The sequence below is a fragment of the Triticum urartu genome, chromosome 2, assembly GCF_003073215.2.
Source record: "Triticum urartu cultivar G1812 chromosome 2, Tu2.1, whole genome shotgun sequence".
In the NCBI taxonomy this organism is placed as follows: domain Eukaryota; kingdom Viridiplantae; phylum Streptophyta; class Magnoliopsida; order Poales; family Poaceae; genus Triticum; species Triticum urartu.
In genome coordinates this window covers 33,799,910-33,871,998 of record NC_053023.1, presented here as the reverse complement: position 1 = coordinate 33,871,998, position 72,089 = coordinate 33,799,910, and the positions used below count along the sequence as shown (strand labels likewise).

The window sequence follows — 72,089 nt, the reverse complement described above, 5'->3', positions numbered from 1 at the left end:
TGGTCAGTTAGTGAGAAGTATATCCTAGCTTGTGATTCGATGACGCTGGTGATTAACCTGAAATACTACGATTTCTTTTCAAGGGCGCTGATGCCCACTCAGCACTATTGGCCTGTTCGAGATGAAAGTAAGTGTAGCTCCATAAAGTATGCTGTGGACTGGGGAAATTCTCACAAGGAAAAGGTATGTTATGCAGCTAGGAATGACCTTAACTGTTTTTTTTTTTGTATGAGCTGAAACACATTGGCCTTTAGCTAGTAATCCCTCCAATCCATATTAATTATCGCCGATTTAGTACAAAGTTATTAAGTTAATATGGATTGGTGGGAGTAGAAAATATCATAGCATACTTCCCGTGGATTCGATAGTATCTGAAGAACATGTTTCTAACACCTCCTCTTCAAAAACTGTTCATAGGCACAGAAAATAGGGAAGGAAGGAAGCAAGTTCATTCAACAAGAACTTAGTATGGAATATGTATACGATTACATGTTTCACCTCTTAACAGAGTACGCTAAGCTCCTACTGTTCAAGCCAACAAAGCCACCTGAAGCTGTTGAGGTCTGTCCCGAATCTTTGGCCTGCCAAGCCATAGGCAGGGAGAAGAAGTTTATGGAGGATTCCATGGTAAAGTCTGCAAACGTTGCTGGCCCATGCAATCTGCCTCCTCCCTTTAGCCCCGAGGAATTCAGAGAACTGTATCAGAGGAAAGAAAAGTCGATGAAGCAGGTCGAAACGTTGGAGCGAAATGCTTCAAAGCCCGAGGAGCGAAATGCTTCAAAGCCTGAGGGTAGCAATCGTTGACAACCCCCTAGTTTTTTAACTTACCCGAGGACATGCATATAAAGTTTGCTAAGCTATTTAGGATTCCTGGTTGTACAAATTTCGTAGTGGTGATACCAACAGCTTCTAATTTTATTGTTCAAATGTGTAACATCTAGAAAAGTTAAAGGAACTTTTAGATATCTCATGATCTTCTTCCGTTCATACGTTGTTAGTGTTTCCAATTTGTTATTTTAGTTGGAGAAGTATTAGGAATGCTACTATTTGCTAGGAGCTAGGATCCTACCTGGTCTAGGGCGTAGGTTGTACGGGAAGGCGGAGGGTTGACGTAGATGCGATCACGACTGCCGACGGCGGGGCGCCGTGGCGCGATGAAGAAGAGGCGGCGGCGGCGCAAGAGGCGGCTAGGGTTAGGTCTCCCGGCACCCTTCGGGAAGCCAAGCAAATAATGATTGCTTCTTGCTTTTGATTAGATTGATACATCTCCTCTCCTTATATAGAGAGGTTTACTTGACTCCTAAGAAAATGATCCTAATAACGATAAGATAATTGGGCTAAGTGTTGGGTAACGTAGCAGAGTTTTAAAATTTTCTACGCATCACCAAGATCAATCTATGGAGTCATCTCGCAACGAGGGAGAGAGGAGTGCATCTACATACCCTTGTAGATCATGCGCGGAAGCGTTCAAGAGAACGGGGTTGATGGAGTCGACTCGTCGTGATCCAAATCACCGATGACCTAGCGCCAAACGGACGGCACCTCCGCGTTCATCACACGTACGGTCGGGAAGACGTCTCCTCCAACTTGATCCAGCAAGGGGGAAGGAGAGGTTGATGAAGATCCAGCAGCACGATGGCATGGTGGTGGAAGCAACGGTGATCTCGGCAGCGCTTCGCCAAGCTCAGGGAGAGGGAGGAGTGTCACGGGAGGGAGAGGGAGGCGCCAGGGGCTAGGGTGCAGCTACCCTCCCTCCCCCCACTATATATAGGACCCCTAGGGGGCGCCGGCCCTAGGAGATTGAATCTCCAAGGGGAGGGGCGGCGGCCAAGGGGGGTGGAGTGCCCCCCAAGCCAAGTGGGGCGCCCCCACCCCTAGGGTTTCCAACCCTAGGCGCAGGGGGAGGCCCATGGGGGGCGCACCAGCCCACTAGGGGCTGGTTCCCCTCCCACTTTAGCCCATGGGGCCCTCCGGGATAGGTGGCCCCACCCGGTGGACCCCCAGGACCCTTCCGGTGGTCTCGGTACAATACCGATTACCCCCGAAACCTTCCCGATGGCCGAAACTTGACTTCCTATATATAAATCTTCACCTCCGGACCATTCCGGAACTCCTCGTGACGTCCGGGATCTCATCCGGGACTCCGAACAACTTTCGGGTTACCGTATACTAATATCTCAACAACCCTAGCGTCACCAAACCTTAAGTGTGTAGAACCTACGGGTTCGGGAGACACGCAGACATGACCGAGATGACTCTCCGGTCAATAACCAACAGAGGGATCTGGATACCATGTTGGCTCCCACATGCTCCTCGATGATCTCATCGGATGAACCACGATGTCGAGGATTCAATCAATCCCGTATACAATTCCCTTTGTCAATCGGTATGTTACTTGCCCGAGACTCGATCGTCGGTATCCCAATACCTCGTTCAATCTCGTTACCGGCAAGTCACTTTACTCGTACCGTAATGCATTATCCCGTGATCAACCACTTGGTCACATTGAGCTCATTATGATGATGCATTACCGAGTGGGCCCAGAGATACCTCTCCGTCATACGGAGTGAAAAATCCCAGTCTCGATTCGTGCCAACAGACACTTTCGGAGATACCTGTAGTGTACCTTTATAGTCACCCAGTTACGTTGTGACGTTTGGCACACCCAAAGCACTCCTAAGGTATCCGGGAATTGCACAATCTCATGGTCTAAGGAAATGATACTTGACATTCGGAAAAGCTATAGAAAACGAACTACACGATCTTTGAGCTATGCTTAGGATTGGGTCTTGTCCATCACATCATTCTCCTAATGATGTGACCCCGTTATCAATGACATCCAATGTCCATAGTCAGGAAACCATGACTATCTTTTGATCAACGAGCTAGTCAACTAGAGGCTCACTAGGGACGTGTTGTGGTCTATGTATTCACACATGTATTACGATTTCCGGATAACACAATTATAGCATGAACAAAAGACAATTATCATGAACAAAGAAATATAATAATTACCATTTTATTATTGCCTCTAGGGCATATTTCCAACAGTCTCCCACTTGCACTAGAGTCAATAGTCTAGTTACATTGTGATGAATCGAACACCCATGCAGTTCTGGTGTTGATCATGTTTTGCTCTAGGGAGAGGTTTAGTCAACGGATCTGCCACATTCAGGTCCGTATGTACTTTACAAATATCTATGTCTCCATTTTGAACACTTTCACGAATGGAGTTGAAGCGACGCTTGATATGCCTGGTCTTCTTGTGAAACCTGGGCTCCTTGGCAAGGGCAATAGCTCCAGTGTTGTCACAGAAGAGAGTCATCGGGCCCGACGCATTGGGTATGACTCCTAGGTCGGTAATGAACTCCTTCACCCAGATTGCCTCTTGTGCTGCCTCCGAGGCTGCCATGTACTCCGCTTCACATGTAGATCCCGCCACAACGCTTTGCTTGCAACTGCACCAGCTTACTTCCCCACCATTCAAAATATACACGTGTCCGGTTTGTGACTTAGAGTCATCCAGATCTGTGTCGAAGCTAGCATCGACGTAACCCTTTACGACGAGCTCTTCGTCACCTCCATAAACGAGAAACATGTCCTTAGTCCTCTTCAGGTATTTTAGGATATTCTTGACCGCTGTCTAGTGTTCCATGTCGGGATTACTTTGGTACCTTCCTACCAAACTTACGGCAAGGTTTACATCAGGTCTGGTACACAGAATAGCATACATGATAGACACTATGGCCGAGGCATAGGGGACGACACTCATCTTTTCTCTATCTTCTGCCATGGTCGGGCATTGAGTCGTGCTCAATCTCGTACCTTGCAATACAGGCAAGAACCCCTTCTTTGACTGGTCCATTTTGAACTTCTTCAATATCTTGTCAAGGTACGTACTCTGTGAAAGACCAATGAGGCGTCTTGATCTATCTCTATAGATTTTGATGCCTAATATATAAGCAGCTTCTCCAAGATCCTTCATTGAAAAACACTTGTTCAAGTAGGCCTTTATGCTTTCCAAGAATTCTATAGAATTTCCCATCAACAGTATGTCATCCACATACAATATGAGAAATGCTACAGAGCTCCCACTCACTTTCTTGTAAATGCGGGCTTCTCCATAAGTCTGCGTAAACCCAAACGCTTTGATCATCTCATCAAAACGAATGTTCCAACTCCGAGATGCTTGCACCAGCCCATAAATCGAGCGTTGGAGCTTGCACACCTTGTCAGCATTCTTAGGATCGGCAAAACCTTCCGGCTGCATCATATACAATTCTTCCTTAAGGAAACCATTAAGGAATGCCATTTTGACGTCCATTTGCCATATCTCATAATCATAGAATGCGGCAATTGCTAACATGATTCGGACGGACTTCAGCTTCGCTACGGGTGAGAAAGTCTCATCGTAGTCAACCCCTTGAACTTGTCGATAACCCTTAGCGACAAGCCGAGCTTTATAGATGGTTACATTACCATCCGCGTCTGTCTTCTTCTTAAAGATCCATTTATTTTCTATGGCTCGTCGATCATCGGGCAAGTAGTCAAAGTCCATACTTCATTTTCATACATGGATCCTATCTTAGATTTCATGGCTTCCAGCCATTTGTCGGAATTTGGGCCCGCCATCGCTTCTTCATAGTTCGAAGGTTCACCGTTGTCTAACAACATGATTTCCAGGACAGGGTTGCCGTACCACTCTGGTGCAGAACGTGTCCTTGTGGACCTACGAAGTTCAGTAGAAACTTGATCTAAAGTTTCATGATCATCATCATTAACTTCCTCTCTAGTCGGTGCAGGCACCTCAGGAATAATTTCTTGAGTTGCGCCACTTACCGGTTCAAGAGGTAATACTTCATCGAGTTCTACTTTCCTCCCACTTATTTCTTTCGAGAGAAACTCTTTCTCTAGAAAGGATCCATTCTTGGCAACAAAGATCTTACCTTCGGATCTGAGGTAGAAGGTATACCCAATAGTTTCTTTAGGGTATCCTATGAAGACGCATTTTTCTGACTTGGGTTCGAGCTTTTCAGGTTGAAGTTTCTTGACATAAGCATCGCATCCCCAAACTTTTAGAAACGACAGCTTAGGTTTCTTCCCAAACCATAATTCATACGGTGTCGTCTCAACGGATTTCGACGGAGCCCTATTTAAAGTGAATGCGGCAGTCTCTAAAACATAGCCCCAAAATGATAGCAGTAAATCGGTAAGAGACATCATAGATCACACCATATCTAATAGAGTGCGATTACGACGTTCGGACACACCATTACGCTGAGGTGTTCCAGGCGGCGTGAGTTGTGAAACTATTCCACATTTCCTTAAGTGTTTGCCAAATTCGTGACTCAAGTATTCTCCCCCACGATCTGATTGCAAGAACTTGATTTTCCTGTCACGTTTATTCTCAACCTCACTCTGAAATTCCTTGAACTTTCCAAAGGTCTCAGACTTGTGTTTCATTAAGTAGACATACCCATATCTACTTAAGTCATCAGTGAGGGTGAGAACATAACGATAGCCATCGCGAGCCTCAACACTCATTGGACCGCACACATCAGTATGTATGATTTCCAATAAGTTGGTTGCTCGCTCCATTGTTCCTGAGAACGGAGTCTTGGTCATTTTACCCATGAGGCATGGTTCGCACGTGTCAAATGATTCGTAATCAAGAGACTCCAAAAGTCCATCTGCATGGAGCTTCTTCATGCATTTGACACCTATGTGACCAAGGCGGCAGTGCCACAAGTATGTGGGACTATCATTATCAACCTTACATCTTTTGGTATTCACACTATATATGAATATGTGTAACATTACGCTCGAGATTCATTAAGAATAAACCATTCACCAGCGGAGCATGACCATAAAACATATCTCTCATATAAATAGAACAACCATTATTCTCAGATTTAAATGAGTAGCCATCTCGAATTAAACGAGATCCTGATACAATGTTCATGCTCAAAGCTGGCACTAAATAACAATTATTGAGGTTTAAAACTAATCCCGTAGGTAAATGTAGAGGCAGCGTGCCGACGGCGATCACATAGACCTTGGAACCATTCCCGACGCGCATCGTCACCTCGTCCTTCGCCAGTCTCCGCTTATTCCGCAGCTCCTGCTTTGAGTTACAAATGTGAGCAACCGCACCGGTATCAAATACCTAGGAGCTACTACGAGTACTGGTAAGGTACACAACAATTACATGTATATCACATATACCTTTAGTGTTGCCGGCCTTCTTGTCCGCTAAGTATTTGGGGCAGTTCCGCTTCCAGTGACCACTTCCCTTGCAATAAAAACACTCAGTCTCAGGTTTGTGTCCATTCTTTGACTTCTTCCCGGCAGCTTGCTTACCGGGCGCGGCAACTCCCTTGCCGTCCTTCTTGAAGTTCTTCTTACCCTTGCCTTTCTTAAACTTAGTGGTTTTATTCACCATCAACACTTGATGTTCCTTTTTGATTTCCACCTCTGCTGATTTCAGCATTGAATATACCTCAGGAATGGTCTTTTCCATCCCCTGCATATTGAAGTTCATCACAAAGCTCTTGTAGCTCGGTGGAAGCGACTGAAGGATTCTGTCAATGACCGCGTCATACAGGAGATTAACTCCCAGCTGAGTCAAGCGGTTGTGCAACCCAGACATTTTGAGTATGTGCTCACTGACAGAACTATTTTCCTCCATCTTACAACTGAAGAACTTGTCGGAGACTTCATATCTCTCGACCCGGGCATGAGCTTGGAAAACCATTTTTAGCTCTTCGAACATCACATATGCTCCGTGTCACTCAAAACGCTTTTGGAGCCCCGGTTCTAAGCTATAAAGCATGCTGCACTGAACGAGGGAGTAATCATCAACACGTGACTGCCAAGCGTTCATAACGTCTTGGTTCTCCGGGATGGGTGCGTCACCTAGCGGTGCTTCTAAGACATAATCTTTCTTGGCAGCTATGAGGATGATCCTCAGGTTTTGGACCCAGTCCGTATAGTTGCTGCCATCATCTTTCAGCTTGGTTTTCTCTAGGAACGCGTTGAAGTTGAGGGCAACATTAGCGTGGGCCATTTGATCTACAAGACATAGTGTAAAGATTTTAGACTAAGTTCATGATAATCAAGTTCATCTAATCAAATTATTCAATGAACTCCCACTCAGATAGACATCCCTCTAGTCATCTAAGTGAAACATGATCTGAGTTAACTAGGCCGTGTCCGATCATCACGTGAGACGGACTAGTCAACATTGGTGAACATCTTCATGTTGATCGTATCTTCTCTACGACTCATGCTCGACCTTTCGGTCTTCCGTGTTCCGAGACCATGTATGTACATGCTAGGCTCGTCAAGTCAACTTAAGTGTCTTGCGTGTGTAAATCTGGCTTACACCCGTTGTATTCGAACGTTAGAATCTATCACACCCGATCATCACGTGGTGCTTCGAAACAACGAACCTTCGCAACGGTGCACAGTTAGGGGGAACACTTTCTTGAAATTATTACGAGGGATCATCTTATTTAAGCTACCGTCGTTCTAAGCAAATAAGATGTAAAACATGATAAACATCACATGCAATCAAATAGTGACATGATATGGCCAATATCATTTGCTCCTTTTGATCTCCATCTTCGGGGCTTTATGATCATCGTTGTCACCGGCATGACACCATGATCTCCATCATCATGATGTCCATCATCGTGTCTTCTTGAAGTTGTCTCGTCATCTATTACTTCTACTACTATGGCTAACGCTTTAGCAATAAAGTAAAGTAATTACATGATGTTTATGTTGACACGCAGGTCATAAATAAATAAAGACAACTCCTGTGGCTCCTGCCGGTTGTCATACTCATCGACATGCAAGTCGTGATTCCTATTACAAGAACATGATCAATCTCATACATCACATATATCATTCATCACATCCTTTTGGCCATATCACATCACACGGCGCATGCTGCAAAAACAAGTTAGACGTCCTCTAATTGTTGTTGCAAGTTTTTACGTGGCTGCTATAGGTTTCTAGCAAGAACGTTTCTTACCTACGCCAAAACCACAACGTGATATGCCAATTTCTATTTACCCTTCATAAGGACCCTTTTCATCGAATCCGATCCGACTAAAGTGGGAGAGACAGACACCCGCCAGCCACCTTATGCAACTAGTGCATGTCAATCGGTGGAACCAGTCTCACGTAAGCGTACGTGTAAGGTCGGTCCGGGCCGCTTCATCCCACGATGCCGCCGAATCAAGATAAGACTAGTAACGGCAAGCAAATTGACAATATCGACGCCCACAACTGCTTTGTGTTCTACTCGTGCATAGAAACTACGCATAGACCTAGCTCATGATGCCACTGTTGGGTAACGTAGTAGAATTTTAAAATTTTCTACGCATCACCAAGATAAATCTATGGAGTCATCTAGCAACGAGGGAGAGAGGAGTGCATCTACATACCCTTGTAGATCGCGCGCGGAAGCGTTCAAGAGAACGAGGTTGATGGAGTCGTACTCGTCGTGATCCAAATCACCGATTACCTAGCGCCGAACGGACAGCACCTCCGCGTTCAACACACGTACGATTGGGAAGACGTCTCCTCCAACTTGATCCAGCAAGGGGAAAGGAGAAGTTGATGAAGATCCAGCAGCACGACGGCGTGGTGGTGGAAGCAACAGTGATCTCGGCAGGGCTTCGCCAAGCTCAGGGAGAGGGAGGAGTGTCACGGGAGGGGGAGGGAGGCGCCAGGGGCTAGGGTGCGGCTGCCCTCCCTCCCCCCACTATATATAGGACCCCTAGGGGGGCTCCGGCCCTAGGAGATTGAATCTCCAAGGGGGGAGCTGCGGCCAAGGGGGGTGGAGTGCCCCCCAAGCCAAGTGGGGCACCCCCACCCCTATGGTTTCCAACCCTAGGCGCAGGGGGAGACCCATGGGGGGCGCACCAGCCCACTAGGGGCTGGTTCCCCTCCCACTTTAGCCCATGGGCCCCTCCGGGATAGGTGGCCCCACCGGGTGGACCCCCGGGACCCTTCCGGTGGTCCCGGTACAATACCGATTACCCCCGAAACCTTCCCGATGGCCGAAACTTGACTTCCTATATATAAATCTTCACCTCCGGACCATTCCGGAACTCCTCGTGACGTCCGGGATCTCATCCGGGACTCTGAACAACTTTCGGGTTACCGTATACTAATATCTCAACAACCCTAGCGTCACCGAACCTTAAGTGTGTAGACCCTACGGGTTCGGAAGACACGCAGACATGACCGAGACGACTCTCCGGTCAATAACCAACAGCGGGATCTGGATACCCATGTTGGATCCCACATGCTCCTCGATGATCTCATCAGATGAACCACGATGTCGAGGATTCAATCAATCCCGTATACAATTCCCTTTGTCAATCGGTACGTTACTTGCCCGAGACTCGATCGTCGGTATCCCAATACCTCGTTCAATCTCGTTACCGGCAAGTCACTTTACTCGTACCGTAATGCATGATCCCGTGATCAACCAGTTGGTCACATTGAGCTCATTATGATGATGCATTACCGAGTGGGCCCAGAGATACCTCTCCGTCATACGGAGTGACAAATCCCAGTCTCGATTCGTGCCAACCCAACAGACACTTTCGGAGATACCTGTAGTGTACCTTTATAGTCACCCAGTTACGTTGTGACGTTTGGCACACCCAAAGCACTCCTACAGTATCCGGGAGTTGCACAATCTCATGGTCTAAGGAAATGATACTTGACATTCGGAAAAGCTATAGCAAACGAACTACACGATCTTTGAGCTATGCTTTGGATTGGGTCTTGTCCATCACATGATTCTCCTAATGATGTGATCCCGTTATCAATGACATCCAATGTCCATAGTCAGGAAACCATGACTATCTTTTGATCAATGAGCTAGTCAACTAGAGGCTCACTAGGGACGTGTTGTGGTCTATGTATTCACACATGTATTATGATTTCCGGATAACACAATTATAGCATGAACAATAGACAATTATCGTGAACAAGGAAATATAATAATAACCATTTTATTATTGCCTCTAGGGCATATTTCCAACACTAAGCCCCTAATAATGATAAGATAACTTGGGCCACAACTCATTGGGCTAAGCCCCTAATATGCCGGTCATAACACTTCTCCCCCCCTGCACAAACAGCTCGTCCTCGAGCTGTAAGGTGGGGAAGTGCTTGCTGAACTCCTCGAGGTGATCAACCAGCATCAAACACCTTCGTGATAGCTGGGGTGGCCACGTCGGCGGCGACGGCGTCCTCCGGAATATAGTTTAAAGCCTCCAGGTAGAAGGGTCGCGGGCAGACGTGGCCAGGCATGTAGGGCTCGTCGCAGTTGAAGCACAACCCTTGGCGGCGTCGCTCGAGTAGCTCGGCCGAGGTGAGCCGGCAGAACGGGCGCGCCGCAGTCACGGCAAGGGGTGACGCGGAAGCCTGAGCAGGCTGAGCCTGCGCAGGAACATCCGGCCAGGGTAGCGACCTAGCCGCCCGGGACGGTGATTCCTGCTGGATGGCCACCGCGCGGCACTCGAACACGCGGGCGTAGTACATGGCCGTCTAGAGATCCTGGGGTCCATGATGCTCCACGTCCACGCGGATGTGATCCGGAAGTCCACCGACGAAGAGGTCGGCCCGCTGTTGCGCCGTCACTCCCGACGCGTGGCATGCCAGGGCCTGGAAACGGTCGGCGAAGTCCTGAACCGTGGAGGTGAAGGGAAGGCGGCCTAGCTCTGCCAGGCGGCTCCTGCGGATCGGTGGACCAAAACGAAGGAGGCAGAGCTCGCGGAAGCGCTCCCAAGGGGGCATGCTTCCCTCGTCCTGCTCGAGGGCATAGTACCAGGTCTGTGCCGCGCTGCGGAGGTGGTAAGAGGCGAGCCAGGTACGCTCCGAGGCGAGGGTGCGCTGCCCGTGAAAGAATTGCTCGCACTGGTTGAGCCAGTTGAGGGGATCCTTCGTGCCGTCATAAGTAGCGAAGTCCAGTTTGGCAAACCGCGGCGGTGTCTGAGTTGGAGCGCCGTGGACGACTGGCTCGGAGGTGCGAAGTAGCGAGGATTGGGGCGCCCGGTCAGCATGGTCGCGGTCCGTGGAGTGCCCCGCCAAGCCGGAGGGATCGCCGAACTGCAGAGTGCGTGCTGGCGGGTCTTCAGCCGATGTGTAGACGGGTGGCGGCGATGATCCGGTTAGCCAGGCCGGTATGGGGGAAGGTGACGGCGGGAAGCGCACTTGCTGCATCGGTACGCCTCCCTGCGTGGGTGACCTGGGCTCCGTGTTGGGCGGGGGCGGGGCCGGCAGGTGCGGCGGTACAAACCCGGGTGGCGTGGGGGGGCGCAGCGAGGGCCGGGGCCGGCTGATACGTCTCCAACGTATCTATAATTTTTGATTGCTCCATGCTATATTATCTACTGTTTTGGACTATATTGGGCTTTATTTTCCACTTCTATATTATTTTTGGGACTAACCTATTAACCGGAGGCCCGGCCCAGAATTGCTATTTTTTTTGCCTATTTCAGTGTTTTGGATAAACAGAATATCAAACGGAGTCCAAACGGAATAAAATCTTCGGAAACGTGATTTTCTCACCGAACGTGATCCAGGAGACTTGGACCCTACTGCAAGGGATCAAAGAGGAGGTCACGAGGGTGGGGGGCGCCCCCCCCTAGGGCGTGCCCCCTGCCTCATGGGCCCCTCGGTGCTCCACCGACGTACTCCTTCCTCCTATATATACACACGTACCCCCAAATGATCAGAACAGGAGCCAAAAACCTAATTCCACCGCCGCAACTTTCTGTATCCACGAGATCCCATCTTGGGGCCTGTTCCGGAGCTCCGCCGGAAGAGGGCCGTCATCACGGAGGGCTTCTACATCATCCTAGCCCCTCCGATGAAGTGTGAGTAGTTTACCTCAGACCTTCGGGTCCATAGTTAGTAGCTAGATGGCTTCTTCTCTCTCTTTGAATCTCAATACAAAGTTCTCCCCCTCTCTTGTGGAGATCTATTCGATGTAATCTTCTTTTTGCGGTGTGTTTGTTGAGACCGATGAATTGTGGGTTTATGATCAAGTCTAATCTATGAATAATATTTGAATCTTTTTTGAATTCTTTTATGTATGATTGGTTATCTTTGCAAGTCTCTTCGAATTATCCGTTTGGTTTGGCCAACTAGATTGGTAGTTCTTGCCATGGGAGAAGTGCTTAGCTTTGGGTTCGATCTTGCGGTGTCCTTACCCAGTGACAGAAGGGGCAGCAAGGCACGTATTGTATCGTTGCCATTGAGGATAACAAGATGGGGTTTATTTCATATTGCATGAATTTATCTCTCTACATCATGTCATCTTGCTTAAGGTGTTACTCTGTTTTTAACTTAATACTCTGGATGCATGCTGGATAGCGGTCGATGATTGGAGTAATACACTACTAGGAAAACGGTTTTTAACGATGGTATATGCGGTCGTTAAAAATCGGATTGTGGTCGTTAAAGTTCATTAACGACCACAGTCTACTGGTCGTAGTAGGCTCCCTCGTTAAAAGTATAATGACCACATAACTTTTCTGGTCGTTATTCTCGTAACAACGGGATGATGTGTTGTCGTAAATCCCAAGTCAACAACGACCACAATTATAGTATTAACGGCCATTTTTTCGTCGCTAATAATGTTTGAATGGTGATCGCTAATTTTTCATGGTGATCAAAGCATCATACCACGTTATATACCATTTCCGATCAACCACCTTAGAATCGCAAACGATCACATTATGCGACATCCAACATTTGAATTAACAAAAGCCTCTTTTATTAATAGACAAGAGAGAAATTGACAAAATTCCACCATACAATTCTACAATTAGTATATCATTTAAGAAATTTGGGTGAAAATCACTCTTTACATGACCACGGTACTGCCTCATTTCTAATTGGAAAATGTGATAATATTTCTAAATCTTCAATCGAGAGGCACCATCCTTGTTTGAATGGATATAATTCTTCAGCAGCCATTACAATGCCTCCTCGTTCTTCTATATATTATAAGCTTGATCATCAGTCCTAAAAAATGTTGGGAAATTTATGAAAGTCAGTCAATGTAAATAAGTTGGCACAAAGTATAATACCAGATAAAATCAGTGTACGAAAACAACTAACTTGATCGTAATTAGAAGGCATCAATGGTTATAGGCATAGAGAGCATCAATATGTACTAATATGAATGATCATAATAGAATTCAAATGCAAACATCCACAGCTCTTATTCAAATCAGACAATAGCACCTACCGTCGGGATCAGCTGGAAACACAATATATAATGAAACAAGAAACCACGGTGGTGCCAAAAACGTTTTGTTTTGTTTTTTGTTTTGCTAAAGCTAATTAAAGTACACAAAGAGTATGCTGGAAATACAGAACAATGAGCTAGTATTTTAGGATTAGAACTTGTAACCAAGTAGGTTAGCTTGTGTTAATCCTAGCTGCTACATATACGTATGTATATCCATTTGTAAACATTTAATAGTGAGAGGAAATAAACGAAAAGAACCAGGCTTGATACAAGCATGTGGCAATATGCCGGTTTGTGTGTGCACGTGTACTAGTACGTTTTCAGCCGTGAGGATCGATCAACGCAAAGATACATCAGGAGCTTTGTACGTGTGTGTTTCGTCAGGCTAGAATCAATTAACTTTGTACTGCATTGCTTCAGTCTGGGGCAGGAATCAAGCTGCTTGTTCTCTTATACCAACTCCTCTGCATATAAGTACATCCTATTGCCTACACCCGACAATGTAAACTTAACTTTCCATGGATCACCATACTATCTTATGTATCCTATAAACCAATTTGGGCATAGATGATACCTCGCGTATTGGCTGACGGTCTGCAGGAAACAAACACCATCTTTTCTGAAGATAAAGTTTAGATTGAACTTAATACATTTTTCGAGACCAGAAAAAAACTGTGATTCTCAAATAGATTTTTCTGATGGTAGTATTCGAACCTGTAGAAACAAAAAGAACAAAATCAGCACCATCTTTGTTGGAACTGATTCAAGAGCAAACAGGCAAATGCGGAACCATCTTCTTTGAAGAAAACAACTTAAGCAATTTTTACCTTCCTAAAATACCTTAATTGGAGAAAGATCATAAAAGAAAAACATGTAAAGAAGAGCTTGTACTCACCCCCCTCCCTAATTCACATCTATCCATAAATCTGCAGCAAGGAACATCTTCAGGGTGGGGACTTCCTTCCTGCTGCGGCGACACATGCTCATCCTTCTCCCCGCGCACATCCTAGGGAAGACCACTCGTCCCCTCCACCCGCAGCCTCTCCATCCTCCTCACCTCAGCCCCTACACGGTTCGGGAGGCCGGTCGAGGGTTAGCTATTACCTCTCCTACTCTCCGATGGCCGTGGATGGGGGAGGACATGGATGTGTCGCATCTTGATGAGGCTGGATGGACGAGGCGCAACACGGAACGTGGAGGTCATGCTCGCGGCGGCGGATCGGGTGGAAGAGGAAACGAGAGAGAGGCGGCGGGTCATGTGGGAGATGAAACGAGAGAAGGTCACGTTAGGAAGGAGAGATAATTAAAGGAGAGGTGATTGAGTCAATAACGACCACACCCATGAGATTTTTAAGCCACGAGTAGTTCTGTGGCTGTTGCGAGTATATTTGGTAGCCTGATTTTATCGTGCGCGGTTTGCTTTAGTTCTTTTAACGACCAATAGTTTTTTTCCATCATCGTTAATAATTGTTTCTCTAGTAGTGATAGTAGTAGATGCAGAATCGTTTCGATCTACTTGTCACGGATGTGATGCCTATATACATGATCATGCCTAGATATTCTCATAATTATGCTCAATTCTATCAACTGCTCAACAGTAATTTGTTCGCCCACCGTAGAATACTTATGCTCTTGAGAGAAGCCACTAGTGAAACCTATGGCCCTCGGGTCTATTCTCATCATATCAATCTCCATCACTTTTATATTGTTTTGCTATTTACTTTTTACTTTGCATCTTTATATCAAAAATACCAAAAATATTATATCTATCAGATCTCACTCTCGTAAGTGACCGTGAAGGGCTTGACAACCCCTAATCGCGTTGGTTGCGAGTAGCTATCGCTTTGTGCAGGTACGAAGGACTTGAGCGTGGGGTCCTACTGGATTGATACCTTGGTTCTCAAAAACTGAGGGAAATACTTACGCTACTCTGATGCATCATCCCTTCCTCTTCGGGGAAAACCAACGCAAACTCAAGACGTAGCAAGAAGAATTTCTGGCGCCGTTGCCGGGGAGTCTACGCAAAAAGTCAATATACCAAGTACCCATCACAATCCCTATCTCTCGCATTACATTATTTGCCATTTGCCTCTCGTTTTCCTCTCCCCCAATTCACCCTTGCCGTTTTATTCGCCCTCTCTCTCTATCCTCTCTCTCTCTGTTTGCCTCCTTTGTCCGCTTGCTTTTTGTTTGCTCGTGTGTTAGATTGCTTGTTTGTCGCGATGGCTCAAGATACTACCAAATTGTGTGACTTCACCAATACCAATAATAATGATTTCCTTAGCACTCCGATTGCTCCTCTTACCGATGTTGAATCTTGTGAAATTAATACTGCTTTTTTGAATCTTGTTATGAAAGATCAATTCGCCGGCCTTCCTAGTGAAGATGCTCCTACTCATCTGAATAGCTTCGTTGATTTATGTGATATGCAAAAGAAAAAAGATGTCAATAATGATGTCGTTAAATTGAAGCTATTTCCTTTTTCGCTTAGAGATCGTGCTAAAGCTTGGTTTTCGTCTTTGCCTAAGAATAGTATTGATTCATGGAACAAGTGCAAAGATGCTTTTATCTCTAAGTATTTTCCTCCCGCTAAGATCATCTCTCTTAGAAACGATATAATGAACTTTAAACAACTTGATCATGAACATGTTGCACAAGCTTGGGAGAGAATTAAATTAATGATACGTAATTGCCCTACTCATGGTTTGAATTTGTGGATGATTATACAAAAAAATTATGCCGGATTGAATTTTGCTTCTAGAAATTGTTTAGATTCGGCCGCGGGAGGCACTTTTACGGAAATCACTTTAGGAGATGCTACTAAACTCCTAGATAATATTATGGTTAATTATTCTCAATGGCATACTGAAAGAACTTCTAATAAAAAAGTGCATGCGATAGAAGAAATTAATGTGTTGAGTGGAAAGAGGGATGAACTTATGAAATTATTTGCTACTAAGAGTGTTTCTTCTGATCCTAATGATATGCCTTTGTCTACTTTGATTGAGAATAACAATGAATCTATGGATGTGAATTTTGTTGGTAGGAATAATTTTGGTAACAACGCTTATATAGGGAATTTTAATCCTAGGCCATATCCTAGTAATCCTTCTAATAATTATGGGAATTCCTACAACAACTCTTATGTAAATTATAATAAGATGCCCTCTGATTTTGAATCTAATATTAAAGAATTTATTTCTTCGCAAAAGAATTTTAATGCTATGATTGAAGAAAAATTGCTTAAGACTGATGATTTGGCTAGGAACGTTGATAGAATTGCTCTTGATGTTGATGCTTTGAAACTTAGATCTATTCCACCTAAGCATGATATTAAGGAGTCTCTAAAAGCCATGAGAATTTCAATTGATGAGTGTAAAGAAAGGACGCTAGGATGCGTGCTTCCAAAGATGCCTTTATTAAAGCATGTTCTTCCAATTCCTATGAAAATCAAGATGAAGATCTAAAAGTTATTGATGTGTCTCCAATTAAATCTTTATTTTGCAATATGAATCTTGATGAAACTGAATATGATCTTCCTTTACCTAGAAGGCATTCTAAAAATTCAGAGTGTTTAGATCTTAATGATGAAATTGATGAAAGTGGGATTGAAAGAAATAAAAATCTAGATGTTGCTAAACCCACTATATTGGATTTAAAGGAATTTAATTATGAAAGTTGCTCTTTGATTGATTGTATTTCCTTGTTGCAATCCGTGCTAAATCCTCCGCGTGCTTATAGTCGAATAAAGCCTTCACCGAACATATTGCTGATGCCTTGATGCAATCTTATGAAGAAAAACTTGAGTTGAAAGTTTCTATCTCTAGAAAACTCTATGATGAGTGGAAACCAACTATTAAAACTAATATTAAAGATCACGAGTTTTATGCTTTGTGTGATTTGGGTGCTAGTGTCTCTACTATTCCCAAGACTTTGTGTGATTTACTAGATTTCCGTAATTTTGATGATTGCTCTCTAAACTTGCATCTTGCGGATTCCACTATTAAGAAACCTATGGGAAGAATTAATGATGTTCTTATTGTTGCAAATAGGAATTATGTGCCCGTAGATTTCATTGTTCTTGATATAGATTGCAATCCTTCTTGCCCTATTATTCTTGGTAGACCTTTCCTTAGAACGGTTGGTGCGATTATTGATATGAAGGAAGGGAATATTAGATTTCAATTTCCATTAAAAAAGGGCATGGAACACTTTCCAAGAAAGAAAATAAAATTACCATATGAAACTATCATGAGAGCCACTTATGGATTGCCTACCAAAGATGGCAATACATAGATCTATTCTTGCTCGTTATGCCTAGCTAGGGGCGTTAAACGATAGCGCTTGTTGGGAGGCAACCCAATTTCATTTTTATTCCTTGCTATTTGCTCCTGTTTAGTAATAAATAGATTATTTATCCTCTGTTTTGTTTGTGTTTTTTGTGTTTAATTAGTGTTTGTGCCAAGTAGAACCGTTGGGAAGACTTGGGGAAAGTCTTGTTGAACTTGCTGTAAAAAACAGAAACTTTAGCGCTCACGAGAACTGCTGTCATTTTTATTTGAAGAGTGCTATTTAGTTAATTATTTTTTTCAGATGATTAATAGATAAATTCATCACGTCCATCAATTTATTTTAGAATTTTTGGGGTTGTAGATCTTGCGCTAGCTAAAGATTACTACAGACTGTTCTGTTTTTGACAGATTCTGTTTTTCGTGTGTTGTTTGCTTATTTTGATGAATCTATGGTTAGTAAAATAGTTTATAATCCATAGAGAAGTTGGAATACAGTAGGTTTAACACCAATATAAATAAATAATGAGTTCATTACATTACCTTGAAGTGGTCTTTTGTTTTCTTTCGCTAACGGAGCTCACGATATTTCTATTTTGAGTTTTGTGTTGTGAAGTTTTCAAGTTTTGGGTAAGAATTTGATGGATTATGGAACAAGGAGTGGCAAGATCCTAAGCTTGGGGATGCCCATGGCACCCCCAAGATAATCCAAGGACACCAAAAAGTCAAAGCTTGGGGATGCCCCGGAAGGCATCCCCTCTTTTCGTCCACTTCCATCGGTAATTTACTTGGAGCTATATTTTTATTCACCAACATGATATGTGTTTTGCTTGGAGCGTCTTGTATTATTTGTGTCTTTGTTTGTTAGTATGCCACAATCATCCTTGCTGTACACACCTTTTGAGAGAGCCATACATGAATTAAAATTTGATAGAATACTCTATGTGCTTCACTTATATCTTTTGAGTTAAGTAGTTTTGCTCTATGTGCTTCACTTATATCCTTTGAGCTAGATAATTTTTCTCTATGTGCTTCACTTATATCTTTTGAGCTAGATAATTTTGCTCTATGTGCTTCACTTATATCTTTTGAGCTAGATAATTTTGCTCTACGTGCTTCACTTAGATCTTTTAGAGCACGGTGGTGGATTCGTTTTAAAGAAACTATTGATCTCTCATGCTTCATTTAAATTAATTTCAGAGTCTCTTAATAGCATGGTAATTTTCCTAATAATAATATGCTTGGTATTCAAGATTTGTGAAACTTTCTTTTTAGTGTGTTCAATACTAAGAAAAGATTGAAGCATGATAATTGTTTTGAGATATCGAGGTGATAATATTAAAGTCATGCTAGTTGAGTAGTTGTGAATTTAAAGAATACTTGTGTTGAAGTTTGTGATTCTCGTAGCATGCACGTATGGTGAACCGTTATGTGATGAAGTCGTAGCATGATGTATTTATTGATTGTCTTCCTTATGAGTGGCGGTCGGGGACGAGCGATGATCTTTTCCTACCAATCTAACCCCCTAGGAGCATGCGCGTAATACTTTGCTTTGATAACTTCTAAATTTTTGCAATAAGTATATGAGTTCTTTATGACTAATGCTGACTCCATGGATTATATGCACTCCTACCCTTCCACCCTTGCTAGCCTCTCGAATACCGCGCAACTTTCGCTGGTATCATACACCTACCATATACCTTCCTCAAAACAGCCACCATACCTACCTATTATGGCATTTCCATAGCCATTCCGAGATATATTGCCATGCAACTTTCCACCATCTAGTTCATCATGACACATCCATCATTGTCATATTGCTTAGCATGATCATATAGTTGACATAGTATTTGTGGAAAAGCCACCATTCATAATTCTTTCATACTTTTCACTCTTGATTCATTGCATATCCCGGTACATCACCGGAGGCATTCATATAGAGTCACACTTTGTTTTTGTATCGAGTTGTAATCATTGAGTTGTAAATAAATAGAAGTGTGATGATCATCATTCAATAGAGCATTGTCCCAAATAAAATAAAATAAAAATAAAAAAGAGAGAAAGGCCAAAGAAAAAAAAGAAGGCCCAAAAAAAGGGCAATGCTACTATCCTTTTTTTCACACTTGTGCTTCAAAGTAGCACCATGATATAGCAAGTCTCATATATTGTGCTTCAAAGTAGCACCATGTTCTTCATATAGAGAGTCTCATATGTTGCCACTTTCATATACTAGTGGGAATTTTACGTTATAGAACTTGGCTTGTATATTCCAATGATGGGCTTCCTCAAATTGCCCTAGGTCTTCGTGAGCAAGCAAGTTGGATGCACACCCACTAGTTTCTTTTGTTGAGCTTTCATACATTTATAGCTCTAGTGCATCCGTTGCATGGCAATCCCTACTCACTCACATTGATATCTATTGATGGGCATCTCCATAGCCCGTTGATACGCCAAGTTGATGTGAGACTATCTTCTCCTTTCTGTCTTCTCCACAACCACCATCCTATTCCACCTATAGTGCTATATCCATGGCTCACGCTCATGTATTGTGTGAAGATTGAAAAAGTTTTGAAAAAGTTAGAGTATGAAACAATTGCTTGGCTTGTCATCGGGGTTGTGCATGATTTAAATACTTTATGTGGGGAAGATGGAGCATAGCTAGACTATATGATTTTGTAGGGATAACTTTCTTTGGCCATGTTATTTTGAGAAGACATAATTACTTTGTTAGTATGCTTGAAGTATTATTATTTTCTATGTCAATATAAACTTTTGTCTTGAATCTTTCTAATCTGGATATTCATACCACAATTAAGAAGATTTGCTTTGAAATTATGCCAAGTAGCAATCCGCGTCAAAAATTCTCTTTTTATCATTTACCTACTCAAGGACGAGCAGGAATTAAGCTTGGGGATGCCTGACACGTCTCCAACGTATCTATAATTTTTGATTGCTCCATGCTATATTATCTACTGTTTTGGACTATATTGGGCTTTATTTTCCACTTTTATATTATTTTTGGGACTAACCTATTAACTGGAGGCCCAGCCCAGAATTGCTGTTTTTTTGCCTATTTTAGTGTTTCGGATAAACAGAATATCAACGGAGTCCAAACGGAATAAAATCTTCGGAAACGTGATTTTCTCACCGAACGTGATCCAGGAGACTTGGACCCTACTGCAAGGGATCAAAGAGGTGGTCACGAGGGTGGGGGGCGCCCCCCCTAGGGCGCGCCCCCTGCCTCGTGGGCCCCTCGGTGCTCCACCGACGTACTCCTTCCTCCTATATATACACACGTACCCCCAAATGATCAGAACAGGAGCCAAAAACCTAATTCCACCGCCGCAACTTTCTGTATCCACGAGATCCCATCTTGGGGCCTGTTCCGGAGCTCCGCCGGAAGAGGGCCGTCATCACGGAGGGCTTCTACATCATACTAGCCCCTCCGATGAAGTGTGAGTAGTTTACCTCAGACCTTCGGGTCCATAGTTAGTAGCTAGATGGCTTCTTCTCTCTCTTTGAATCTCAATACAAAGTTCTCCCCCTCTCTTGTGGAGATCTATTCGATGTAATCTTCTTTTTGCGGTGTGTTAGTTGAGACCGATGAATTGTGGGTTTATGATCAAGTCTATCTATGAATAATATTTGAATCTTCTCTGAATTCTTTTATGTATGATTGGTTATCTTTGCAAGTCTCTTCGAATTATCCGTTTGGTTTGGCCAACTAGATTGGTAGTTCTTGCCATGGGAGAAGTGCTTAGCTTTGGGTTCGATCTTGCGGTGTCCTTACCCAGTGACAGAAGGGGAAGCAAGGCACGTATTGTATCGTTGCCATCGAGGATAACAAGATGGGGTTTATTTCATATTGCATGAATTTATCTCTCTACATCATGTCATCTTGCTTAAGGTGTTACTCTGTTTTTAACTTAATACTCTGGATGCATGCTGGATAGCGGTCGATGAGTGGAGTAATAGTATTAGATGCAGAATCGTTTCGATCTACTTGTCACAGACGTGATGCCTATATACATGATCATGCCTAGATATTCTCATAATTATGCTCAATTCTATCAATTGCTCAACAGTAATTTGTTCACCCACCGTAGAATACTTATGCTCTTGAGAGAAGCCACTAGTGAAACCTATGGCCCCCGGGTCTATTCTCATCATATCAATCTCCATCACTTTTATATTGTTTTGCTATTTACTTTGCTTTTACTTTTTACTTTGCATCTTTATATCAAAAATACCAAAAATATTATTGTTGGAAATATGCCATAGAGGCAATAATAAAATGATTATTATTATATTTTCTTGTTCCTGATAATTGTCTATTATTCATGCTATAATTGTTTTATCCGGAAATCATAATACATGTGTGAATACATAGACCATAACATGTCCCTAGTGAGCCTCTAGTTAACTAGCTCGTTGATCAACAGATAGTCATGGTTTCCTGACTATGGACATTGGATGTCATTGTTAACGGGATCACATCATTAGGAGAATGATGTGATGGACAAGACCCAATCCTAAGCATAGCACAAGATCGTGTAGTTCGTTTGCTAGAGCTTTTCCAATGTCAAGTATCATTTCCTTAGACCATGAGATCGTGTAACTCCCGGATGCCGTAGGAGTTCTTTGGGTGTACCAAACGTCACAACGTACCTGGGTGACTATAAAGGTATACTACGGGTATCCCCGAAAGTATCTGTTGGGTTGACACGGATCGAGACTGGGATTTGTCACTCCGTATGACGGAGAGGTATCTCTGGGCCCACTCGGTAATGCATCATCATAATGAGCTCAATGTGACCAAGTGTTTGGTCACGGGATCATGCATTACGGTATGAGTAAAGTGACTTGCCGGTAACGAGATTGAACGAGGTATTGGGATACCGATGATCGAATCTCGGGCAAGTAACGTACCGATTGACAAAGGGAATTGTATACGGGATTGATTTAATCCTCGACATCGTGGTTCATCCGATGAGATCATCGTGGAACATGTGGGAGCCAACATGGGTATCCAGATCCCGCTGTTGGTTATTGACCGGAGAGTCGTCTCGGTCATGTCTGTGTGTCTCCCGAACCCGTAGGGTCTACACACTTAAGGTTTGGTGACGCTAGGGTTGTAGAGATATTAGTATGCGCTAACCCGAAAGTTGTTCGGAGTCCCAGATGAGATCCCGGACGTCATGAGGAGTTCCGGAATGGTCCAGAGGTGAAGATTTATATATAGGAAGTCCAGTTTCGGCCATCGGGAAAGTTTCGGGGGTAATCGGTATTGTACTGGGACCACCGGAAGGGTCCCGGGGGTCCACCGGGTGGGGCCACCTATCCCGGAGGGCCCCATGGGCTGAAGTGGGAGGAGAACCAGCCCCTGGTGGGCCGGTGCGCCCCCCATGGGCCTGCCCCTGCGCCTAGGGTTGGAAAACCTAGGGGTGGGGGGCGCCCCACCTGACTTGGGGGGCAAGTTCCCCCCTTGGCCGGCGCCCCCCTCCCTGGAGATTGGATCTCCTAGGGCCGGTTCCCCCCCTAGGGGCCCTATATATAGTGGGGGGAGGGAGGGCAGCCGCACCCAACTCCCTGGCACCTCCCTCTCCAATCGTAACACCTCTCTCTCCCTCGTCGGAGCTTGGCGAAGCCCTGCCGAGATCACCGCTGCTTCCATCACCACGTCGTCGTGCTGCTGGATCTCCATCAACCTCTCCTTCCCTTGCTGGATCAAGAAGGAGGAGACGTCTTCCCAACCGTACGTGTGTTGAACGCGGAGGTGCCGTACGTTCGGCGCTTGGTCATCGGTGATTTGGATCACGACGAGTACGACTTCATCAACCCCGTTCTCTTGAATGCTTCCGCTCGCGATCTACAAGGGTATGTAGATGCACTCCCCTCTCCCTCGTTGCTAGATGACTCCATAGATTGATCTTGGTGATGCGTAGAAAATTTTAAAATTCTGCTACGTTCCCCAACAATTATATCTATCAGATCTCACTCTCGTAAGTGATCGTGAAGGGCTTGACAACCCCTAATCGCGTTGGTTGCGAGTAGCTATCGCTTTGTGCAGGTACGAGGGACTTGAGCGTGGGCTCCTACTGGATTAATACCTTGGTTCTCAAAAACTGAGGGAAATACTTACGCTACTCTGCTGCATCATCCCTTCCTCTTCGGGGAAAAGCAACGCAAGCTCAAGACGTAGCACCGGCCACTGTGGCCATTGAGGCGCGGAAGCGGGCGGCGGTGGGGTCGGCAGCTGGAGCTGCGGCTGCCCGGACCCGGGAGACGGCAGGCGGCGGCTGACCGGGCCAGTGGTGGTGTAGAGGCCCAATCGGCGCCATGGTGGCCGCGTACCAGGGCAAGGCGGCTGGCCCGGTCGCGGCAGCCGGCTGCATGGGTAGCGGCTGTCCATAGGGCCCGGCCAGGTAGAGGTGTATGCCCTGGAAGGTGGTGACGAGGTCGTTGAGGATCCCGGTGTTGGGTTTCGTAGTAATTTCAAAAAAATTCCTACGCACACGCAAGATCATGGTGATGCATAGCAATGAGAGGGGAGACTGTTGTCTACGTACCCACGCAGACAGACTGCGGAAGCGTTGACACAACATAGAGGAAGTAGTCGTACGTCTTCACGATCCAACCGATCAAACACCGAAACTACGGCACCTCCGAGTTCGAGCACACGTTCAGCTCGATGAAGATCCCCGAACTCCGATCCAGCAAAGTGTCGGGGAAGAGTTCCGTCAGCACAACGGCGTGGTGACGATCTTGATGTACTACAGCAGCAGGGCTTCGCCTAAACTCCGCTACAGTATTATCGAGGACTATGGTGGCTGGGGGCGCCGCACACGGCTAAGGAATAGATCACGTGGATCAACTTGTGTGTTTCTGGGGTGCCTCTGCCTCAGTATATAAAGGAGCCAAGGGGGAGGGGGGCGCCGGCCAGGAGGAGGGCGCAGGAGGAGTCCTACTCCTTCCGGGAGTAGGACTCCCCCCCCCCCTCAATCCTAGTTGGACTAGGATTCCCCGAGGGGGAAAGAGGGAGAGGGGGGACGGCCACCTCTCCTAGTCCTAATAGGACTAGGGGAGGGGGGAGGCGCGCAGCCACCTTGGGCTGCCCCTTTCTCCTTTCCACTAAAGCCCACTAAGGCCCATATGGCTCCCGGGGGGTTCCGGTAACCTCCCGGTACTCCGGTAAAATCCCGATTTCACCCGGAACACTTCCGATATCCAAACATAGGCTTCCAATATATCAATCTTTACGTCTCGACCATTTCGAGACTCCTCGTCATGTCCGTGATCACATCCAGGACTCCGAACAACCTTTGGTACATCAAAATGCATAAACTTATAATATAACTGTCATCGTAACCTTAAGCGTGCGGACCCTACGGGTTCGAGAACAATGTAGACATGACCGAGACATGTCTCCGGTCAATAACCAATAGCAGGACCTGGATGCCCATATTGGCTCCTACATATTCTACGAAGATCTTTATCGGTCAGACCGCATAACAACATATGTCGTTCCCTTTGTCATCCGTATGTTACTTGCCTGAGATTCGATCGTCGGTATCCAATACCTAGTTCAATCTCGTTACCGGCAAGTCTCTTTACTCGTTCTGTAATACATCATCTCACAACTAACATATTAGTTGTAATGCTTGCAAGGCTTATGTGATGTGCATTCCCGAGTGGGCCCAGAGATACCTCTCCGACAATCGGAGTGACAAATCCTAATCTCGAAATACGCCAACCCAACATGTACCTTTGGAGACACCTGTAGTACTCCTTTATAATCACTCAGTTACGTTGTGACGTTTGGTAGTACCCAAAGTGTTCCTCCGGTAAACGGGAGTTGCATAATCTCATAGTTATAGGAACATGTATAAGTCATGAAGAAAGCAATAGCAACATACTAAACGATCGGGTGCTAAGCTAAAGGAATGGGTCATGTCAATCAGATCATTCAACTAATGATGTGACCTCGTTAATCAAATAACAACACTTTGTTCATGGTCAGGAAACATAACCATCTTTGATTAACGAGCTAGTCAAGTAGAGGCATACTAGTGACACTAAGTTTGTCTATGTATTCACACATGTATTATGTTTCCGGTTAATACAATTCTAGCATGAATAATAAACATTTATCATGATATAAGGAAATAAATAATAACTTTATTATTGCCTCTAGGGCATATTTCCTTCACCCGGTCATCTCCGCCAGCGAGTAGATGGTGACGGGCGACACGGTGGAGGGCGGCGGCGTCTGGCCGGTGCAGGCGCCGGCGGTGGAGTCCAGCGGTGCGGTGGAGAGAGGCAGCGGCGCGGTGGTGACGGGCAGCGGCGGGTTGGGTGGTGGTGCAGACATGATCGAAACCGAGCTATCTGATACTAAATTGGTAGGAGTTAGGATCCTACCTGTTCTAGGCCGTAGGTTGTACGGGAAGGGGGAAGATTGAACGAGATGCGATCGCGGCTGCCGGCGGCGGGGTGCCGTGGCGCGATGACGAAGAGGTGGCGGCGGCGCAAGGGGCGGGTAGGGTTAGGTCTTCTAGCTCCCTTTGGGAAGCGGAGCAAACAATGATTGCTTCTTGCTTGATTAGATTGATACATCTCCTCTCCTTATATAGAGAGGTTTACTTGACTCGTAAGCAAACGATCCTAATAACGATAAGATAATTGGGCTAAGCCCCTAATAATGATAAAATACCTTGGGCCACAATTCACTGGGCTAAGTCCCTAATATGTTGGTCATAACATTATTTATTTATTTTTGCCGTTCTTTCGATCTATTTTGGATTGACCGACTGCAATGGCATTCTTTACATCTTGCTGTGACATGCAACCCACTTTGAAGAATGACAAAAAAGAGTTGAGATGTTGGGCATTTTGCGGCACTTTTTTGTTGCTATCAAGATGGGAACAAACATCAGGCACATGATTTTAGATCACCAATTTAGCTAACAAACATTTGTAATATGTCACAAAAATATATATATATTGAAACTTCATTCAATGGCGAATCTAAAGATATGTTCTTGCGATATCCAACACATTATACGCTAGTCAAATCAAATACTTAAATGTGCCTGAGTTATATTTCCATCCGGAAGGAGTAAGGAAGGATATCCTTTAGTCAGCATCGGTCCTAGATTCCATGTAGTATTTGCTTATCATTGCACGATTCACTGCATTATATATAATGGATCGGGTGTTCTAGAAGGGCCCCTCATACTCGTACCCAGACTTGTTATCATATACTCCCTCTGATCTAATACGGACTACATATGATGCAAAATGAGTGAATCTACACTCTAAAGTGTGTTTATATACATCCGTATGTAGTCCTTATTGAAATCTCTAAAAGGACTTATATTAGAAACGAAGGGAGTATTTGGACATATATCGTATTTATATGAGTATGATGTTCCAAAAAACCTTCACATGCATCCCGTCATCGACTATATAAAGCACTACAAAGGCAAGGCAACTAATACACGTGCTTGTTATAGCAGTAAAGTCAAATCAATAGAATAAATATGACATGCCAAATACAACAATGTACATCTATGCAATATGGATGCAAAACTTACAAGTGCTACTTCAAGCAATTGATAGATGCAAATATATTCGGTATATGCATCCATAAGACAAACCTAAAAATCCACAAAATGTACTTTAACGTTCAAAAAGTTGCAAGAAAATCATGCATTAAACATTACTTATAAGGGAACTATGGCGATGGTTGTGGTACCATACATACCATGGAGGCCATTGTGAGGGTTCATAGAAATCCGTGGTGTGCACGGCATGCCTTCTCTACATCCTCCCTAGAGTCCTCATGGGCCTTCTGTATTCTCTCCTGTGCACTGAGCAGTGCAAACCGTCTCATGTAGGACGCGGAGCAGAGGGTGCGCTGGCACCCACCAGCATGATTGTGCAACGGCGATGAAGGAGGATGCTAGGTAAGAAGAGGCAGCAACACAACGAGAATGATAACCACGAGTGAAGGTGAAGAAAGAGAGATCGGGTTATGACCCGAAACTTGAAGCAAAATTTTAACAGAGAACGGCTGTAGAAGTCAATCGGATACAACATTTTCGTGCAAACGGGTGATAACCTTCCACCCTAAAACTTGACATGAGGACTACTCGTCGACTACCCACCTGCTCGACCTGTTTCTAAAGCAGTCGACGTGAACCCTCATCAAACCAGCCCTAAGCCAAGACTCCCCCCTCAGACCTAATCTGACTGAGAATAGAATTGCACGTATCAAGGGAGGACAGAAAGCTGCTTATTATTTGTACCCTGGTTTCTCTGCAAGACCTCAATGCATGCACCAAAGAGTCCAAAAGGATTGACATGAGCACGTAGAGGAATGGTTGAATTAATTGGCCATGACGAAGCAGAAAATAAGAGGATGTACGCATGCGGAATCCAAGCATCTTACTTTGGACCTTGCTCTGATTGTAGGAGTACTCAATCGTTTTGACTTGGGATATACTGAAAGAGGTTTTGACTGTTCGTGTAGGATACAAACACCGCCGCCCGGGTTGAGTACGAAACACACCCGTAAACCACGGGGAAAGAAAATCCCCTCATATCTACGAAACCGTTGCGGCGTGGCCAACGTATCCGGTATTCGGTCGTAGTTACCATGGTCGATTCCTCCGCACCAGGTGCAAGCAAAATTCACGCCATGGCGCCGGCCGGACACTCCTCCTCTTGTCCCTACATCCACACCGACCTCATCGTGTCCATCGCCGCCGCCGGCCGCTTGTCTCTAAGAGTCTACGCCTCCCTCCGCGCCGTCTGCACCGAGTGGCGCTCCGCCCTCACGCCGCTGTCGCCGTACGCCTGCCTTCTCTCCCTCCTCCCCGACGGCGACGCCGACTACAGCGCCTCCGCCATCTCGCTCCCGATGCGGCGCTCGTTCCACCTCCACGCGGGGTCTTGCTTGCTCGACCGCGAACACAAGGCCAAGACGTCCTCCCAGCGCCTGTCCGTGGGCGCTCCGCCCTCATCTGCGCTGACCACGGCCAGTCCAGCCCGGGCTGGAGCGCCACCAGTCGGATCCCAGAAATCCAGACTGACAAGCTGGCCGATCCGGTTTGGTCTGGTCCGCCAGCAGCCGATCCAAACGGCTGCTCGGTCAGGGACCGCACCGGAGCTGACTGTGTCCACCGCTGACGACCACCAACGGCCCATCCACGGCCGCGCCCGCCTTGTCGGCTCAGGCAACGGCCGCTTCGCCATCGCCGTCGATCAGCAGGGCAGCGCGGCCTTCCACCGCTGCTGGACGAGGCGGATCTACCTCCTCGATCCCCGTGCCGATAAGGAGCTCGACCTCGTCTCTCCGGCCGAGCAACATGACACCGTGCGCAAGATTGTGTTCGCGCCCAAGGGCCGCGACTACTGGACCGTCGCGGCCCTGTACAAAAATAGCACCAAGGTAGCCCACATGGACTGGGAACTGGACAAGAGCTGGACACTCGTCGCCAAAAACATGAACCAAATCGCCGACCTAGCCTTGTACAACGCCGATGACGGCAAGCTGTACTGCGGCTGCCTCAGCACAACCGGAGCCCTGCACGTGTTCCGCATCATCGCCAACGGCGGCCAAGGCTACAAGCTGGAGCCGCCCGTGTGGAAAATCGACGACGCCTTCACGCCGCCCTACGACCGCATCTCCCCACTCACCTCCACCAAGCAACTCTTCATCTGCCACGGCACCATGTACCAGGTGTGGCAGAACAAAAGCGGCGCCACCGTCACACTCGGAGGAGTCGGTTACCAGATGCCCGTGGACGAGATCTTCCTACTTAGGTGCGAGTACGGCCAGCAACGCTGGGACGTGGTCAAGGACCTGGGAGGCTGCTCCGTCTTCATCAGTAAGGACGGCAGCCCGGTGGTGGTGCAACCCGCCGCTTTTCCTGCAGAGGTGAGACCCGATTGCGTGTACTGGATCAACTGGCCGTCATGTGTTCCCATGGTGTGTGATATAGCCACCGGGACCTCCCATCCATGGGTGCTTCCTCTTCCTCTTCCTTATGGCGCGTGCTACAAAGGTGACTGCTGGTACTTTGGTGATGACCACCCACCCTCCCAAAATTAACGTTGAAGGTTTTATTAATCTGCTTCGGTTGCTTATAAGAATGTCCTGTTTCTTGGTTTTTCAAGATAAACTTATTAGCTTATGTGCTTTACCAAAGGAAATTGTAAACTTCTTTTGAGTTATTTTTGTTTCTCTTGTCACCTGCAAATTGATTTTGGACAGCTCGTCCGCGCATGACGCTTGCTCGGATTCATGTGTCATGCCTAGACGATCCTAATTTAAGTTGCGGAGGCCGTTGATGCTTCCTGTTGGTTTTTCTAATACTCCAATACAATTTATTTCACTTTATATAATGTATTCGTTTGAAGATATTCTCACTTTTGATGAGATCGCCTGAGCCCCGCCACTTGCCACTCGAAACCCTAAAAACGCTTCGGGGCTACATGTCACCCGCCGGCCCCTCAAATAATTAATAATGGGAAATAACCATACATGTGTTAGAGATTAGTTTGCATGCACGCGAATCTCCAGTTGAATGGATGGCTCCCGCATGCACGTCACCTCCAGTCCATAGGAGAATCGCTTTTCTCGTACAAAGATGTTTTCCCTCTGATGGTCTAGTGTAAAAGTGAGGAGGATTATTGTGATGATCTATCGTAGCACTAATAGAAAAAGGGTCAAACGTGAAGCACATTAGTGCCGGTTTGAATTTGAGCCGGCACTAATTGTATCATTAGTGCCGGTTCGAACGGCTATGCATTAATGCCGGTTCGTGTTGAACCTTTAGTACCGGTTCGTGCCACGAACCAGTACTAAAGGGGTGATGGCAGGCTGGCGTCAGGCCTGGGCCCCACGATCACCTTTAGTACCGGTTTGTGTCAGGGCAATACTAAAGGGCTAACCTTTAGTACCGGTTTGTGCCACGAACCGGTACTAAAGGGGTCTGACCTATAGTACCGGTTTGTGTCAGGGCAATTTTCAAACTCTACCCCCCCCCCCCCGGTGTGTCGCCATTTCAGTTCTAAAAAAATCAAAAGAAAATGATAAAAACTTCAAAAAATAAAATCCTTCGAGAGGTAGTTATATTACTACATCTACTAGTTAGGAAAATTTGAAAACTTAAATTTGGACATGTTTTGCAAAAAGTGTAAGGAAAATGTAAAACGGCTATAACTTTTGCATACGATGTCGGAAAAAAACGTATAATATATCAAAAAATTCAGCACGAAAATCCGCATCCGATGGAGACCGCCTACGGCCTGTTTGGAATTTTTTAGAATCCTCAAATTCCAAAAGGAAAAAAAAATATGGTCAAATTTCAGTTTTTAAAAAAAAATTGGTTAAATCTGGTCAAACTACTTATTCAAGAAGTATCAATGTTACTACATAATTATTCAAGAATTTTAGTGTTACTAAATAATTATTTCAATTTTTTAAATTTTGGTCAAATCTGGTCAAACTGTGGTCAAACTATGGTCAAACTTATTCAAGAAATATTAGCGTTACTAAATAATTACTCCCTCTGTAAACTAATATAAGAGCGTTTAGATCACTATTTTAGTATTCTAAACGCTCTTATATTAGTTTACGGATGGAGTACTGTTTTTTTTAGAATAATAGTTTCAAACTTAAACGGTGAAATGTGTGACTTCATGCTCAAGCTAAACTCCTGAGGGTTAATAGGATTAACATCTTACTATTGTCAGGAAAACAACAAGTGCAGACTTGAAAACGAAGGAGAATAGAACCCGAAAGTTAAGCGTGCTCGGGCTGGAGTAGTGAAAGGGATGGGTGACCGGTCGGGAAGTTAGATGATTTGGAATGAGCGATCCACACTTGAGCAGTTAAGAGAGGTGATTAGAGACTAAATCATCAAATAATTCAGAAAAAAAAAATCAAAAAAATAAAAAAAAACCCTTTAGTACCGGTTGGTAACACCAACCGGTACTAAAGGTCCCCCATACCAGGGCGTGAGCTCACGCCATGTGGTGGCACTTTAGCGCCGGTTCGTGCCGAACCGGTACTAAGGGGGGGGAGGCTTTAGTGCCCACACTTTAGTGCCGGTTCCATGACCGGCACTAAAGGCCCTTACAAACCGGTTTTAAAGCTCTGTTTTCTACTAGTGTAGTATTGTTTAATTATCTAGTGTGGTGTGGTTTTAACGTTTAATGTTGAACATTTAATATTAAAGTCTGAAATTTTGGTTATGCAATTATGCAGTGAATCATGTTCATGTTTGAATACTTGTGCACCAGTTGTACATAATCTGTTTTGGAAGAAAATATTCTGGTGTCTAAAATTCTTCTCTCCTGCACTAAAACCATTTCTGACATCAACTTTTACATGATCTATCGGAGATGCCATAAGCATGGGAATTAGGAAGTGTCTCTGCACATTTATGTAAACGTGCGAACATTTCTTTCAACAGAAAAACGTAAGAGTTGGGAAGAATCATGCATGAACCGTGGTGGAGTAATCTGAACAAGATTCCCTCCCATGCGCATGATTTCAAGTGATCGGTGATGCTTGAGCGGTCCGTGTCTTGCTGTTCATCGACACAACATTAATCCTTTGTGACCACAGATGTGAAGTGGGACTGCAAGACGGACCGTGGCCACCTCCCTGACCCTCAGGACGTATGCATGCATATTCTTAGCGACGCAACTGCCGCCACTAATAGGCTGTTATGCAGTAGTGTATGATGAAAAGATTGGGATGCATATCATCTTCTAACAACTTTTCCCTATCATGCTACCTTATTAGGCCTAGATATTAATTATGCGTACGCGAGGTAGGGCTCACTGTCGCCCAGGGATTTTGCTATGGAATAGATGATCTCTACCAAGTGGGTGAAATTTACGGTTACTGTATGAAAAACACCACGCAATTATGGCTTGAAAATTTGCAAAGGAATTTTCAGTTCAATTTTTCTATGTTGATATAGATAGTTATTGAACTCATAACAAGCAATTTTTTTATACATTCCTGTGCATCCCCCAACAAATAAACAAACAAATGAACTCATAACATGTAACTTTTTTGATACATTCCTATGTATGTTCAAGAAATAAACAATGTTGGTTCCGTACACAAACCCTCCATGTGTTGATATGGAAGGAACATACTTGCTACTATACTATGAATAGTTCTCATGCGTGATTAGAGATGTTATTATATTACTCTATATATATCTAACGTTTAAATTCAAAAGTTTAAAACAAAGTTCTTTTTGCTCCATATCTGCTTTTACCATCGGGTGGCGAGAAGGGTGGTTACCGTACGGTAAGCGCATTTACTGCCTGGTAACCAAAACCTTGCTTTTGCCTCGTTTACCAATTACCTGGCTAGTCTGAAGAGAGCATATGGCAAATAATATGAGGATTCATGCTAGAGACACTTACGATTGCAGACTTGTGTTTAGAAAGGTAGTTTTCCCACTCAGTAGAGTTTGGAAAATTTAGCTTGAGCTCGCAAAATCAAACAAAGAGAATCAGATTGGTGATGGGAAATCACATATTTGCTAATCAATATTGATAGTATTATTGATTTTTTTAATAAATCATAAGAACAACACAATACATGCATTACAATACTTGACACACTTTGTAACAAAATGTACATAAATGTTGTGCACATAATTGCAATATGCAGCAGCAATGTTCGATCCTGCCAAGCTAGTCGATGGGATACACTGTGCGGTTGAAGCAGTGCACTAATTAAGCGGCACGAGGACTTTGGCTTGTAGGTACAGGTCGTTCTTCCGCCCGACGGTGATTCCCATCTCCTCTTCCATGTCCAACTCTCCTCCGGCAGGAAGCTCCCAGTCGAAGTGGTAGAGAAGGGCGGCAAGGGTGAGCTCCATGCTAGAATGCGCGAACATCATCCCGGGACATATCCTCCTGCCTGCCCCGAACGGTGTGTACTCGAAGTTGGTTCCCTTGAAGTCTACTTCGCCGGACTCGAACCGCTCTGGCCTGAACTCCTCCGCGGTGTCCCAGTGCTTGGGGTCTCTGCAGATCGCCCACGCGTTCACGAACACGGTGGTGCCCATCGGCACATCATACCCGAGGACCTTGCACGCCTCCGTGGGCTCGCGCGGCAACAACAATGGCCCGGGCGGGTGCAGCCTCAACGTCTCCTTGATGATCAGCCTGATGTACTTGAGATCGGCCAGATCATCCTCAGTCAGACTTGGCTTTCCTTGTAGGCTGTCACGTACTTCGGCTTGTGCTTTTGCCATGGCCCTTGGGTTCCTCATCAGCTCCGATAGGGCCCAGATGAGCGTCGTTGCCGACGTCTCGCTCCCAGCACTAAACAAGTCCTACAGATTAAAACAGGAGGTCATTTAATTAATTATTAGTGAAAGAAAACAAATTAGTTAGCCCGCCGTCAGCTTACCACTAATAGACATTTGATAGCTCCCATGGTAAAAGGCACGTCGTGGCCACCTTCCTTCTGTATCCTCAGGAGCACGTCCAATAGGTCCTCCTGCTCCTCCTCCTTGCCGTCGCCGTTGGACGCTGTGGCGGCGGCCTTCACCTCCTGGTGTTGCTTGATGGCGCACTCGATGAGCTCGAAGCTCTTGGTGTGATTCTCCCATGCCCGTGGGGCGGAGCCGCTGACGAAGCCGACGAGTTGGGATGAGGGGAAGAGGTCGCCGAGGTTAAACCCGGAAAGGATCCTTACCCCCTGCTGGAGCACCACCAGGAACTCTTCCCGCCTGCTGAACCTGTCCCCGATCATGGCGCGCACGGTCATGTCCGCGATGAGCACGGCGAGCCGCTTGCTGACGTTGACGGGCTCGCCCGCACCCGCTGTGATGGCGGCGACGAGGCGCCTCACCTCCTCCTCCCGGACGTGCCGAAACGTTTTTACCCGGCGGGCGCTTAGCAGCTCCATGATGCAGATCTTGCGGAGCTGACGCCAGTGCGCGCCGTAGGGCGCGAACGCCAGCCCGGCACCGTCGGACATGAGGATCTTGATGGTCGGGCTCCATGGCCGCGTCGCAAACGTGAGGTCCTGCGTCTTCATGACCTCGCGCGCGGCCTCGGCCGACGACACCACCACCACGGGCATCTCACCGAGCTTGAGGTACACGAGCGGCGCGTCGCCCAGCCGGCGTGCGATGTCGGCGAAGGCGCGGTGGACCAGCGGCTTGCCGGCGAGGTGGTGCAGGCTGCCGATGACCGGCAGCCGCCAGGGGCCAGGCGGCAGCTGCTGGCCAGCGCCGTGGCTGCGGTTCCTGATGAGCTTGAGGAGCAGGAGAGGCAGGAGGAGAGCCAAGACGAGATAAATTGCTTGCTCCATGGCCATGGCGGCGTGTTACTCTCTTGAGCTCACTCTAGAGAAGACTGGGGATCAACTGCACTATATATACGCATGCGGCACGGACCAAATCTGAAGTCATCGAGTTCGGTAGGATATACTATAAACTGGCGTCGATTGCTATGCGAGCGAGACGACCGGGCCGCATATTTGCAGGGCAAGTTTGGTTGCCGCCCGGAACGAACCGCCCGTCTCGTCTGTCGTCTCCGACGCGCCAAGGATACGTACTACTCCTACTAGGAAGTGTATCTGCACATGCATTTAGCATTTAGCATGTTCGCTAGGGAGCGGTATATTCCCTTCACGATCGCGATGGTTGGACGACCGTGTCTTGTTCATCCACACACTACCTAGTGAAAAAACAAGGTATATCCTAATTACCCACAACAGGACGCATGCATATCCTGTGTCTCGTGCAGCAGGACGCATGCATATCCTAATTACCCACAACCACAGGTTTTTAGTACTCCCTCCTATCCTTTTTATTCCGCGTATTACATTTGTGTCAAATCAAACTTTATAAAAAATGATCAAATATATATTAAAAAAGGACTATGCTAACGACCAGTCGACTGGTCGTTCACCGATTTTTATCTCACCTCGGTTCACAGACTTTTTTTCACTCGTCTGGTTTTATATCAATTAGTCTAGATAGCGGAGAAAAAGAAATAAAGTAGGTTTTTAGTACTCCCTCCTATCCTTTTTATTCCGCGTATTACATTTGTGTCAAATCAAACTTTATAAAAAATGATCAAATATATATTAAAAAAGGACTATGCTAACGACCAGTCGACTGGTCGTTCACCGATTTTTATCTCACCTCGGTTCACAGACTTTTTTTCACTCGTCTGGTTTTATATCAATTAGTCTAGATAGCGGAGAAAAAGAAATAAAGTAGGTTTTTAGTACTCCCTCCTATCCTTTTTATTCCGCGTATTACATTTGTGTCAAATCAAACTTTATAAAAAATGATCAAATATATATTAAAAAAGGACTATGCTAACGACCAGTCGACTGGTCGTTCACCGATTTTTATCTCACCTCGGTTCACAGACTTTTTTTCACTCGTCTGGTTTTATATCAATTAGTCTAGATAGCGGAGAAAAAGAAATAAAGTAGGTTTTTAGTACTCCCTCCTATCCTTTTTATTCCGCGTATTACATTTGTGTCAAATCAAACTTTATAAAAAATGATCAAATATATATTAAAAAAGGACTATGCTAACGACCAGTCGACTGGTCGTTCACCGATTTTTATCTCACCTCGGTTCACAGACTTTTTTTCACTCGTCTGGTTTTATATCAATTAGTCTAGATAGCGGAGAAAAAGAAATAAAGTGCTTAAAAGGGGACTTGAACTTTGGTCCCCCAACTAGCTACTACAGCCACTAACCAACTCACCCATCTTTTTTTATTGTCCACAATAGATAAACAGGGGTATTTGAACCCTTCTTCTTTCTATCATATTAGCAAAAAAAAACAGTCTTGATAACTTGGAATAAGCAGCGTGATAACTATGACATGACCATCATGGTAACTTCAACATAACGCCCTGATAACAAATAACATGACAAAGGTTGACAACTCTATCATTATAGTGCTGATAAGCGTGAGAAGCATGCTAAGTTTAGCATGGGCAACATGCAAACTTTACATGAAGATTATCGGGATATATTTCAACAACTTTTCCCTCGGTGAAAATTTACTATGGTGTTTGAGTCTACGTTATTAGCTATGAAAAATACCACTGTTTTTGCACACAAGTTATGCATTTTGGTTACCGGGGGTATATTTTCAACAACGAAAAATCGTCTGGTCGAGGCCGCGGTGTTTGTATGTAAATTATCAGGTGTGGATGCGTATATTATCATGTTATTTACACAGAATTATCGGCCGTATGTTTTCAACAATTTTTTCACCTGGTTCAAAATTTATTGTGGTGTTCGTACCTAAGTTATCGGATCTATAGTGCTTAAATGATCATGTTATCTACACAGAAATTACCGAGGTATATTTTCAACAACAAAAAGCGTCTGGTCAAGGTTAACGGGGTGTTTGTATGTAAGTTATCATATGTGGATGTGTATATTATCATGCTATTTACATAAAAATTATCGGTGTATGTTTTCAATAATTTTTTCACCTGGTTCAAAGTTACCTTGGTATTTGTACCTGTTATCAGGTCTATAGTGCTCAAAATAAGTTATCAGGTCCGGGATCCTGTGTTACCATGTTATTTATAGAGTATGTTCTCAATAACTTTTTTTCACAGGTCATAAGTAATCGTGGTGTTTGTACCTGAGTTGTCAGGTCCGGAAGCGTATATTATCACGCTTTTACACACAAGTTATTGGTGGTATGTTTTCAACAACTTTTTTCCACGGGTCAAAGTTATTGTGGTGTTTGTATATAAGTTATCAGGTCCGGAAGCCTATATTATCATGCTATTTACACAAAAGCTATTGGTTGTATGTTTTTAATATCTTTTTCTCCGGGTCAAAATTATCGTGGTGTTTGTACCTGAGTTATCAGCTCTGAGGGCGTATATTACCATGCTATTACTTGGAAGTTATCAGCGGTATGTTTTAATTTCAACAACTTTTTTCCACAGGTCAAAGTTATCGTGGTGTTTGTACCTAAATTATCAGGTTAGGGGCGTATCTTACCATGCTATTACTTCGAAGTTATCAGTGATATGTTTTCAACAACTTTTTCTCACGGGTCAAAAATACCGTGGTGTTTGCATGTAAAATATAAGGTCCGGAAGCCTATATTATCATGATATTTACACAATAGTTCCCGAGGAATGTTTACAATGACTTTTTGTAAACCAAATAATGGGTAAGTCGGTCTACAATAATCATGTTTCTATAACATATACAACTTGGTAACTATAAAAATAACCATGTTGATGACTACAACCCGGTGACTACACAATTGTTATGTTGTAACTATATATAGTCTTCCCACCTATAATGATCCCTCTCTCATCAAATTACTACGAAGATTTGCTTGAATTCTACCATGACACGACGCGCCACCTTCCCTTTGCCAACATATCCCACCTGTCCAAGGGCATCTCATGCAGAATCCTCTTTGATCCCACCACCAATATCGTTCTCGGCATCATCGGAGTGCTCGCGGGGATGCCTACTTCCATCAAGAAGTGAACCACAAATGATTCATGAGTGAAAGAAAAACCGAAAATGCATTCTCTATAGAAATACAACAAAATCCGAGTATTACCAATTCGTAACAGAAAAAAAAATCAAATGGAGGGCTGCACCATAGCAGTGGCCTACTCGTGGTAATCACATATCTATAGAATTAGCCCACTTCTAGACAAAACATCCGGTTGGCTGAGATGGTCATTAGATATAGTCAAGGTTAGTTATGAGGCTGCAGGTGTGGGGTTCGAATCCTGTTGTGGAATCGTACGTGCCTATCCCTAACGACCAGTCGGCAGGTACTTAGCTTTCTCGATTAAAAAAATATCAACATCTACAATATCAAATATATATTTCATAAAACTCTATTTCATAATGAATTTAAAAATACCGATTTAGCATTGTGAATATTGATACTTTTTTCTATAAGTCTAGTCAAAGTAAAGACACTTTGACTTCGAACAAAAACTTATATGCAGACTAAAAAGAACCGGAAGGAGTACTACGAACTGGTCATTGACCCCTCTCTGAACAAAAACCCTGGCTCCTGGCAACATAAAGGCACTACGTGGGCCCTTTGTAAACCGAGTGACGCTCTCGGCTTAATTTTTGTGCAGGGAAAAACCATGTGCTACCAGTGCCCAGGAATAAGCCAATCGTATTTCCTTCTGTGCAGGGCATATATGTAAGCCAAGAACATCAAATGAACATCAATATGCTCACGGCTTATATGTAAGCATGTACCTTGCTCTCGGCTAAAACCTGTACTGGCAATGCCTTTTCGTCCTTGGTGTTCCAAGGAGCTTACACATGTCTAGTAAAGCCGCGGTCTATGCTCGGCTTACATGTGTAAACCGAGTACAATAGTCGGCGTAATTTTCCTTTTGGGAGCAATCACGTGCCGCCAGTGCCTAGGAATAAGCCGATTGTGTTTCCTCTGTGCAAGGTGTATATATAAGCCGAGAACATCTATCTGCTCACGGCGTATATGTAAGGCGTGTTCCTTGCTCTCAGCTTAAACCTGTATTGGCAGTGCCATTTGGTCCTAGGAGCTCCCAGGGGCTGACACGTGTCTTGTCAACCGAGTTCTATGCTCAGCTTACATGTGTAAACCAAGTACAATAATCGGTTTATACCCTAGAATGCTTTTTGTTTTTGCGATCCAACACTTACTTCTCACATGTTCTTTTTGTGGCTGACTGTTGACCCGCTTGTGAAAACTAGACAAGGCCATATTATCCTGTTTAGAAAGCCAATAATGCTACATACATGTCCTATCCACATGCTTCGTCGACCATCCTTGCAATACGTATGCATACAAAAAACTTGACAAATGTTGTTGTTGTTGTGATGAGGATGAGATGATCCAACACTTAATTTTCCACCGTCAACATCTATATCCACGTAGCATGTTTTGGATCCATATGGGGCATTCGCTTTAGTGTGTAGATGTGGTCTTTGGGGTCTTTGGGTGCGACCAATATTTTTTGGAAAGGGGGTTAAGAACTCGTGGCCTCTGCTTCTGGTGTGCAAGCTCAACCATCTAACATGGGATTTCTTTAACCAGTATAAATGATGTTCTATCAGTAGGCAATCTCAGACCCTCGATAAGAAAATCGTCTTTGGTTAACAGATTACCAAATGTCAATCTTCGACACATGAGCTATGCCATGCTCAGTTCCAGCATGTAAGGTGTAAATTTTTGACAGACAAACTTTGGCTACTACTCCCTCCGTTCCTAAATACTTGTCTTTCTAGACATTTCAAATGACTACTACATACGGATGTATGTAGACATATTTTAGAGTGTAGATTCACTCATTTTTCTCCGTATGTAGTCACTTATTGAAATGCCTAGAAAGACAAGTATTTAGGAACGGAGGGAGTAGTACATAAAACAAAGGCTGAGACTCTATGGTCCCCACCAAATGGAGGGATGACACCACCAAATAAATTATTGCACTCTAAAATATACCATTGAAAAATACCCAAAGCCCATGTTAACACTATCATTTTCCTATAATGCATGAGAGAGAGAGAGAGAGAGTTTGATATTACATAAATGCCCTTTTTGTTTTTTTTTCTATTTCTCTTCTCTCTCCTACTTTTCAAGGGTATATTTTTAATCTAAGTTCATTCTACTATTCCTTTGCGAATGTCGAGAGTACCTACATATTGGGTACGGAAAAGGCTTTTCAAAACTGTTTGCAAACTACTGGAATTATTGCAATTGAAAAATTAGATCTCCGAAAGTCCAAATCACTAGGTTTTTACACTAGAGGCCTGCCAAATTTTATCCTACTTGGTTTTGCTTGTGACATTTGATACACTCATGCTGCTTGTTGACTTAGCCAAACATGGAAGAAGCTCCCTTGCTGAAGAATCCTTCGAAGACGTCTTGCTGACACTAAGTACATATTCTTAGTCGGGTGTTGGCTTGTGCCCATATTTCTTGAAGATGGTATTTCCACTGTTTTTTTTCTTTTGAAGATTCTCCAGTCAGGTGGTTGATGGTACGGGAAACCGCCAGTACCCTCAGTAGAGTGGCGAATGTGGCCGAAAATACCAGAAGGGAGTTCACACAAGGAGTATATCTCGGAAATTTTAGCTTGAGCTCATAATATCAAACAAATAAAATCAAACTGGTGATGGCAAACCACATATTTGATAATCAATACAAAAGATATTATTGATTTTTAATAAATCATGAAAATTGTACAATACAATCATTACTACGATTACCACCATGACACACCGGTAACAAAATGTACAAAAAATTTGTGTACATAATTGCAATATGCAACTGCAATGTTCGATCTATCCAACTAGTCGATTGAATCCACTATGCGACATCTGAAGCAGACACTAATTAAGCGTCACGTGGACTTTGGCATGCAGGTACAGGTCATTCTTCCAGCCGACGGAGATGCCCATCTCCTCCTCCATGTCCAACTCCGCTCCGGCAGGAAGCACCCAGTCAAAGTGGTAGAGGAGGGCGGCAAGGGCGAGCTCCATGCTAGACTGCGTAAACAGCATCCCCGGACATATCCTCCTGCCGGCCCCGAACGGTGTGTACTCAAAGTTGGTTCCCTTGAAGTCCACTTCACGAGACTCGAACCGCTCTGGCCTGAACTCTTCCGGGGCATCCCAGTGCTTGGGGTCCCGACAGATCGCCCACGTGTTCACAAACACGGTGGTGCCCGTCGGCACGTCGTAGCCGAGGACCTTTCATGCCTCGGTGGGCTCACGCGGCAACAGCAGGGGCACCGACGGATGCAGCCTGAGCGTCTCCTTCACTAGTAGAAAAAGGGTCAAATGTGAAGCACATTAGTGCCGGTTAGAATTTGAGCCGGCACTAATGTGTGCATTAGTGCCGGTTCCAACGGCTAGCCAGCCGCTCTCATTAGTACCGGTTCGTGGCGAACCTTTAGCACCGGTTCGTGCCACGAACCGGTACTAAATTGAGTGGTGGTAGGATGTTGTCAGTCCGGAGCCCCTCCAGCACCTTCAGTACCGGGTCGTATCACGAACCGGTACTAAAGGTCGTCCTACATAGACCCTTCGTCCACCCGAGCTCGCTCTGTCCTTCCCCTTTCCCCTCTCCTCTCTGTTCTTTTCCCTCTTCCTCTCAAGCTCATCACACATTTTGCCCAAAAATTTTCAAGATTTGAAGGGCCCACATCCATTCAAATGATCACAAAGGTTAGCAACTTTGTCCTTTCATCTCTCATTGCTAGATTAGCTCGTGCAATGCTTTATATAGTGATTGATTTTTGAGTTTAGTAATTTGGGAGGAATTATATATATGTGCTCGTATTTGATTTATATGCAATTTGAGGTCAAAAATAACACTTAGTTTGCATATGTAGGTGTGGTTTACTTAGTACCTTCTAAATCTCCGTCGTAACCATCGTCGATCGCTCGCAACGTCCCGTTGCCGGCACCACCTTGTGGTGAGCCTCTTGTTCATGAAGTTTTATATAAAAAATTGATGGTTGTGTGATTTGGATATATAGTTACTCGTATAATTATCTTACCCATACGTTGTTTGTTATACATAGTGCCATGGTTTTGATATCCGTCCCTGTCGGCCCTCATCCGGGTTATGATTCGCATGTGGTATATTCTCTTTTAAAACTATTCATTGCATTTCGTGTTTATGAAAAATTATGCCCATCAAGTTGACATAGATATTTGTATGTAGGAGGTAGTTGAACCGGAAATTCCAACCGACCCTATTGTCGAGAGGTTAAATTTAGTTGAGAGAGAAAACGAGGATTTGAAGGAAAAATTGAAAAGAATTGAGGGGGAGAAGATGGAATTGGAGTTGCATGTTGCTGATGTCGTCGATGATCACAAGATTAAGATGGAGAAAATGCGCTTGAAGATTAGAAAGATTAAAAAATATGCCATTCATAGTGAGGCTTGGTATCATTATGCTGTTGGATCAATTGTTACCTTAGTTGCGATCTTGATCGCATTTGTTGTTGCATTTAAATTCTTTAGCTAGATAGTTATTTGTTTGTTGCATTTAAGTGTTGAATCATCCTTATGTATGAACTTTATGTATTGTATTAATTTGGTGTTTTCGGTGTTGTGTATTGAAGATGAGCCGGCAATGGATGTACGATGACCGATGCTCTCCCGAGTTCATTAATGGCGTGCGTACTTTTCTGCTTGCGGCTGAGGCAAACAAGCGGGCGGATGGTTTTATGCCTTGTCCATGTGCTGGTTGTAAGAATGGTCACAATTACACTACGTCAAAAACCATTCATGTCCACCTGTTTGAGTCCGGTTTCATGCCCCACTATAATGTTTGGACCAAGCATGGAGAAAGAGGGATTATGATGAAGACAATGAAGAAGAAAAGGACGACGACAGCTATCCTGGCCATGGGTTTCCTGAATACGATGATACAACAATGAAGGAAGAAGCTGAGCCGGTAATGCGGGAAGAAGCTAAGCCGGCAATGCGAGAAGAAGCTAAAAAAGAGGCATCGGATGAGCCCGTTGATGATCTAGGTTGGGCCATTGCCGATGCAAAGAGACACTGCGCAAGTGATTTGAAGAAGAAGAAGTTGCAGCGCATGTTAGAGGATCACAAAAAATTGTTGTACCCGAATTGTGTAGGTGACAAGAAAAAGCTGGGCACCACACTGGAATTGCTACAATGGAAGGCAAAGAATGGTGTATCTGACAAGGGATTTGGAAAGTTGCTGGTAATGATAAAGAATATGCTCCAAAGGACAACGAATTGCCCGAGAGTACGTACGAAGCAAAGAAGGCTGTCTGCCCTCTAGGGTTAGAGGTGCAGAAGATACATGCATGCCCTAATGATTGCATCCTCTACCGCTGTGAGTACGAGGATTTGAACGCTTGCCCAGTATGCGGTGCATTGCGCTATAAGATCAGCCGCGATGACCCTGGTGATGTCGAGGGCGAGCGCCCCAGGAAGAAGATTCCTGCCAAGGTGATGTGGTATGCTCCTATAATACCACGGTTGAAACGTTTGTTCCAAAACAAAGAGCATGCCAAGGCGATGCGATGGCACAGCGAAGACCGTAAGAAAGACGGTAAGTTGAGAGTACCCGCTGACGGGTCGTAGTGGAGAAAAATCGAAAGAAAGTACGGAAAGGAGTTTGCAGATGACGCAAGGAACGTATGGTTTGGTCTAAGCACAGATGGTATTAATTCTTTTGGGGAGCAGAGCAGCAACCATAGCACCTGGCCTGTGACTCTATATTTGTATAACCTTCCTCCTTGGTTGTGCATGAAGCGGAAGTTCATTATGATGCCAGTGCTCATCCAAGGCCCTAAGCAACCCGGCAACAACATTGATGTGTACCTAAGGCCATTAGTTGAAGAACTCTTATAACTGTGGAATGGAACAGGTGTACATGCGTGGGATGAGCACATGGGGGAAGAATTTGACCTAAAGGCGTTGCTGTTCGTGACCATCAATGATTGGCCTGCTCTCAGTAACCTTTCAGGACAGACAAACAAAGGATACCGCGCATGCACGCACAATTTGGACGATACCGACAGTATATATTTGGCTAATTATAAGAAGAATGTGTACCTGGGACATCGTCGATTTCTTCCGAGAAGGCATCCCGTAAGAAAGAAAGGCAAGCATTTCAAAGGTGAGGCGGATCACCGGACGAAGCCTCGCCGCTGTACTGGTGCTGATGTACATGATATGGTCAAGGATTTGAAGGTGGTCTTTGGAAAGGGTCCTGGTGGACAACCTGTTCCGAATGACGCTGACGGACGCGCACCCATGTGGAAGAAGAAATCTATATTTTGGGACCTGCCCTATTGGAAAGACCTAGAGGTCCGCTCCGCAATCGACGTGATGCACGTGATGAAGAATCTTTGTGTGACCCTGCTTGGCTTCTTGGGCGTGTATGGGAAGACAAAAGATACACCTGAGGCACGGGAGGACCAGCAACGTATGCACGGAAAAGACGGCATACATCAGGGTCATGCAAGATACGCTCTTACCAAAGAAGAGAAGGAAATCTTCTTTGAATGCCTGCTCAGTATTAAGGTACCGTCTGGCTTCTCATTGAATATAAAGGGAATAATAAACATGGGGGAGAAAAAGTTCCAGAACCTAAAGTCTCATGACTGCCACGTGATTATGATGCAACTGCTTTCGGTTGCATTGAAGGGGCTTCTACCGGAAAACGTTCGATTAGCCATTGTGAAGCTATGTGCATTCCCCGATGCAATCTCTCAGAAGGCAATCGATCCAGAAATCATACCAAGGTTAGAGAATGATTTGGTGCAATGTCTTGTCAGTTTCGAGTTGGTGTTCCCACCATCCTTCTTCAACATCATGACGCACGTCCTAGTTCACCTATGTGAAGAGATTAACGTTTTGGGTCCTGTATTTCTACACAATATGTTCCCCTTTAAGAGGTTCATGAGAGTCTTAAAGAAATATGCTCATAACCATGCTAGGACAGAAGGAAGCATCTCCAAGGGCCATGAAAATGAGGAGGTCATTGAGTTTTGTATTGACTTTATTCCTGACCTTAAGCCAATTGGTGTTCCTGAATCGCGGCATAAGGGCAGACTGGATGGAAAAGGCACGCTAGGAGGGGAACAAATAATATGTATGGACGGACATTCTCTCACTGAAGCACACTACACAGTTCTACAGAATTCCGCCTTGGTGGCTCCGTATATGGATGAACACAAGAATTTGCTACGCTCCAAACACCCGGAGCGGTCTGATGACTGGATTACACGTGAACAAACCAGGAGTTTCGCCAGCTGGTTGCAGACACGTACCATGCATGACGCCTCTATTGAAGATGACCTGTACTTGCTGTCCCAGTTACCATCTTCGAATATAATGACTTTCAAAGGGTACGAGATAAATGGTAATACATTTTACACGATCGCCCAAGATAAGAAGAGCACCAACCAAAACAGTGGTGTCCGCTTTGATGCAGAAACCAAGATGGGAAAGGAAACATATTAAGGTTATATACAGGACATATGGGAACTTGACTATCGACGTGATTTGAAGGTCCCTTTGTTTCGGTGCAAATGGGTCAATATGACACGAGGCGGGGTAACGGAAGACCCGCAGTACGGAATGACAACAGTGGATCTCAACAATCTTGCGTATGCAGACGAACCATTCGTCCTACCCAATGATGTGGCACAGGTTTTCTATGTGAAGGACATGTCTACCAAGCCAAGAAAAAGAAAAGATAAGGAAGCGAATGCATCGTACGATGAGCCAAAGCGGCACATAGTTCTTTCTGGGAAGAGAAACATCGTGGGAGTGGATGACAAGACAGACATGTCAGGAGATTATGAAAAGTTTGATGAAATTGCTCCATTCACAGTGAATATTGACCCGAGCATCCAGTTAAATGATGAACATTTTCCATGGCTACGGCGCAAAGGGACACACGGGAAGAAAAAGTTTCACACCCAAAGATCTGGGATGTGATCGGCTTCACTATCATCACTTTCTTCTGTGTTTCACACCCAGGAGAGAATCTCTGTAATAGTTAGGGTAGCTAGTTATGTGTTTTGGCATTTGAAACGCGAAGAAATTTTATGTGCAAGCAAATTCTTTCATGCATTTACTGATTTTTTCAGCTAAATGACCCTTAAATTGAAAAGCATTTCAAATGAACTCAGAAAAGGTTGAAAGTTGGCATGGTATCATAATTTCACCCACATAGCATGTGCAAAAAGTAGAGAGGGTTACTGCAAAACTGGATGCACTTCGTGTACAAAAGGGACAATCTCTTTCGAAGTATCAGGGTTTCGGACGAAAACTCATCTGTTACAAAGACATTTCATTTTTAAATAACCTAAGCATTACCAAATTGAATATAATGATAAAACACACTAATATTAAACATAAGAAAAAAGAATTACTGAAAAATCTATTTTCAAAGTTAAGTTATTCACAAACTAGTGATATCCACAAAATTTCAAATAATTCAAAATTTAAACTATTCAAATTTGTAAACTACCGGTACTAATAAAAAGTTTGTAATTTTTTGTACCTAAAGCAAAAATATTCACAAAGAAATTCTAAATACAGCAAAAAACAACTCAAAAATAAATAAAACAAAAATAAATAAAACAAAAATAAATAAAGCAAAAAAATAAGAAAAAAAAGCCCACCTACTGGCCTACAGCGGCCTGCATATGACTAGAAACCCAAATTCTAGTTGGGCCAGGATGTAGGCCCGCTAGCCCAGTAGGCCCAACAGGGCATCGCAGCAGAGGTAGGCCCAGAAGGCCTGCTTAAGAGAGGAGCTCGAGACAGCAGCGACGGCGGGGCTTATAAGCAGGTGCGAGTGCCCCTCGGCTAGCGAGGTGGGACTAAACTTTTGCGCCCCTCGCCTGGCAGCGCACACCCTTTAGTACCGGGTCGTGGCTCCAACCGGTACTAAAGGGGGGCCTTTAGTACCGGTTGGCGCCAGGACCCGGTACTAAAGGGGGTGCGGTTCCCGGCGCTTCGCCTTGCCAAAACAGACCTTTAGTACTAATTGGTGGCTCCAACCGGTACTAAACGTGGGTTCTATATAAGAAAACACTTCAAAAAAAATTGTCAGTTTCTCATCTCTCCCTGCTTCTTTCTCCTCTACCCCGTCTCCGTCCCCGTCGCCGTCCGTCGCCGTCGCCGTCCCCATCCCCGTCGTCCCCGTCGCCGTGCCGCGCCCCGTCCTCCCGTCGTCCCCGCCCGGCCCGTCCCCGTCGTCGCCGCCCCGTCCTCGTCGCCGCCCACCGTCGTCGCGCCTCGCTGGTGAGCTCCTGCCCCGGCCGCCAACCACACACACACACACACATTGTTATAGAATTGTTAGCAATCTTTCTGTTTTTTAGTTATAGAATTATTAGAAATGTTAGTTTTAGTTATAGAAATGTTAGTTATATAGAAATATTAGAAATGTTAGTTATATAGAAATGTTAGTTATATTAGAAATGTTAGTTATATAGAAATGTTAGTTATATAGAAATGTTTTTTAGTTATAGAAATATTAGAAATGTTAGTTTTAGTTATAGAAATATTAGAAATGTTAGTTTTAGTTATAAAATTTAGAATTTGTATATATGAAATCACAATCCATCATTTAAAAAATGTTACTTTACTTTTGCGGCATATAGTATTTGTTGTCGACGATGCCCGGCCCGCATCCTCGCCGTCGACCCGTTCGCGACGACGTCCTGCTTCAGAGGACCCATGTCCGGGACTGGACTCCGCCGGGCTGGCACTGGGAGGTGCTACCTTCAGGGGTGCGACCCTTGGTGAGGAACCCGGCCCCGGGTCCGGTCGTCGACCCTCATCTCCTTTGGTGGCGTTCGCGTGGGCCACTTTCGGTGCGGAGGGAGCCGGCCCCGCCGGAGGTGGTACGTCGCCGTGTCAGGGAGAAGGACGAGCACGTCCATCGCTACATGGCTGCTATGGACGTCAGGTTCTCCAATACCTGGCAGGTTCTTTGGGGATATCACCCGAGCTATGATCCAGTGATGGTTCCTTCACTTTGGTTGTCCACCGCCTAGATTACTCTCTAGTATTCGATCTTTATTAGCTAGCTAGCTAGCTAGTGATGTATTCGATATATAATATTCGAGATGATTTATTCGAGATTATATATATTATTCGAGATGATGTATTCGAGACTATGTCTATTATTCGAGACGACATATTCGAGATTATATTCGATGATGCTTATTATGTACTATGATTGATTCAGTTTTTCCTTATTAATTGATTGCATCCATGCATTGTAATTTGAATATATTTCTTTTGGATTAGTTAAACAAAACCTATGGTGGACAATACCGGCAGAGAGGGAGAAGAGGCCCTGTTCAATATCATACGCAATCCTCGTGGGCCAGATGATGATCAAAATGAAGAAGATTATGACGGCTCCGAATATCTAAACAACACCGGGGAGGGTGATATGATATTCGATCGCGATGACCGAATTGATGAAGTCATGAACTATGAACATGGCAAAGAAAATGTTGATCTTAAAACAACAAAGACCGGCGAGGTATATATATTTATATAAGCAGGCATCTGGTGATCATCACATGTTTTAAATGACTTGAAGATATATTAACGAATCGATCTTTCTTCTTTCAGCCATCCGGATCGAGCAAATCTTCAGGCAACAGGAAACGAGGCCCGAACAAAAAGTTGAAGGAGGGCGTAAAGTACAATATCAAGGCCATCAAACCTAATGGTGAACCATTAGCGCCTAAGAAGATTGCGGACAAGTTCATTCGTCAGTGCGGAGTTCTTGTGAAGGACCAACTCCCGATCTCCCTTCAAGAATGGAGAGAGCCAGCAAAGCCACGTCCAGGAGTTACTTTTGTCGACGACAGACAAAAACTTCTGCTTTGGGAAACGCTCATGGAACATTTCACCCTACCAGATCATTTCACAGATGCAGATGTGGAGAAAGTCAAGGACGCTGCTCTTAGGAAGATGGCGGTTGCATTCAACAACCACAAGAATCGTGAATGGGCCAAGTACGTCAAGGAAGGAAGGAAGACTCCAGTATCCGAGGGAACACTAGAGAAGCAAAGTGCTCATTGGGACGATTTCATGAAATTCAAGAATTCGGAATTATTTAAGGAACGGTCGAGAATAAACAAGGCCAATGCCACAAAAAAGGATAAGTTCCATAAGCTGGGGCCAGGTGGCTATGCGGTGGGAATGCCTAAGTGGGATAAGTCTGAGAAAGAGATGCTGGATGCAGGTGTCACTCCAGAAACATTGAGCTGGCCCCCAGGTGCAGGACTTGGTTCTATGCGCATGGGGGGGAGTTGGACCCAAAGACAGGCAAAGTTTCGAAGAAGGCATGTCTGGACGGAGCCGAAGATAAGCTACTTGTTGCAATAGAAGAGGCTCGATCGGGGGTGTTCCAGCCCAACAGGGAGAACGACGAGCTTACGCGTGCCGAGTCAGCAGACTCCCGCTCCTCCACGTCCACCAACGCGTCAGGCCACTCCTCCTCCAAGTCCGGCACAGCTTCAGGCCACTCCTCCTCCTCCAAGTCCGGCAAAGCATCAGGCCACTCCTCCTCCAAGTCCGGCACAGCTTCAGGCCACTCCTCCTCCAAGTCCGGCACACCTCCTCCAACTCAGGCACGTCAGCCGTCTTCGCCGCCTCAGCAATCACGGAAGAGAGCCGCCTCAGCTATGGTGCGTAGCGGTACAAGTCGAGGTAGTACTGGAGGTACAGGCGGAGGCAAGCGATTTCAATATGGACCAAGCCTCGCACCTCTTCCGTAGAGGCCTTACGACAAGTCCGAGGAGGAAAACGTAGCCATATCGAAGGCCGAGGTGGAAGCCCATTTTGCACCGAAACCGCCACCGCCGCCAAGGGAGAAATGTCTGTGGAAAAGATTAACCACTTCATTCGTATGGCTAGAGCACCAGCTCCCAAGCTAGTTGACACAGACTACGAGCGCCACATCAAGAAGTTAAATCGAGCACGTCTACAGAAAGAGGTGAGCTCGAGCTCGAGCAAATCAGCTGGCAAAAGGAGCGGTAAAACCGTTCCCCAGCTGGGAGAACAGGCGGCGCAATCAATCCCCCCGCTTGTTGTGCCAACAACACATGAGAGTAGGCGCGCCCAATATTATTGTGGGCAAACCGTTAACGTTCCCGGGCAGGGCGATGTGGTAATAACCAAGGAGCATATTGAGCAGGCTGAAACGATTAGGATCACTGTTGGACAACTCCTCGATATCGAGCCCATGTCTCCGACTAGAGAGGAGGAAATAAAACGGAAATATGTCCGGGGCCAACCTTTGGTCGAGCCAGACGAGGTCAATAAGCTCCCAATGAGAATGTATGAATTGCATCAATGGTACATGGACACTACCAAGATTTCCAATCGAGAGTCCCTCATGGTGAATGTCAAGAAGGATCATTACTACCATGAGAAATCTGTGACCGTTGAGTATTCAGAACTATTTCAGCTATACAATCAAGACGCACTCGACAAATCTATCGTCAGTTGCTATTGTCTGTAAGTGATTTCTTTCTGTAATTTAAGTCTCAAGCTAACTGTAGTGATCATTTTGATCAATCATTACCTGTAATTATCCTCATTATATTCTTTTCTGTGGTATTATGCAGGATGAAGATTTATGAAATGAAAAAGGTGGACGCTATGGCATTGGGTTCGTTGACCCAAATACCATTAATGAATACACATGGAAATTAGATCCATATTGCGAAAAAAGTGTAGAGGAAAGCATGCTAGAGTTCTTCAAGCGCTTCAAATACAATGAAGATATACTACTTCCTTACAACTTCCAGTGAGTCACATTATCTTGTACTACAAATTCTATTTTTGCCTACTAGCTAGCTACATGTTTTTGCTTACATATGCCCGCTTAATTAAGACATGCAAATGTGTGTGCATGCAGATTTCACTGGATCTTGTTAATCATTAAAGTTGATGAAGGAACAGTTGAAGTACTAGACTCACTACTTGAGAAAGCAAGTGACTACACCATCGTGAAGGGGATAGTCAACAGGTAATTTCAATCATTATTAACTATATCTCGGCCTATTTAATTAGTTCGTCATTTCCTGATAACAACTATTTAATAACCCATTTATTCATTTTCTTTGTCGGCGGGCAGGGCTTGGGCAAAGTTCATCAGGGCCACTCCAGGCCCATGGAAACAAAATCTGAAATGGTATCGACCCCAGGTAAGTAATTAAGTAGTACTAGCTAGCTGCCATCTCTTTAATTATCATGCTTGATTAATTATTATCTGATCAAATTCCATTCTCGTAAAGGCCCTGAAGCAGGCGCCGGGGAATAATCTGTGTGCATACTACGTTTGCGAGAACATTCGCATGATGGCGTCCGAAAGGAGCAGATCTCAAAGACATAAGTGGGTACGTTTGTCAGAACACTATTCACAATTTTTACACCATTATCGATAACTAGTCACACAACTAATACAATGCATATTGATCTCTTTCTTAACAGTTCAAAGAGGTGCGGGAGAAGCTCCTAACAGAGGACCGCATAGAAGCAACTCAAGAGGAAATAGCGGGATTTTTGCTCGACCAGGTCATAGATCCCAAAGGAGAATACTATTACCCGCTACCGCCCCCATGAACCACTTCCAATTGTTATCGTGCTCCGAAGGCACCAGTTAGAAGAAATTGTGTGTGTCTATATATATATTATGATCGGTTCTACTAGAAATTCTATTTATATATATGCATAACGTGTATAATATATAGTATTGTAAAATACCAGCAAACGAAAAAGAATTAAATGGAAAACACAAAATTAAATGAAAAATAAATCATAAACCCAAAACCTCCCAACCTTTTAATACCGGTTGATGACACCAACCGGTACTAAAGGGCTCCCTGCCCCCGAAGCTGGCTCGTGCCACGTGGTTGCCCTTTAGCACGGGTTCGTGCTGAACCGGTACTAAAGGGGGGGGGGGGCTTTAGTGCCTACACTTTAGCGCCGGTTACCGAACCGGCACTAAAGGGCCTTACGAACCGGTGCTATTGCCCGGTTCTGCACTAGTGCTTGATGACCAGCCTCATGTACTTGAGGTCGGCCAGGTCGTCCTCGGTTACCCTTGGCTTCCCTAGTAGGTTGTTATGTACTTCGGCTTGTGCTTTTGCCATGGTGGTTGGGTTCCTCATCAACTCCGACATGGCCCAAATGAGAGTCGTCGCCGACGTCTCGCTCCCAGCACTAAACAGGTCCTGCAAATCATGCAAATTTAGAAAATTTAAATTTACTAGTTAGTGAATTAAAACAATTGGCCGGGTGATAGCTTACCACTAATAGACACTTGATGGCTCCCATGGTAAAAGGGACGTCGTGGCCACCTTCCTTCTGTATCCTGAGGAGCACGTCCAATAGGTCATCCTGCTCCCCTTCCTTCCCGTCGTCGTTGGATGCGGCGGCGGCGGCCTTAACCTCCTGCTCCCCTTCCTTCCCATTGCCGTTGGACGCGGCGGCGGCGGCGACGCTTCCAACATGATGATCTTGGTGGTGGGCTCCATGGCCATGTCGCGAATGTGACGTCCTGCGTTTTCATGACCTCGCGCGCGGCCTCAGCATTAGAGGCCACCACCACCGGCACCTCGCCGAACTTGAGGTACACCAGTGGCGGGTCGCCCTGTTGGTATTGATCTAGAGGCCCAATGGGCCAAAACGAAAATAAAAGACCAGAAATAAAGTTACGTTAGAGAGAGAAACAGGGAGGCCACGAACCAACGTTCGTACCCCTCGATCTCAACTTACGTGCCCTGATCGGGGGCACCCTAACCAACTATGGTTTTGGTCCCCTGTCGCCAGTGCACATAAAAAGATGGGGGAGCAGCCGGCACCTACGCTAGACGAGTTCTCGTACGGTTTACTCCTGCTCCCCACATCCCTAAACCCTAACCGATCTGGGGGAGCGCTGCACGACAGGAAGATCATCTCCAAGCTCTGCCCCTGTCCCAAGGCAGTGCCGGTGGCGCCTGGAGGGACGCCGCTACCTGCAGCGAGCATCTTCACCGAGCCTGCATCAAGCCTGCATCGAGCAGGCACGAGACTTCGCATCGCCTACACCAATGGCTTCTTCCATTGGTGGTAAGAACTCAACCCCTCTCTGTTCATATGCAATTAGGTGATCTGAATTCTAGGCATAAGATCCAATCTATCCTACTGGATTAAATCTAACAATGGTATCTTGAGCCGTAATATGCCTGGATTAGATCCCTAAGATGATCTGTTTAAGTCTGATGATCATGATTACGTATTGATGATTAAGGTTTAAGAATGATGGTTCATGATTAAGGCTAGCCCTCTGTCTCGGTTAGTCTCTAGGGTTAAGAGGTTTCGGTTAATGTCTAAATTGCTACTGGATAAGTGCTAGTCAAAGATCCATGTTCTGTTAGCTCAGCTATGCCATGCTTCTGCATCAAGTTTATGTTTGTTAGCACCGATTTAAGCTCCTGTTTAGCCATTAGAACATGATGAATTGGCGCAGTTAGAGTCAGCCGAACCCTAACTCTAGAAAATCCCCAAATCTGAGAACAAAGATGAAATTTTTAAAAGAAAAGAATGGTTTTGGGGCTCACCTAGATGATGCCGGCCTTCGGGGTCTGCACGGCCGCTGCCGTGTGCGCACACCATGACCGGGACGCCGCCGCCCTTCGAGGTGGCGCGCGGAATGAAGCAGCAGCCGCCGCTGCTGTGCTCATGCACGTGCACGTCGCCTGGCCTGTGCGCCTCGGACGTCGCCGCCGGCAAAATGCCCCACAAACTGCGTCGCCGCGTCACCGGAGCTACCCTTGACGGAGGAGCGCGCGGGACGAAGTCCTTGTGCACGCTGCTCCGGTGAGCGATGCTGCCGCGTCGCCATGTCCGGTGTGCCATGCGCCGCCGTGTCTTCGCCGTCCTTGTGCGGGCGCGCCTCGCCGTCGCCGCTGTAGTCTAGCTCCTCTCGAGAGCGACTGTCGGGGCCAGAATGGGATAAGGTTAGGGCTTTGACCCAGTGGCAGTTTTGCTCCACTCCGGAGCGATCGGAGCCGTTGGCTCGATCCGACGGACGAAACCGATGCGCTGCTCCGGGCGGGCCTTCAGCCGCCTAAACGGACCACTTTCGCGGCTGGGCTTCGGCCCAAGTTGTCTTAGCCCGTAGAAAACGTGTATTTTTATGTTTTTTTTCGTTTGCTGGGCTAAAAGTAAAGTTTCTCTGTGTTTTTTGTTTGGTCAGTGCATTTTACGTATTATGATCATCCACAAATGTTCTGCACTGTTATAAATATATAAAAATGCCAGAAAAATGATGCTGAAAATTATGTTTTAGTTTTCTGAATAGAATGGAACCAACGAGAAATTTTATTTAGAAAAATTTTATGAATTAATGTTTGTGCCATTTTATGGCAAATTGATGTTCATCCCATGGTAATATCAATAAATGGTGAATTATTAATGTTGGAAAATTGATATTACACGTAAGATTAATGTGATCATTTTTTTGTAATACAAACCAACGTTGTTTTACATTTTTTATCACTCCGTTAATTCCTCATTATTTTCTGCCCAACGGTGATATAATTTGGAGTTAATTTTGCATGAAAATTGATCAAACCAACGTAGGTTAATTTTTGTGCAATTTGATTTTATGATGATGTTCTTTTCCTTTGCTTATGATATTTTGAAATCATGACAGCTTCTGGTCCTTGTGGTCTCGAGAATATCGAACCACTCACGGGGAACAACTTCCAAACTTGGAAGGACTCGTTGCTTTTGCATTTGGGTTGGCATGAGGTTGACCTTGCACTAATGGAAAGTAAACCAGTGGAACCTAAAAAGGATGCCACTGGGAATGCTGAGCTTAAGAAAGCTTACGACACTAAAGTTGAGAACTGGGAGAGGTCCAATAGAATGGCACTCCTAATTATGACCTTCTCCATCTCCATAGAGATTAAAGGGGCTATTCCCCTTAATGAAAGTGCTGCCGAATATTTGAAATCGGTGGAAGAACAATTTAAAGGCTCAGAGAAAGTGTATGCTGATGAGCTTTTACACAAGCTGCTTGCAAAACATGAAGGAAATGGAAATGTGAGGGAGCATATTTTGAGCATGAGCAATGCCGTGGCAAAGCTTAAAACCATGAAGTGTGACTTGAGCGAAGAGCTTCTTGTGCTCCTAGTTTTTAGGTCACTACCCTCACAGTTCAATGTATTCAAGATAAACTATAATTCTCTTGAAATCAAATGGAAACTACCTGAACTCATTGCACATTGCGTTCAGGAGGAAGAGAGAATTAAGAGTGAACAGAAAGATCAAGCTTTCCATGTTAGTTCTGGGAAAAGGAAGCACGAGAACCATGCTCATAACAATAATGTGCCCAACAAAAAGCAGTATTCCAAAAAGAATCCTCCAAAGCCTATGCAATGCGACGAGGCAAGTTGTTCACGTCCCGCACCTTCAGCGGCTACTTCAGTTAATCTTACAAATGCCGCTGGAGAAAGACATTGCAATTTTTGCAAGCAGCCAAATCATGTCAAGGCAGACTGTCCAGGTTTTCTTAAGTGGCTGAATAAAAAGGGTAAGGATGAGATCACTCTTGTAGATGAATCTCTATATGTTGATTTTTCTGAATCTACATGGTGGATTGACTCAGGTGCGACTGTTCATGTCGCGAATTCTTTGCAGGGATTCCATATAAGCCACACCCTAAGGGGTACAAGGAGACTTAATGTCGCGAATGGGAAGGAGGCTGAAGTTGAAGCCGTGGGCTCCCTCACCTTGAAGTTGCACACTGGTTTCCTACTTCAATTCAGCTCAAGGACGTTCTTTATGTGCCTACTTTGAGTAGGAATTTGATTTCAGTTTCATGTTTAGATGATTTTGGATTTCATTGTACATTTGGGGAGAAACAATGTTTTTTAAAGTATTGTAATAAGGATGTTGGTCTCGCCGTCCGACGAGGGAAACTTTATATGTTAAACCTTTCCGGTTATCCTATGTGTGTGAATCTCTGCGAAATAAATATGAATGAACGCAATCATAAAAGGAATGGGAGAAGTATCAATCCTTCTTCGAAATTGTGGCATCGTCGCTTGGGCCACATTTCGAGGGGGAGAATGGAACAATTGATTAAAGAAGAAATACTTCATCCGCTAGATTTCTCTGATGCGGGCAATTGTATTGACTGTATTAAGGGAAAATATGTGAAAACAATTAAGAAATGAGCAGTAAGAGCCACATCGGTCCTTGAACTTATTCATACTGACATATGCGGACCTTTTAACGTAAAGTCTATGGATGGTTTTGATTCTTTCATTACCTTCACAGATGATTTCTCTCGCTATGGCTACATTTACCCCATACGTGATCGATCCGAAGCTTTGGACAAATTTAAGATTTATAAAGCCGAGGTTGAAAATCAACTCAACCTAAAGATCAAAGTTGTACGGTATGACCGCGGTGGAGAATATTATGGCAGGCATGCTCCTTATGGGCAAATTCTAGGACCGTTCGCAAAATATCTTGCTGAAAATGGAATAATTGCCCAATATTCAATGCCTGGTGAACCTCAGCAAAATGGCGTAGCTGAGCGTCGCAACCGCACTCTTATGGATATGGTACGTAGCATGCTTAGTCATGCGAACTTACCAGTAAGCCTTTGGATGGAGGCATTGAAAACAGCTGCACACATCCTAAATCTTGCTCCAACTAAGTCAGCACCGAGCACACCTTACGAGATGTGGGCGGGAAAGAAACCGAGCTTGAATTGCTTACGAGTGTGGGGTTGCCCGGCTGAAGCTAAAGTATTCAATCCACATATTAAGAAATTGGACCCAAAGACAGTTAGTTGTTTTTTCATTGGGTATCCTCATAGAGGAAAAGGATATCGCTTTTATTGTCCAGGTCATACCACCAAGTTTGTGGAAACCAGGCAAGCGGTGTTTTTTGAGGATAATGAAGTCACTGAGGTTAGGGTGATTGATCTTTATCCCTATGCCTAATATGCACGAGACACCTACTGGTGATCCCGAACCTGAAGTGGATCCTCAACCCGACGAGGAGCCTCAGCATAATGAAGATCCTCAGCCTGATGAGGATCCTCAGCCAAATGATGAGCCTCAACCCAATGTTGATCCTCAACCTTCTCGGGCAAGAGAAAATGCACATACTAATGAGCCTACGAGAAGATCACAACGGGAAAAGAAAAAGGCCATCTCTAGTGATTATGTCACTTTCATGTGTGAGGATGAAAATGACATAGGGAAGGCACAAGATCCGACCTCATATAAAGAAGCCACTAAAAGTGAAGACTCGTCCAAATGGTTGGTAGCCATGGAAGACGAATTGAAATCTATGAGCTCGAATGATGTTTGGGACTTAGTAGAAGTTCCTGATGGAGCCAAAGGGTAGGCTGCAAGTGGGTCTACAAAACCAAATATGATTCCAAAGGGAACGTCGAAAGGTTCAAAGCGGGACTTGTAGCAAAAGGTTCTACACAGAGAGAAGGAATCGAGTATAAGGAGAACTTCTCGCATGTGTCATCCAAAGATTCTTTCAGGATTTCCAGGGCACTTGTAGCTCATTATGATTTGGAGCTGCATCAAATGGATGTCAAGACAGCATTTTTGAATGGTGACGTAAAAGAAGAAGTTTACATGACTCAACCTGAAGGTTTTGTCGTGGAAGGAAAAGAACACATGGCATGTCGTTTAAAGAAATCCATATATGGCTTGAGGCAAGCTTCAAGGCAGTGGTACCTAAAGTTCGACGAGATTATTAGAACTTTTGGTTTTAAAGAGAATGAAGAAGACGCAGTAGGTTCACATTTTTAGTCCTATATGTGGATGATATTCTATTGGCTTGCAGTGATAAAGATATGTTGCATGAGACCAAGAGATTTCTGTCCTCAAAATTTGACATGAAGGATCTCGGTGAAGCCTCGTATGTCCTTGGCATCGAGATTCATCGAGATAGGTCCAAAGGAACATTAGGACTATCGCAAAAGGCATACTTTGAGAGAGTACTAAAGAAATTCAATATGCATAAGTGCTCTTCCTGACATGCCCTCATAGTTAAGGGCGATAAGTTTGGGACATTCCAATGTCCGAGGAACCAAAATGAAACTGATCAGATGAAGTCGGTTCCTTATGCTTCAGCTGTCGGAAGCATCATGTATGCTCAAGTATGTACACGCCCTGACTTAGCTTTTGTAACCGGGATGCTTGGCAGATTTCAATCTAATCCAGGACCGGACCACTGGAAGGCCGCAAAGAAAGTCTTGCGCTATATGCAAGGTACTAAAAATTTCATGCTTACATATAGAAAGTTCGATAACCTGGAAGTTATTGGTTATTCAGACTCTGATCTTGTCGGGTGTGTGGATAGTATGAAATCCACGTCAGGTTATATATTCACACTCGCTGGAGGAGCCATATCGTGGAAAAGCTCCAAGCAAAAGATAGTTGCCTCATCTACGATGATGGCAGAATATCTAGCATGTTTTGAGGCCACGGGCAAGCTGTATTCCTAAAGAATTTCATTCCCGGACTTAAAGTGGTTAACAACATTTCCAAACCACTGATATTGTACTGCGATAATGAACCCGCAGTTTTCTATGCGAATAACAACAAGTCAAGTGCTGCTGTCAGGCACATTGACCTAAAGTACCATGTTGTTCAACATAGAATCCAGGATCAAACTATTAATGTTAAGCATATCAGTACGACACGTATGCTTCTTGCGGATCCGCTTACTAAAGGCTTACCACCCAATATATTTCATGAGCATGTAGCCGGCATGGGATTATTGGAAGCCTCTTGATTCTGAAATTATGGGACCGCTAATATAAACCACTCCCAATAAGCAAAATGTGTTCCACTTTGAAATAGGATGTGTGCTATGAGTATTGAGGTTCAATGGCTTTTCATAGGCTATTGTAACACCTTACTCTGGTATATTATTCCTATGAAGAATGGACAAAAGTCATTGAGCCTAACAATCAAGGGGGAGAATGTTGGTATTGATCTAGAGGCCCAATGGGCCAAAATGAAAATAAAAGACCAGAAATAAAGTTACGTTAAAGAGAGAAACAGGGAGGCCACGAACCAATGTTCGTACCCCTTGATCTCAACTTACGCGCCCTGATCGGGGGCACCCTAACCAACTATGGTTTTGGTCCCCTGTCGCCAGCGCACATAAAAAGATGGGGGGAGCAGCCGGCACCTACGCTAGACGAGTTCTCGTATAGTTTACTCCTGCTCCCCACATCCCTAAACCCTAACCGATCTGGGGGAGCGCTGCACGACGGGAAGATCATCTCCAAGCTCTGCCCCTGTCCCAGGGCAGTGCCGGTGGCGCCCGGAGGGACGCCGCTACCTGCAGCGAGCATCTTCATCGAGCCTGCATCAAGCCTGCATCGAGCAGGCACGGGACTTCGCATCGCCTACACCAATGGCTTCTTCCATTTGGTGGTAAGAATTCAACCCCTCTCTGTTCATATGCAATTAGGTGATCTGAATTCTAGGCATAAGATCTAATCTATTTTACTGAATTAAATCTAACACGCCCATTTGGCGCGCGATATCCGCGAAAGTGCGGTGGACCAGTGGGTTGCCGGCGAGGTGGTGCAGGCTGCCGATCACCGGCAGCCGCCAGGGGCCAGGCGGCAGCTGCTGCCCAGCGCCGTGGCCGCGCTTCCTAATGAACTTGAGGAGCAGGAGAGGCAGGAGGAGAGCTAAGACAAGATAAATTGCTTGCTCCATGATCATGGCGCCTGCTATTTTCTTGAGCTCACTCGAGAGAAGACTAGGGATCAACTGTACTATATATAGTTATATATACGCATGCGGCACGGGCCAAAGTCATGGAGTTCGCTAGGATATACTGCAAAGTGGCGTCGATCACTATGCGAGCAAGACGACCGCATGTTTGGAGGTCAACTTTGCTTGTCGCCTGGAAGGAACCGTCCATGTCGTCGTCATCTCCGATGCGCCAAGGATACATACTACTCCTACTAGGAAGTGTCTCTGCACATGCATTTAGCATTTAGCATGTTCGCTACTCCCTCCGTTTTCAAATATTTGTCTTTCTAGACATTTCAAATGGACACAACATATGAACGTATGTAGACTTATTTTAAAGTGTAGATTCATTCATTTTGTTCTGAATATAGTCACTCGTTGAAATCTCTAAAAGACAAATACTCCTTCCTACCCGATGCGCCCAGGATAGGTAGTGAAAAAACGAACTGCCGCCCCGTGTCTCCTGCAGCAGGACGCATGCATATCCTAATCGCCCACAGCCACAAGTCTTAAGTGCTACGAACTGGGCATTGACCCCTCTCTGAGCTAAAACCCATCTAAAAAAACCCTGGCTCCACGCAACATAAAGGCACCACGTGGGTCCCAGTACAACGGCAGGTGCTTAGCCAGGTGGCATAGAAAAAAAAACCCGATTTTTTTCTTCATATTGGATTGCACGGGTGCTTGGGAAGCTAGGCAGAAGCAAATGTTACACCCGGTGCCAGCCGGTGCTTAGAAGAATAACTACTCCCTTCCAGCCTCCATCAAAAGAAAAATGAAGAGAACAAAAGGCCCAGCTTCTCCAGCTCAGCAACCGAAGCACCTCTGCATTGCAGGACGACTTGCGACGCTGCTCTTTTTCCTCAAGCATCTGTGCATAAGCACCTATCATTGTACAAGGCCTCAGTAAGCCGAGTGCCACTCGGCCTAATTTTCCTGCAGGGAGCAATCACGTACCGCCGGTGCCCAGGAATAAGCCGACCGTATTTCTATACTCTCATTGACTCCATCATCGCAGGTCTTCATTCTTCGGCTGCCGCGATGTCCCCGCCATCACCACCACCACCGCTGGAGCCTGAATAGAGCTTTTCCTTGTCGTTGGGGCTTGTTTGGCTGTGCCCCCAGCCGAACCTCTTTTATTTGCTTTCTATACTCTGTCCTATACTACTTTTATATTGTCGGATGCTTGGTGGTTATGCTTTATAATATAAAGTGAGGGAAACCCTTTTTCATGTAATAAGCCGACCGTATTTCCTTCTGGGAAAGGTGTATATGTAAGCCGAGTACCTTGCTCTTGGCTTAAACATGTACTGGCAATGCCATTTCATCCTAGGAGTTCCAAGGAGCCTACACGTGTCTTGTAAGCTGAGTTATATGCTCGGCTTAGATGTGTAAAACGAGTACAATGGTCAGTTTATACCCTAGAATGCTTTTTGTTTTTGCCATCCAACACTTACTTCTCACATGTTCTTTTCGTCATCGACTGTTTACCCGCTTGTGAAAACTGGACAAGGCCATATTATCATGTTTAGAATCTCAATAATGCTACATACATGTCCAATCCACATGCTCCGTCGACTATCCTTGAAATATACATATATGTATCAAAAACTTGACGAATATTGTTGTTGTGATGAGGATGAGATGATCCAACACTTATTTCTTGCATATCTTTTTGGTCGCTTTTTCTGGCGAACGGCATACATGGTTTTAATTTTTCACTGCTGACATTTATACCCACATGGCCATGTATTGGATCCATATATATGGGGCGTTCGCTTTAGTGTGTGTACGACCAACATAGCCATGTATTGGTCTCATGCATTATGCAGAGGTGGTCTCTGGGTGCGACCAACATTTTTTGGAAAGGGGGTTAAAACCTTCCATGTTGCTTGTTGACTTAGCCAAACATGGAAGAAGATCCCATGCTGAAGAGTCCTTTGTAGACGTCTTGGTGACACTAAGCACACATTCTTAATCAGTTGTTGGCTTGTGCTCATAGTTCCTGAAGATGGTATTTCCACTGTTGTTCTTTTGAACATTCTCCAAAGAGGTGGTTGGCGCTTGGCGGTATGGAAACCGCCTGCACCCTCAGTAGGCTGGCTAACGTGGCCGGAAGTACCAGAAGGGAGTTCACACAAGTAGTAGAGCTTAGAAAATTTGACTTTAGCTCATAATATCAAACAAAGAATATCAGATTGGTGATGGGAAACCTTGTATTTGCTATTCAATACCAAAAAAATATTATTAGTTGAGACTTATGAGACTAGCCATAACGATTCATGCTGAGCGACCGCGACCAGCCGCCCACACCCACACCGACGGTGGCCATTCCGGCCCCGTCGGCCACCAATCCGCAGCCCTGCGTCCGGCCGGCCGGCATGCTGCCGCCACCTCCTGCCGCGCTCCCCGCGGGCTCCGTGCAGCGCATCATCCCGCTGCCATCCCCGTCCCCTGCTCAGTTGGATCTGGATCGGGATCCAGCGCCGCCGCCAACGCTGGCTTGCCCTACCGTGTCCGTGATGCTCCCCGTGTCCAAGACCTTAGCCGCTAAGACGACATCACCGGCTCCCGCTCCAACGACACTGTTGGCTCTCGCTCGGTCGTCCCTGGCTACCGCCGCCGTCGAGCTGGCCGCGGCTGCACTCGCCTTCCGCAAGGCCGATCTGGCCGTAGGTGGTCATCTGGCCCATGGTTGTTGTCTGCCAAGGACCGTGAAGACGAGCGCTACAGCGCGCCTGCCCGTTGTCCATGCTACCATGGCCGCGCGTCCGTTCAGGATCTGCACCTTCAGTCGGCCCTGCAATGTGGTTGTCCAACTCCGGCGGCTCATGCTCTTCTCCAGTGCACTCTGCCCGTTCAAGATCGGGAGAATCGTGGTCCTGCTGGGCCGACAGTGACCTCTCCGATCCTGCAGGCCACCACCACCGCTCCCCCTGCCAGCAACTCCGCCGACCAGCTGTCGCCGCCTCCGGCATCGACTCCTGCACCCCTATCGACGGCTACGCCGACTGAGTACACTGCTCCCCGAACGTCGTTGTCGTCGCCGCTGGCATCAGGCGACTCTGCAAGCATGTCTTGCACCATCCCAGTCACTTCTCCCGTGCATTCGGCTTGGGGAGATTGGCTTGGATGCTTCCGCAAGGAGAAGTCTCAAGCTGCTCTCATGTGTTGTGCGCCGGCACCTCATGAAGATTCATTTGGGGACTGGCACCTCGTCAAGGGGCGCCGTCATTCACCATCTTCAATAGACTTCCGGCGTCCCGCTTCTAATGCACAACCGACTCCTCCGGCGTGGCTGAGGGACCGATGCTTTCGGTGCCTCTGCAGAGGTCATCATGCCCGCTCTTGTAGGGACCCAGTTCGGTCCAGGAACTGCCTTCGCTTTGGCCACATTGCTCGCTTTTGCCACGCAAAACAACCCAGGGACCAGACTACGCCGCTAAGTCATGTTACTCCACTGAATCCACCAATGTCTGCTCCTGCCAACGATGCTACCCCGATGTTTGCTCCTGCCAACGATGCTACCCCGACAGATGTACCGTAACAGTTGGTCCTCATGGAGCAGGTTGTGCTGCTCCGCACCGAGCTGCAAGACTGCTTGGTGAGAGTTGGGAGTGTTTTGGCAAATGCAGAGGCCGCTCTTGCCAAGCTCCAGGTTGTGCCTGTTATGTCCCTGATGCCCAAGATCCATGTTAATTCGGCCGATGAGGAAGCTGGCATGTATGGAGATCTCTCCCCTCGCAGTGCATCCTGCCCATCGCCGTTGCCTATCGTGCCGATTACTTCTGGAAGTGAAGCTGTTATCGAGGTCGTGGCTCCGGTGCTTCAGATTATGCCTGAGCTGCAAAAGCTTTGTGGGGAGCCCACTTCGCCTATTTCGATGGTGCTTCCTATGGAGATGGAGTCGCTTGGAGGGGCCTTGATGATGCCGACCTCGACCTCACCACCGTCGTTGGAGCACAGTCAGCCACTCGCCTTTGTGGACCATGGAGGGTTGGATGTTGCTATTGCTCTCTCACCTGTGGCTGTTGGCCAGGTGCCGTCTGTGGGTGTAGGTGCTTTGGCACCTAATTCTGAGGCGGTAAAGTCCATCCGGCCGCCCATCTTTGACCGTGATGGTATGTTGGCACATATTGACGAGTTGGTCTTCGTGAAAAAGCTCGGCGGCTTGCTCACCCGTTTGGAGGCAGTTAGTCCTGGATCTGGCAAGGCGATTGCTTGCCTCGTAGCGGAGGAGGCTTCTACGGGCAAAATCAAGCAGGTGAAGAAGGCTCTCAGGAGCATAGGCAAGAAGAGTGGCGTCACTGGTAAGGCGTCAGCGGCTGTTTAATGGATGATACTCAATCTCTTCGACCACCATCCTCGATTGGCTCGTCTCCATGGATTTGGTGGTGTCTGTTGTCTTTAACCTTGGTTTCGTTGGGGGTTTCTTTGCGATGTAGAAGTGTGAAGGATCATGATTGTTTCGTCCTATGTATGTTTGTCGGGTTAACCGTGTGGTTATGCAGTTTCTTTCTCAGCGAGTAGTCCGTATGTGGTCTATATGTATCGGTTTTCGCCCGGTTTTCCGTTAATTAACTGGTCAACTCTCTTCTTCTTAATTAATCGATGAGGCAAATCTTTTGCCTCCGTTTCGAAAAAAAATTATTATTGATTTTTTAATAAATCATGAAAACAGTACAGTACTTACCACCATAACACACTGGTAACAAAATGTACAAGAAATTTGTGTACTAATTGCAATATGCGACATACGAAGGAGGCGTTAATTAAGCGGCACGACGACTTTGGCATACAGATACAGGTCGTTCTTCCGGCCGACGGCGATGCCCATCTCCTCCTCCATATCCAACTCCCCTCCGGCAGGAAGCTCCCAATCAAAATGGTAGAGGAGGGCAGCAAGGGCCAGCTCCATGCTAGACTGCGCGAACAGCATCCCCGGACAGATCCTTCGGCCTGCCCCGAACGGTGTGTACTCGAAGTTGGTTCCCTTGAAGTCCACTTCGCCCGACTCGAACCGCTCCGGCCTGAACTCCTCTGGAGCATCCCAGTGCTTGGGGTCTCGGCAGATCGCCCACGTGTTCACAAACACGGTGGTGCCCGTCGGCATGTCGTAGCCGAGGACCTTGCACGCCTCGGTGACCTCGCGCGGCAGCAGTAGGGGCACCGACGGATGCAGCCTGAGCGTCTCCTTGATGACCAGCCTCATGTACTTGAGGTCAGCCAGGTCGTCCTCAGTTACGCTTGGCTTTCCTTGTAGGTGGTTACGTACTTCGGCTTGTGCTTTTGCCATGGTGGTTGGGTTCCTCATCAACTCTGACATGGCCCAGATGAGAGTCGTCGCCGACGTCTCGCTCCCAGCACTAAACAGGTCCTGCAAATCATGCAAATTTAGAAAATTAAAATTTACTAGTTAGTGAATGAAAACAATTAGCCGGGTGGTAGCTTACCACTAATAGACACTTGATGGCTCCCATGGTGAAAGGGACGTCGTGGCCGCCTTCCTTCTGTATCCTGAGGAGCACGTCCAATAGGTCCTCCTGCTCCCCTTCCTTCCCGTCGCCGTTGGACGCGGCGGCGGCGGCCTTCACCTCCTCGTGCTGCTTGATGGCGCAGTCGATGAGCTCGAAGGCCTTGGTGTGATTCTCCCACGCCTGTCGGGCGGAGCCGCTAACGAAGCCGACGAGCCAGGATGAGGGGAAGAGGTCGCCGAGGTTAAACCCCGAAAGGATCTTGACCCCCTGTTGGAGCACCTCCAGGAATTCTTCCCGCTTGCTGAACCTGTCCCCGATCATGGCGCGCAAGGTCATGTCTGCGATGAGCATGGCGAGCCGCTTGCTGACGTTGATGGGCTCGCCGGTACTAGCTGAAATGACGGCGACGAGGCGCGTCACCTCCTCCTCCCAGACGTTGCGGAACGACTGCACCCGGCGGGCGCTGAGCAGCTCCATGATGCAGATCTTGCGGAGCTGGCGCCAGTGAGCGCCGTAGGGCGCGAACGCCAGCCCGACCCCATCGGACATGATGATCTTGGTGGTGGGGCTCCACGGCCGCGTCGCAAACGTGACGTCCTGCGTCTTCATGACCTCGCGCGCGGCCTCGGTAGAAGAGGCCACCACCACCGGCACCTCGCCGAGCTTGAGGTATACTAGCGGCGCGTCGCCCAGCCGGCGCGCGATGTCCGCGAAGGCACGGTGGACTAGTGGGTTGCCGGTGATGTGGTGCAGGCTGCCGATGACCGGTAGCCGCCAAGGGCCAGGCGGCAGCTGCTGCCCAGCGCCGTGGCCGCGCTTCCTGATGAACTTGAGGAGCAGGAGAGGCAGGAGGAGAGCCAAGACGAGATAAATTGCTTGCTCCGTGGTCATGGCGCCTGTTATTTTCTTGAGCTCACTCGAGAGAAGGCTGGGGATAAACTGCACTGTATATACGCATGCGGCACAGACTAAATATATCGAGTACGCTAGGATGTTCTACTGTAAACTGGCGTGGATCGCTATGCGAGCGAGACGACCAGATATTTGCAGGGCAAGTTTGGTTGTCGTCCGGAACGAACCGCCCGTCTCGTCGTCGTCTCCGATGCGCCAAGGATACGTACTACTTCTACTAGGGAGCGGAGATTCCCTAGACGATCGTGATGGGTGCACGATCGCGCTTTGTTCTTCATCCACACACTACGTAGTGAAAAAACCGAACAATAGGTCTTTTTAGACTACCCATAGTGGAAGTAGCATGCTACCTCCATCCTGATTTATTGATCCCTTTGTATTTTATACTAAATTTTGATTTTACTTATAACTAACAAAATGTTAATTCTTGTCATGAAAAATAATATTGTTGTAATCTATGTTTAAATACAAATACAACGCTATAAATTTTTGGTGACATGCATTAATACTTTATTAGTTAAAACCAATAAACCAGAACAGAGGTAGGTGGTAACATCATATATATGCAGGCAAAATAGATGATATGGTAAATAATTAATGAGGAAAGAGATTCATGCGATAATATAGTATGTTACTCACACTATAAGTAACATCACACATACTGATAAGATGAGTTATACATATAACTTATATGAAGTGTTGCATGACACCACACATATGTTAATTCCCACTATGAGTAGTCTTAGTACTATGAACTAGGCATTGACCCCTCTCTAAAAGAAAAACCCTGGCTCCTAGCAACCTAAAGGCACCACGTGGGCCCTCTGTAAGCCGAGTGTCACTCTCGGCTTAATTTTCCTACATGGAGTAATCACATGGTGCCAGTGCCCAGGAATAAGCTGTGACCGTATTTCTCTCTGTGCAAGGCGTATATGTAAGCCGAGAACATTAATCTAGTCATGGCTTATATGTAAGCCATGTACCTTGCTCTCGGCTTAAATCTGTACTGGCAATGTCATTTCGTCCTAGGAGTTCCAAGGAGCTTACACGTGTCTTGTAAGACGCGGTCTATGCTCGGCTTACATGTGTAAACCGAGCTCGTGTTTCTTTCTGTTCAAGTTGTATATGTAAGCCGAGAACATTAATCTGCTCACGCCTTATATGTAAGGTGTGTGCCTTGCTCTCGGTTTAGACCTGTATTGGCAGTGCCATTTGGTCATAGGAGCTCACAGGGGCTGACACATGTCTTGTAAGATGAGTTCTATGCTCAACTTACATGTGTAAACCGAGTACAATAGTCAGATTATACCCCAGAATGCCTTTTGTTTTTTCGATCCAACACTTACTTCTCACATGTTCTTTTTGTCACTGACTGTTATCTGCTTGTGAAAACTGGACAAGGCCATATTATCCTGTTTAGAACTCAATAATACTACATACATGTCCAATCCACATGCTCCGTCGACCGTCCTTGCAATGTACGTATGTGTATTAAAAACTTGACAAATATTGTTGTCGTGATGAGGATGAGATGACCCAACACTTATTTCTCGCATGTTCTTTTGGTCACGTTTTCTAGAAAACGGTGTATGTGGCTTTAATTTTTCATCGCCGACATCTATATTTTAATTTTCCACCGCCGACATCTATATCCACATAGCCATGTATTGGATCCAGATGGGGAGTTCACTTTAGTCTGTAGAGGTGGTCTCTGGGTGTGACCAACATTTTTTGGAGAAGGGGTTAAAACCTCAGGCCTCTGCTTCTGGGTGCAAGCTCAACCACCTAACATGGGTTTTCTTCAACCAGTATAAATGATGTTCTATCAGTAGACAATGTCAGACCCAGGATATGAAAATGGTTTTTGGTTAGTAGATTACCAAATGTCAATCTTCACCACGTTCCAGGATGTAAGAGCCTCTACAGCCGGAATTGGCAAATTCGGCACCTCAAACGCCCGTGACACCTTGAAGGCAATGCGGAGGGCCAACTCCTTGTCAAGGTCGACGTCGGAGCCAGAGTGATTGCTGGAGCTCGAATTGCACCGGATTGGATCGGAATCGGAGAGGGGAGAGGAGAGTGAGTGAGCTAGGGTTCCGAGCGAGGAGTTGGATTGGGGTTTTTTGTGGGATAGCCGCGGGGTTGGTGGTGGCCAGGCCTGCCAGCTCCGACATGGCGGACGCGCTCGGGCATACTCGGGCCGCCCAATATCCGCCCTACATTTGGCAGGATATGAGGGGTGCCGGACAGCCCTGGCGTTTGATGCGCCCAGGTGGGTCGGTTTTTTATGACCAGTCAGTGATCGGTCCGCCCGTCCGGGTGTTTGAGACGTGTTTGGGGCGCATGGCTGTAGATGTACTACGGTGTCTAAATTTTTGAAAGTCAAACTTTGGCTACTAGCTAGTCCATAAAAACAAAGGCTGAGAGTCTATAGTCCGGTCAAATGGAGGGACGACACCACCAAATAAATTATTGCATTCTAAGATATATCCTTGAAAATACCCAAAGCCCATTTTACACTACCATTTTCCTATAATGCATGAGAGACAGAGACAGAGAGAGTTTGAGATTACATAAATGTCATTTTTGTTTTTTTTCTTTCTCCTACTTTTTAAGGGTATATTTTTAATCTATGGTCATTCTACTATTCATTTGTGAATGTCGAGAGTACATATGTATTGGGTACGGAAAAGACTTTTCAAAACTGTTTGCAAACTACTGGGATTATTGCAATTGAAAATTAGATCTCGAAAGCCCAAACCACTCGTTTTTTACAGTAGCTAGAGGCCTGCCAATTTTTATCCTCCTTGATTTTGCTTGTGACATTCGGTACACTCATGCGGCTTGTTGACTTAGCCAAACATGGAAGAAGATCCCATGTTGAAGAGTCCTTCGTAGACGTCTTGGTGACACTAAGTACACATTCTTAGTCAGTTGTTGGCTGGTGCCCATAGTTCTTGAAGATGGTATTTCCATTGTTGTTCGTTTGAAGATTCTCCAATGCAGTGGTTGACGGTACCCTCAGCAGGGTGGTGAACGTGGCCGAAAATACTAGAAAGGAATTTACACAAGGAGTAGATCTTTGAAAATTTAGCTTGAGCTCATAATATCAAACAAAGAAAATCAGATTGGTGATGGGAAACCACATATTTGATAATCAATACAAAAATATTATTGATTTTTTAATAAATCATGAAAACAGTACAATACAATAATTACTATAATTACCACCATGACACCCTAGTAACAAAATGTTCAAGGAATTTGTGTGCAATATGCAGCTGGAATGTTCGATCTAGCCAACCTAATCGATCACATCCACTATGCGACATCTTAAGCAGACGCTAATTAAGAGGCACACAGACTTCAGCATGCAGGTATAGGTCATTCTTCCGACCGACGGCGATGCCCATCTCCTCCTCCATGTCCAACTCCCCTCCGGTAGGAAGCTCCCAGTCAAAGTGGTAGAGGAGGGCGGCAAGGGCCAGCTCCATGCTAGACTGTGCGAACAGCATCCCCGGACATATCCTCCGGCCTGCCCCAAACGGTGCGTATTCAAAGTTGGTTCCCTCGAAGTCTACTTTGCCGGACTCGAACCGCTCCAGCCTAAACTCCTCCGGGGCATTCCAGTGCTTGGGGTCTCGGCAGATTGCCCACGTGTTCACAAACACGGTGGTGCCGGTCGGCACGTCGTAGCCGAGGACCTTGCACGCCTCGGTGGGCTCACGCGGCAGCAGCAGGGGCACCGACGGATGCAGCCTAAGCGTCTCCTTGATGACCAGCCTCATGTATTTGAGGTCAGCCAGGTCGTCCTCGGTTACGCTTGGCTTCCCTTGTAGGTTGTTACGTACTTCGTCTTGTGCTTTTGCCATGGTGGCTGGGTTCCTCATCAACTCTGACATGGTCCAGATGAGAGTCGTCGCCGACGTCTCGCTCCCAGCACTAAACAGGTCCTGCAAATCATGCAAATTTAGAAAATTAAAATTTACTAGTTAGTGAATGAAAACAATTAGCCGGGTGATAGCTTACCACTAATAGACATTTGATGGCTCCCATGGTAAAAGGGACCTCCTGGCCGCCTTCCTTGGTCATCCTTATTTCTCGCATGTCCTTTTGGTCACCTTTTCTAGCAAACGGTGTATGTGGCTTTAATTTTTCATTGCCGGCATCTATATCCACATAGCCATGTATTGGATCCAGATGGGGCGTTCACTTTAGTCTGTAGAGGTGGTCTCTGGCTGCGACCAACATTTTTTGGAGAAGGGGTTAAAACCTCATGCCTCTGCTTCTAGGTGCAAGGTCAACCACGTAACATGGATTTTCTTCAACCAATATAAATGATGTTCTATCAGTAGGCAATGTCAGACCCAGGATATGAAATTGGTCTTTAGTTAGCAGATTACCAAATGTCAATTTTCACCACGTGATGTAAGAGCTATGCCATACTCACTCAGTTCCAGGATGTAAGAGCCTCTACAGCCGGACTTTGCAAATTCGGCACATCAAACGCCCGCGACACCTTCAATGCAATGCGGAGGGCAAACTCCTCGTCAAGGTCGACGTCGGAGCCGGAGTGACTGCTGGAGCTTGAATTGCGCTAGATTGGATCGGAATCAGAGAGGGGAGAGGAGAGTGAGTGAGATAGGGTTCCGAGCGAGGAGTCGGATTGGGGTTTTTTGTGGGATGGCCGTGGGGTCGGTGGTGGGCTGGGCCTGCCAGCTCCGACATGGCGGACACGCCCGGGCGTACCCAGGCTGCTCCATATCCGCCCAACATTTGGGGTGCATATGAGGGGCGCCGGACAACCCGGGCGTTTGAGGCCGGTTTGAAGCGCCCGGGTAGGTTGATCTTTTATGATCGGTCAGTGATCGGTACGCTCGTCCAACTATTTGAGACGGGTTTGGGGCGCCTGGTTGTAGATGCACTACGGTGTCTACATTTTTGAAAGTCAAACTTTGGCTACTAGTCCATAAAAACAAAGGCTGACAGTCTATAGTCCCATCAAATAGAGGGATGAAACCACCAAATAAATTATTGCACTCTAAAATATACCCTTGAAAATACCCAAAGCCCATTTTACACTACCATTTTCCTATAACTAGGTAGGAAGTGCGGCTTGCCACACCCCTGCGGGGGTGCGGTCATTCCCAACCCGGTAACAAAATAACTGGAAGTGATTAAATGCAGAACATCAAATGAGATCATAGTATAACCGTCATTAACTATCATTACCAAACGATCATAAACAGAAGTAATCGATAACATATGATCAATACATAAGAGGTCACATGTGCATGATCGATCATGTTTAAGTACACACATGATGATATTACATTGACGGTTCTTTAGTTCAGTTGCTAGCAGATGGCTTAGCATACACTAATAGTTGAGCTCAAGTCTTATACAGACATGTCCTGACTGATAGCATAGAGGTAGGATACACACATACTTAGACTACAATAGGCAAGGGGTATCAGTCAGATGCAGTCACATTTACTGCCTGATATGGTTGAGGTAGAGCAGACATAATGTACAATAAGGGCAATGCAAATTTGCACCAACTTAGAAAGCCCAGCGATAAACCAAAAGCGCTTCATCCTCCTCTTGTGGCTGATTCATCAAGCATTTTCATCATTTCTTCACGCATCCACAAACAAAAGGATAAGGTCCTGGATACACATAACCAACCACGGATCAACTGAATGCTCATCACAGTAGTCATTGAAGCAAGGAGAAGATAAAACGGGCGTACCAAA

At 45.7% G+C, this 72,089-nt stretch overlaps 3 protein-coding genes and 1 pseudogene across 3 annotated transcripts in view; 1 reads left to right on the top strand and 3 right to left on the bottom strand.

Annotated features, from left to right (window-relative positions):
• LOC125540862 (protein O-glucosyltransferase 1-like) overlaps positions 1–888 on the top strand; it is a 3,447-nt gene extending 2,559 nt beyond the window's left edge. Inside the window, exons 6-7 of the mRNA XM_048704399.1 lie at positions 1–183; positions 418–888. The exon at positions 1–183 is cut by the window's left edge and continues 28 nt beyond it. Coding sequence (XP_048560356.1) covers positions 1–183; positions 418–804 — 570 coding nt within the window. The 3' untranslated portion in view covers positions 805–888. The remainder of the gene's footprint in view (positions 184–417) is intronic.
• A 32,459-nt stretch (positions 889–33,347) lies between these two features.
• LOC125540860 (desmethyl-deoxy-podophyllotoxin synthase-like) lies at positions 33,348–34,948 on the bottom strand. Its single transcript, XM_048704398.1, has 2 exons — positions 34,034–34,948; positions 33,348–33,956 (listed from the first exon to the last, which is right to left on the bottom strand). Exons 1-2 carry the CDS (start codon positions 34,946–34,948, stop codon positions 33,348–33,350), a joined length of 1,524 nt encoding a protein of 507 aa, XP_048560355.1.
• Positions 34,949–40,991: 6,043 nt separating this feature from the next.
• Positions 40,992–59,911, bottom strand: LOC125534875 (annotated as a pseudogene).
• Positions 59,912–64,712: 4,801 nt separating this feature from the next.
• On the bottom strand, positions 64,713–66,312 carry LOC125540859 (desmethyl-deoxy-podophyllotoxin synthase-like). Its single transcript, XM_048704397.1, has 2 exons — positions 65,398–66,312; positions 64,713–65,321 (listed from the first exon to the last, which is right to left on the bottom strand). The coding sequence occupies exons 1-2, from the start codon at positions 66,310–66,312 to the stop codon at positions 64,713–64,715; spliced, it is 1,524 nt and encodes a 507-aa protein (XP_048560354.1).
• Between the last annotated feature and the right edge of the window lie 5,777 nt (positions 66,313–72,089).

Excerpts from the sequence above, each read along its gene's own strand:
- LOC125540860 (XM_048704398.1), bottom strand. The coding sequence starts at position 34,948 with ATGGCCATGGAGCAAGCAATTTATCTCGTCTTGGCTCTCCTCCTGCCT. Across the intron at positions 33,957-34,033 it reads CTATCAAATGTCTATTAGTG|GACTTGTTTAGTGCTGGGAG; the intron begins GTAAGCTGACGG and ends TTTAATCTGTAG.
- LOC125540859 (XM_048704397.1), bottom strand. The coding sequence starts at position 66,312 with ATGACCACGGAGCAAGCAATTTATCTCGTCTTGGCTCTCCTCCTGCCT. Across the intron at positions 65,322-65,397 it reads CCATCAAGTGTCTATTAGTG|GACCTGTTTAGTGCTGGGAG; the intron begins GTAAGCTACCAC and ends CATGATTTGCAG.